General features: G+C 46.3%; 3 long non-coding RNA genes and 1 other non-coding gene across 4 annotated transcripts; 2 read left to right on the top strand and 2 right to left on the bottom strand.

Moving 5' to 3' along the window:
- Window positions 1-14,180: 14,180 nt before the first annotated feature.
- Window positions 14,181-20,232, top strand: LOC145546515 (uncharacterized). The gene is made up of 3 exons (XR_014082979.1): window positions 14,181-14,244; window positions 14,767-14,951; window positions 19,081-20,232. It is a non-coding gene; the product is annotated as an uncharacterized LOC145546515 (long non-coding RNA).
- A 25,486-nt stretch (window positions 20,233-45,718) lies between these two features.
- LOC145504131 (U6atac minor spliceosomal RNA) lies at window positions 45,719-45,844 on the bottom strand. Its single transcript, XR_014052112.1, has one exon. It is a non-coding gene; the product is annotated as a U6atac minor spliceosomal RNA (small nuclear RNA).
- Window positions 45,845-52,272: 6,428 nt separating this feature from the next.
- Window positions 52,273-55,487, bottom strand: LOC145546518 (uncharacterized). The gene is made up of 2 exons (XR_014082982.1): window positions 54,507-55,487; window positions 52,273-52,630 (listed from the first exon to the last, which is right to left on the bottom strand). It is a non-coding gene; the product is annotated as an uncharacterized LOC145546518 (long non-coding RNA).
- A 7,781-nt stretch (window positions 55,488-63,268) lies between these two features.
- Window positions 63,269-71,731, top strand: LOC145546519 (uncharacterized). Its single transcript, XR_014082983.1, has 3 exons — window positions 63,269-63,565; window positions 69,166-69,314; window positions 70,310-71,731. It is a non-coding gene; the product is annotated as an uncharacterized LOC145546519 (long non-coding RNA).
- Window positions 71,732-72,089: the final 358 nt, after the last annotated feature.

Genomic DNA, 72,089 nt, shown 5'->3' with positions numbered 1-72,089 from the left:
TTTCAAGTCTTCACTGAATTTGTTATAGTATTGCTTCTGATTTTTGTTTTGTTTTGTTTTGGGATGTGGGATCTTAGCTCCCCAACCTGGGATGGAACCCATGCACCCTGCTTTGGAAGGCGAAGTCTTAATCACTGGATGACCAGGGAAGTCCCTATTGTTGCAAGTTTAAATCATTTCCTTTTCACCTTTCTGTTATCAACATCATTCCAAAGTAGGCAAACCTCTGAGTATGTGTATATTTAATTCCTCAGGATAAATTTCTAGAAGAGAAACTCTGTTGTCAGAGGGGTGCAAAAATTGGGATGTCTGATACATACTGTTAAAATATGCTTCAGAAAGTGTGTACAAGTTACACCCCCATCAATATGGCATGGAAAATCCATTTTCACATATCTGATGATAATTATTACCATGTTTAAAAATCTTGCCAATTTTATAATGGACACATAGTATATACTTATTTTACTTACACTGTGTGGTGAATGTTGACATATATTCATATGTTTTTTTAAAACCGGAGGATAATTGCTTTACAATGTTGTGTTAGTTTCTGCCGTACAACAATATGAATCAGTCACAATTATATATATATATCCCCTCCCTCTTAAGGCTCCGTCCCCCATCCCATTCTACTCCTCTTGGTCATCACAGAGCACCAGGCCAGGCTTCCTGTGTTATATAGCACTTATTTCAATTTCTTCTTTAATTAACTGAACTTGTATTCTTTGCCCATTTTTATGATATAGAGTTTTTTCCTCTATTAAGTTTTAGGGCTCCTCCTGTATTAAGAACAATCATCCTTTTCAGCACATTATAATTGGTTTTCTACTTTTCTTTCTGTTTTTTTTTTTCATATACACAGACCTGAATATTTCCATATTAGTAGGTATGTATACACACGCATGTGCATGTGTGCTAAGTCCTTTCAGTTGTGTCTGACTCTTTGCAAACCCATGGACTGTAGCCTGCCAGGCTCCTCTGTCCATGGGATTTTCTAGGCAAGAATACTGGATTGGGTTGCCATGCCCTCCTCCAGGGGATCTTCCTGACCCAGGGATTGAACCCACGTCTCTTATGACTCCTGCATTGGTAGGCAGATCCTTTACCACCAGCAACACCTGGGAAGCCTATACACACAGATATATTTGCACAATTGTGTCATTATATCTGTAACATAAATTCCTGTAATAAAGTGCAAATAAAACTACTGGGTTGAAAAATAAGTGCATTTATAAAGTAAAATGCTGATGGCTGTTCCTGGGAACTTCCCTGGAGGTCCAATGGTTAAGATTGTCCACTGTACTTCCAATGCAAGGGATGTGGGTTCAATCCCTGGTTGGGTAACTAAGATCCCACATGCTGTGTGGTATGGCCAAATAATTCAAGAACATTTTTAAAATAAATAAATAAAATGTTGGTGACTGCTCCTAATTATCCAGCTTGTTTGATGGTCACAGCAACCCTGAGATTGTTACTTTATCAAGGCTCTGGTGGCAACTTGCTCAGAGGCAACCAGCTAGGAATTGAAGAGCCCAGAACAGAGGTCAGGTCTCTGCTTCTTACCCCTGTGTGTACTGTCTCTGGTTTTCTCCAAGGACAAGGAGAAGGACTTGATTTTCAAGTTCTCAAACATTTCCTCTACCAGAATTAGGATCATAGAGACCAAATGAAACAGTTTATTTTAAACATCAAAAGAGAACATGACCTCAGCTAGGAAAGGGAAATCTAAATTTACTGCCAAGTGATGGTCTCAGCCCTCGAGCCTCCTCCAGCATCAAATGTGTTGTTTTGCTGAGAATAGACATCTGGTTCTATTTTCACAGGGGATGGCCCTTCATGTCAAATCACAGTAAACACACCCCTACATCCTTAGTAGTATTTGTTAAGGTCTCTGAGTCTTCTAGAACTGGTGAGAAACCCCCTAAGAAAAAAATTGCAGGCATTGAAAATAATAGATTTTCTATTTTATTCTGCACAGAAAAAAGTTTAGATGAAAGCAACTGAATCTAAAAAATGATTTCAGCTTGTAATATGAGAGTATATGTGATGCTATTCATTACTCTTTTTCAACTGAGAAACAATGTGGCGTTTCAAAAGGGGATCACGTAATGAACTTTTCTGTCACAGGAAATAACTTCAACTACTGCCATGGAAGTCACTGACGATTTCAGAAAAGGCTCCCAGAAGAGCTGATGGAGTACCACTGAACTTGACTCTTAAAGAGACCATGTCTTCCAGCTCCTGGACTCTGCTATAGCTACACAATAAAAGCTCCTTGTGCCAAATGAAAAACTCCCTTCTTAAGGAATGATGATGACTAGAGACTCACATGGACAGAGGAGCCTGGCGAGCTATAGCCCAGGGGATCGCAAAGAGTCAGACATGACTGAGCAACTAACACATACAATTCCTCTTTGGGTGCAAAGTAACCCAATAAATTATATAAGAGGAGGAGCAAGGTGACGTGGCCACTATAAAGGATCCTAGACCTAGGATCCAGAGTCCACTCTGGACAACCACGGGAGGTGAAGATGGAGTCAACATGCAACTCCCAGGGAGGAAGCAAGGATGAACTGGAACTCCTCATCTCAGAGATCCTGGAACACACATCTTTTCATGTGCTAACACCTGTGACATTGGCACAGGTGGCTGGTCAATGGCATCTTACATGGACAGCTTGCCCATTTATTTGTCCCAGATCTTTATCCTCAGTGGTGCAGGGAATGATGTATCTTCCATCCCCTGGTACCCTAAGTTCATGGAGGTAGGAATACTGATGTCCAGACCAGCAAGACATGGCTAACCTTACAAAGGAGCAGATGGTCATTTTCCACATCCTTGGTTATCCGTCTATTGTAATTACAGTATCAGGGACCAACACATAAGACTTTAGAGCACAGCTACAGGGATTAGAGCATTTGGGGAGGAGAGGAAGATGAGAAAGGATGATGGGGCTGCTTATTCACTATTCAACTGAAACCACTGCCCGAGCCCAATGAGGGAAACCAGCAAACGACCTCACCTCCCAGAAGCAAAGTGTGTGTTAGTCTCTCAGTTGTGTCTGACTCTTTGCAACCCAATAGGCTATAGCCTGCCAGGCTCCTCTGTCCATGGGATTCTCCAGGCAAGAGTACTGGAGTGGGTTGCATGCCCTCCTCCAGGGGATCTTCCTGACACAGGGATCGAACCCAAGTCTCCTGTATTGCAGGCGGATTCCTAACCGTCTGAGCCACCAGGGAAGCCCCGAAAGTGTAGCAGTTTATTCTTTAAAAGTGTATTTCATGTAGTAACCTTAGAAACTGAAAGCTAAGTCAATCATAGTTTTATATCGAAAATATTGGGTTGTTTTGAAAATATTGGATTGTATTTGTAGCTATGGATTGTGATTTGTAGCAGTTAATTAATACGCAGATGTAATATCTGAACAACATGCTTCTGTTCTACAACATGATTATAGAATTGATTTTCTACAAAACATTTCATTTTATTTATTTATTTTGGACATGCAGTGCTGCGTATGGAATCTTAGCTTCCAGACAGGGCTTGAACCCATGCCTCCTGCAGTGGGAGTGCAGAGCCTTCACCACTGGACTTCGGGGAAGTCCCATTCTACAAAGTATTTTAAAGTGATGTGAAGTACACAGCTAGGGAGGTGCAAGGAGAGTGGTCTTAGAATTTGAACTGGAATCAATTCCAGCCTTTTTAATTTGGAAAAGGGATAACAGGACACCAAGCTGTGAACTCAGACCCAGTACTGCCTGAGCCTTGCTCCCTCACAGAGCCAGAAGTTGGGCAAGATGTCCATGAGGTCCTTTCTAAGCACACACAGTCATCATGTGGTCAGGCTACCTGGCCAACCACCATCACATGAGGCCCGAGAGAGGAAGTAACAGCGGGAAGTAAACACCATCAGTGTTCGAGTGACCAAGGCATCAGGCCTAGTTGGGCTGGAGGAGGGAGAAGGTTTCACGGAAAAGCCCACATGAGACAGGCTTGGAAGGGGATTCCGTGATGATTCCATGATGAGAAGGGGGCAGATGGGCTGTTCCGTGGAAAAGGGAAAGGACCTTCTGAAGCAGAGTGGCAGGAAGAGCGATGCTTAGGACAGTGGCTCGTGGACCTGCCCATGTGTCAGTATCACCTGGAAGACTTTACACAAGTGATGCCTGGGCAGGGCTGCTCCACCTCGTCCACTTGCCCAGTGCTCAGCACACAGGATCCCTCCAACCCCAGATCAACAGGGGTAGGATGCTCTGAGAGTGGAGCCCAGGAACTGATACTCCAAGACATTTCTCTTGAGGAATTCTGACATGCAGCTGAGCTGAAAGCCTCTGATTTTTGGTGCCCCAGGGTAGAGGAATCTCACTGAAGCTCAGGGTTCACCGTGGGACAGCCAGAAAGAATGAAGACCAGATTTTTCTCTTCCAGTATTTTCTCCAGAGGGTTTGCATCATGACAGTCCTGGAAGGAAACTGAATCCGATTCAGCCAGATCAAAAGGTCATGGGCAGTGGTGGGGGCCTCAGGGAGAGATGCGAGAGCATCCGGATAGGGGGTGCAGACAGAAACCCATTACCCTGACGTCCTGGCGTGACCCTGAGCAGGGCGGGGACAGGAAAATGAGACCTCCCTTTTCCCATCTTTCTGTCTCCTGCTGCTGCTTCTCACTGTCCAGACTCAACCAGAAGTCACAGGGCCGGCCTCTCTCTCAGAGGCAGAGAACCGTCAGGCCGCTGGGGGTGGGCGGGGCGGATGGAATGTAATCCACAGTGTGAAAGGCAAGAGTCCACCATCTGCCTGAGTCTGGAGACCATGATGAGCACTGGAGGCATTTGATCAGGATTGTTGGGATGAGAAGCAAGCCTTTAAAGGCTTAAGCTGCCGTGATATTAAACATTAATGTCAGTGGGGGATAGTGACATGCAGTTTGGTCAAGGTCAGGAGGAAGCAGGCCATTTCCAGCTTGCACACTGCCCCTCAGGGTCACTGGGGCCGGAGACATAGCCAAAAGCAGTGGGTGATGCGAGGCAGGCGCCCTGACCTTGGCCTGCCTGCACGGCTTTCTCTTGCTGCGAGACTCCGTTCTCAAGAACAAAGGCCTGTCTGTTCTTAAACCAAATTTATGGGATGGATTCATCCCATATCAACACTAAGGAGCTGTGGAAATGCTGGTGACACAGAGGCCCATGGAGATGCTGTGTCCTGCATGGGACTCGGAATCACACTTTGGTGGGGAGGATCGAAGTTGGAGAGGGGCGGGGGGCAGGGTTCCAGCTGCAGCCACCCTGGGAAAATCCTGGCTGGGAGCTGGTCCCACATCTGCGTGAGGAAAGGGCCTCTCAACCGCTGTGCTGCCAGCAGTTCTGAACTGGGGCTCTCGGCCGGGCAGATCCAGGTGCCTCCTCAGCTGAGGGTCAGGGGGAAGGTGAGTCCATTGGTAAGTGCAGCTCACATGTGGCTGAAGGAGCAGATCCCCTCCCCACAGTTGTTCCCAGAGCAAGAGGGCGAAGAACATTCAAGGATGATCACTGTGGTTCTACATGTGCTGAAACTCTAGCCCTCATCACTCAAGCGTGCTGAAAATCTAGCTCTCATCATTCTAGTGATGGTGGTTAGGTCGATCAGTTGTGTCCAACTCTGTGACCCCATGGAGCCCGCCAGGCTCCTCTGTCCATGGGATTTCCCAGGCAAGAATAGTAGAGTGGGTTCCCATTTTCTTCTCTAGAGGATCTTCCAGACCCAGGGATGGAATCCATGTCTCCTGCATTGCAGGTGGTCTCCTGCATCTCTGAGCCACCAGGGAAGCCCTTAAATAGACACACCACCATTTATAAAATAAACAATAGGGGCCTACTGTATAGTACAGGGAACTCTACTCAATAATCTGTGATGACTTATATGGGAAAAGAATTTTAAAAAGAGTGAATATATGTACATGTGTAACTGAATCACTTTGCCCTACAGCTGGTGCTAACACAGCATTGTAAATCAACTACCTGCCAATAAAAATTTTTTTTTTAAAAAAAAGAATGTGCTGGCTTGCAAAACATGAGCTGTCTGTCCTCACAGGGACCCCAGCAGGTGCCTGGTGGGGACGTTTAAGACTGACAGTTTGGAAGATGCTCCTGCAAAGAAACCAGAATGAAGGTTTTGTTGAGTGAACTTCTGTCCTGGGCAGAGTTGTTTCCTCTCCAAATTCATATGGTCCTCACCCCCAGGACCTCAGAATGTGACTGTGTTTGGAGAAAAGTTCTTTAAAGAGATGATCAAGCAAAATGAGGTCTTTAGAGTGGATCTAAAGCTCAAAATGACTGGTGTCCTTTTAAGAAGAGGAAATTTGGACACAGACATTTGTGTCCAAATTTGCAGACATTTGCATGCACAGAGGGAAAAAGACACGTGAAGATCTAGAGAGGAGGTGGCCGTCTGGGAGCCAAGGAGAGAGGTCTCAGGAGAACCAACCCTGCTGATACCTTGATCTAGGACTTCCAGCTTACAGGACAGTGAACAAATATGTTTCTATTGTTTAAGCCACTTGGTTTGTGGTACTTGTTTATGGCAGCCCTGGAAAATGAACTCATCCTTAATCTTTGTAAGATTTGGCAATTTGGCTTGAAAATTTTTATTTTATTATTTTAAATGATATTATTTATTTATTTTTGGCTGAGCTGGGCCTTTGTTGCTTTTATCTGGGCTTTCTCTAGTTGAGTGGGGGCTACTCTAATTGCAGTGCGCGGGCTTCTCATTGCAATGGCTTCTCTTGTGGAGCACAAGTTCTAGGGCGCTCAGGCTAGCTGCAGCACACGGGTTCAGTAATTGCAGCTCCCGGGCTCTAGAGCACTGGCTCAATAGTTGTAGCACATGTGCTTAGTTGCTCTGAGGCATGCGGGATCTACCCAGTTCGGATTCAAACCTTCTCTCTTGCATTGGCAGTGGATTCTTAACCACACACTAGACCACCAGGGAAGTCCCTGATTCAAAAAAATTTTGAAAACTCACTGGAGTTGGAATAACACTCAGGATAACAAGCCTTGTGGGGTTGGTAAACCAGCCACAGCCTCCAACTGCAGGCACACGTTACTCAGTTCAAGTAACTGAGATGAGAGAGTATCGCAGAGACGAAATCACACGCAGGACGCAAGACACAGGCATTCATTAATGAATATCTGTCGAGGGCTCTCCATGCACCAAGAACTACCAGTCAAAGTTCCAAGGGCTCTCCATGTGCCAAGAGCCACTTGTCAAAGCCCCAAGTGCTCTCTGTGCACCAAGAGCCACCAGTCAATACTCCAAGGGGTCAGCCAGCGGCAGGGAGGCAAGCAGGGCTCGCCCAGCAGCTAGGCAGGTGGGGAGCATCCAGGGAGGTGGACACTGGGTACCTCGGTATTAGGATGCAGGAACCAATGGCTCTTGTGTGACAAAACTGGCTTTCTCTGCACTCCTTGCTCCTAGTTGAAGAGCAAGTGGTGGAAGTTTCTGAGAAGTAAGGCTTCAGTGCATCTTTAGAAGACCTAACAAACGCCCAAGTGCCACAGAGCTGAGATTGGTTTCCAGGAGGAGGAAATGGATAAAAGCATGGGCTTGCCAATCATGGGCAGGCTGGGGGACAGTGTTTTGTGTGTGGCCGACCTGGGCTGCTCCGTTTACCTCTTGGGCTTATCCCTAAAATTTTGTTTGTATAAAGGATTTCATGACTGAAATCCAGTTTGAAAACCTCTGGGGAAAAGGAAACAATGCCCGAATTTAAAGGGGGGATGTTGAACCACAGCTCTTGTCAAATCCCTGCCTCAGGCCACCCAGGGTCTAGCCCATTCCTCAGGCTATACTTCACAGGATGACAGCAAATGGAGTCTTGGCATTTTTCCATCTAATTTGATAAATGTACACCACTGGCAAGGTGGAGTGGCTTAGTGTCTAAAAAAAGTCCACTTTGCAGTCTAAATTATTCACGTAGCCTGTCTATATTAATCAAATCAGTTGGATATTTGCCAAACCTCCACTTCTTTTCATATCACTTAGGACCAAGATGGGAGGATGAAGTGGACAAGAGGGTGGAGAAGTGAGCACTTCTGACGTCCTCGTAAAGATGCCCTGAGAGAAGCCGGCTCATCTCAGAGCCCACAAGAGGCTGGCAGCAAATACTTGTTATAAAGATGGCTCTGAATAAAATGTGAGCATCAGAACAGACTGGGCACCCTTGGGAAGAGACAGGGGCAAGAACGGTCTCCAAACATCTCTGAGGGACCACGGTCTCTCTCCCAGGGCATTAGAATCACGTGCTCCCAATGAAGATCTCAGAACAGAAGCCAAAACTAACTGGCAAGGCAGGTGACCAATCACTTCAGGGTGATGTCAAGAATTGTAGAGTACTTGGAAGTGTTTGGTTCAAAATGAGATTTCTGGTTTCTAGAGAAGAAAAAGAAATGTTTCTGGTTTGCAAGGCACTGGACATGGGGTGGAGGAAGGGGCAGCCAAGGGGCAGCCGTGGACACTGAGCTCTCTGGACAGTTTCTGGGGTGAGGAGTCCAGAGGGGCTCTTTAGTAAGAAGGACCATTTATCCCAGGCTGTTGTGTCTGTTCACTGTTTTCCTCCAGCAGAAGGCAGCTTGGAAAAAGCATTGATCGAGCCACAGAATTGCTGGGTGCAAGTCCCACTGGGTCTATGATGCTAAAGGCACACTCTGGCAGAACCCACAGAGGAGGGGAAGAGTGAGCCCCAGGGAGGGAGGGGTCTTTTATCTGGGGAGAGTTTAGTTTGCAAGCAAATGAAGCAGGAGGCTTCAGGGTGAGGCTTTCACAAGTGCTGGTCCTCTTGGACTGGATTCCAGGCCATATCTGAGAGTGGACAGATGGGCAAGTCCACGGATGAGGGGCCGTGGGGATAGCAGATTCGCTGGGCTTATTGAGCTTCATTCCATCCCTCTGCCAGAGAGGAGGACTTCAGCTAAATGATCCTGTCATGTCTTCCATCCCTAATGCTCTATGATTTTTTATCTGCTGATTGAAGGCAAAAGGAGAAGGGGGCGGCAGAGGATGAGATGGTTAGACAGCATCACCTATTTAATAGACATGAATCTGAGCAAACTCCAGGAGATAGTGAAGGACAGAGAAGCTTGGAGTGCTGCAGTTCATGGGGTCACAAAGAGTTGGACATGACTTAGCGACTGAACAACAAAAACAACACTCATGGAACTCCAATTCTTTTCTCTGAACTAACTGCCCAGAAAAACAATCAGTTCTTCATATAGTGATCTTTCCCTTACTTTTATTTTGAAGAATACAAAAATTGAGACAAATGACTTGTTTTCATAAACAAACTCTAAAATTTAAAATTTTTTCTAACCAAACCTAATGTGTAGTTTTGAATTGCTTTTTAGTGGATGATATTTTAGCCCAGATAACCTAGCAGGATTACCTTCCATGCTTCAGCAGTTCCACGGAAAACGGAAAAGTCTCAACTCTGTGCTGGGCAGATGATCTGATCTAAAGCTGGGAAGGTCAAAACTCACCTCACTCAGAATCCTCAACTCAAGTCTGTGCATTCTCTCTGAAAGGTAAAAAAAAAAAAAAAAAAAAAAAACCCAACAACCCACACACCAGGTGGGACTGTCAGAAAGATAGACCATTTTACCTTCTTTCTTTCAGAAATCTTTTCAAGGCTCCTCTAACCAAGTTCATTCTAGGAGTCGATATGCTGATCCTCAGACTTACGTTTTCTGTTTTCCAGGAGCCAAAAGGTGAGAGGATAGTTTAACATGGTAAAGAGGCACTCAACTCCTGAGATTAAAATTTCATTATCTAAAGTAGAGGCCAGAAAAGTTAGAAGTATCTCCTCAAACAGCTGTTAAATATGCTAAGCAGATTCTTAAATTGTGAGAAATCCATGGCTCAGAGAATTTGAAGTAAGAATAAAAATTGCCTCCCAAATCTGCAGAATATGGTTGGGAAAAAAATTCCTTGGAATTTAGATCTTCCTGGCTCCGCCTCTTGTCCTGGTCACATGAAGACAGACACCCATCCAGCAGGAGTGATGTCTCATCAGCCTGGAAGGGCAAAAACACTGCAAACCTGCAAACCCACAGCCCGGGACCCGCCCAGCCAGGTGCCATCCGATAATGGTGTGGTCTTGTGAAGGCTGTTCAAGTCCAGCAAAGCAGCCTCTTTTCATTATTTCAAGTGAGCAGCTAAGACCAAGGATGTGTCGAGTCGTGAAAAGATGTCATGATTAAATGGTATTTTAAAGGATGGTTGATTGTAATAATGTGCAATAATTACTAGTAAGACCCTGATACTGGGAGAGATTGAGGGAAGGAGGAGAAGGGAGCGACAGAGGATGAGATGGTTGGGTGGCATCGTGGACTCAATGGACTTGAGTTTGAGCAAACTCTGGGAGATGGTTAAGGACAGGGAAGCCTGGTGTGCTGCAGTCCATGGGGTTGCAAAGTCTGCCTTGCTGATGAAGGACTTACTCTAGACTCCTCCTCTAGTCTCCTCTGGAAACACCCCAAGAATTACCTCTGGGATTCCATTTGTCAAAATCAAGGGCTCCAGGAAAACATTCCAGTATGAAAGGCCATGTTTTAGTTAGATACTTTCTCTTCAATAGAGATAAAGCAGGATGCACAAAAATGAACAGTGTGGACTTCCCTGGTGGTCCAGTGGCTAAGCTCTGTGCTTCCAATGCAAGGGACCTGGGTTCAATCCCTGGTCAGGGAACTAGATCCCACATGCTGCAACTAAGAGCCAGTGCAGCCAAATAAAATAAATGCATAACATAAATACTTTTTAAAAGAATGAAATGGCATAAGCCCTGTTGACTACAAATTCATCAAGATTGCAGGGTGGTTAGTAGAGAACCTTTACAAAGGAAAGTAAGTGCTCAAGAGTTTGAATTTTCTGTTCTAGGTGAAATCTTCACAGCCAGACCATGGATCTGTGAGGCCAGGCTGGCCCCTGGAGTGCTGAGCATCCTCCTATCCATGCCGCCATGAACTCCTACTCACCACCCAGAGGGTATGCAGGGCCCAGGAAGCACTTCTGCTGTCAACACCCAGAAACTCCAGTTGGTTTCCCCAATGTCTGATTCAAGAAACTGAAGGATTCTGTGTTCAGAGCCCCCGGGACCAGGACTATTAGAGCGATCACAGCCCCGTGGAACCGCCATGTACAGACTGTGCACCCTGTCCTCACTCAAATTTCCTTTGTATGAAACCGAAGTGTATTTCTATCAAAACACAGACATTTTTCCATCGGCTGGGAAACTGGCCCTCTGTATTTTGGTTTATGACAAACAAAGAGGAAACTGTGCTGAAACATTGCTGAATATCCTTCAGTTACTGAGATGGGTGGAAGATCTCCCTGACAATAGCATGTAAGTACAACCCCTAAAAGACAGAGTTCTTCATAAACAGAAAGCAAAGGGGACATTGGTACCTGTGTCCGCAATGCACTGAATCACTATCGAGGGGCTTGGCTGCACTGCAGAGCGTCTCACGCTGATGGCTGGGGTCAGCACACCAGATGCTGCCCTATAAAAGGAAAGCAGGTTGTCAGAGGGTGTCATGTCCCCAAGATGATACCTTCCAGGAACCCCCTCAGGCAGCACTTGGGGTTGACTGTCTCCTTACAGCCTCTGAGGGGCTTCCCTGATAGCTGAGTTGGTAAAGAATCTGCATGCAATGCAGGAGACCCTGGTTTGATTCCTGGGTGGGGAAGATCCACTGGAGAAGGGATAGACTACCCACTCCAGTATTCTTGGGCTTCCCTTCTGGCTCAGCTGGTAAAGAATCTGTCTGCAATGCAGGAGACCTGGGTTCAGTCTCCGGGTTGGGAAGATCCCTTGGAGAAGGGAAAGGCTACCCACTCCAGTATTCTGGCCTGGAGAATTCCATGGACTGTATAGTTCATGGGGTCACAAAGAGTCAGACACGACTGAACGACTTTCACTTCATTTCATTTCACTTCACTTCACTTTACTTACAGCCTCTGAAAGGAAAGGTGGGCAGGCTAGAAACTGTTTTCTATTGTTTAGTTGCTCAGTCATGTCTGAGTCTTTGCCACCCCATGGACTGTAACCCACCAGGCTCCTCTGTCCAAGGGATGTTCCAGGCAAGAATCCTGGAGTGGGTTGCTATTTCCTCCTTCAGGGGATCTTCCTGACCCCGGGATTGAACCCATGTCTCTGGCATTGGCAGATGGATTCTTCACCACTAGCGCCACCTGGGAAGCCCAAGAGGCTGCGTGAGGCTCCATCAAACAGGCCCTGGAGGGTGTGGCCTCGGGAGACGTGAAACCAGGAAGATGTGAAATGTGGCCACGAGGCAGTGAAGGACGTGAAAAGATGGACTCACACCCTCGGGACCACCTGGCTCCTAAGGGGATCCAATGTCAAGTGTGAAAATGAATTTCATTGTCTTCTCTGCAACATAAAACTTACCTCCTCTCTGGTTACTCAGAGATGTTACTTCTATCCTCCCAGTCACCTGTGTTAGAAACCTGGAAATAGGTTCAGATGGAGGCACCCAGCACCATCCCTCCCCACCCCTGACACACATACACATACACTGGTCCTTCAGGGTCACCTGAGTCCCTCTCTCCTCATGTCCACCACCGTGGCTCAGGAGAAGGTATTTCTAGCTTGGAAAGAGCTGGCAGGATGGAGTCCTGGGCTCCTGAAATGTTCTCCTGACACTTCCCCACATAAATTTTTCATCCTGGTCATCAACAGCTACAAATTGTTCATCCAGTCAATTAGCAAACAATGTTGTGATAGTTTCAGATGCACAGCAAAGGTACTCAGCCATACATACACATGTATCCATTCTCCCCCAAATCCCCCCTCCCATCCAGGCTGACACATAACATTGAGCAGAGTTCCCTGTGCTATACAGTAGGACTTTATTTGTTATCCATGTTAAATACAGCAGTGTGTACATGTCCATCCCAAACTCTCTAACTCTCTCCTCTCCTCATTCTTCCCCACTGGCAACTGCAAATTTGTTCTCTAAGTCTGTGAGTCTGTTTCTGTTTGGTCCAGTGGTTAAGACCCGACAATGCAGGAAGCACAGGTTTGATCCCTGGTCAGGGGTCTAAGATCCCACATGCTGTGTGGCACAGCCGAATAAATAATAAATACTTTTCTAAAACAGGAATATAGGGCTCCACACTTTTGCAGGCAGACTCAATGTTGTAAATTTGAGCTTCTGAAATCCCACAAACATCCTGCACAAATTGCTTTTCTGACATCACCACCATTAACCCCTGTCTCACCTTCCCTGAGTTGGGGTAACCTCAGTACACTTTCCAAGCCTTAGCACTTTCTCTGGTGGGTTCCCCTGGTGGGCTTTGCAGCACATTCATCCTCAAACAACCTGGTGAGAAGTCCCAGACCCACCGGGGGCTTCAGCAGTGTCACCCTGAGAAGGGTGCCGTGAGGACTGCCCTCATAGCCATCTGTACATAAGTTAACTGCCTTCCCTGGGACCACATCTACCTGACCCAGGACTCCAGACCTCTGATCCCAGGACCTCTGAAGGGGAAGGGAAGGAAGTCCTTGCAACCAGGCTGATCTGGGCCTCCTCTCTGCCTCCCTCCATCCTTGCTCCTGGATCCCTCCCTCCCATCTTCCCCCTGTCTCTTACTTGACCCTGAGGTTATGCATTGCCCCTGCCCCAGCCCAGCCTCTCTTCCTCAGAATCCCTGGAGACCTGGCGTCCAAACCAACTCTTTGACTTGTAGAGATAGCCTTGTAGAGGGATTATTTTCATTTGGTGTAGCTTCTCTTTTCAACCAGAGATAAACCCCCCAGTGTCAGGATTGGGACCCTGTTCCTCTCCTCAGATTACCACTATGAGAGTATCAGGAACTTCAGAGAATCTCTTCATCCTCCACATCCCCCCACAAGCGTGCGAGGTGGAGACACAGACGGCTTCCGTTTCCAGCGAAAATAAAATCACAGAGCCACATCCTCATAAGGAGACCCTGCCTCAGCCACGGGGAAGGGCCAGCCTTGGAACTGAACCGCTTGGGCCTCCCTGCTCTGGTTTGCAAAGGGAGGAGATTGTTTCCAACTGAGCCCTGCCAAGGTCTCTCAAACACTAAAGTCTGCCAATAAGCACTTGTAGCTCCCTTCTCATGAGATAAGAGTTCGATCACCTCGACTTTACAGCCTCACTCTGCCTCTGACTGGTGGGGACAGTGGGAGCTCAGCACTCCCCTTTCCTGGAAGGCCTGCTGAAATGGAGTTAAAACTTTCCTCCTTTTATGTCATTCTTTATTTTTTAAATTAAGTTTATTAATTCTTGCACTTAATTATCTAATTATTTCATATGCTAAATTTATTTTTTGCTGTTTTATTGATGTTATTTAAAATTAATTTTCATTAGAGTGTAGTTGCTATAATCTTCCTATTTTTATTATTTATTTTTTATTAAGTTTACTAATTCTTACATTTTATTTTTTTATTTTTTTAATTTTTTTTTAATAAATTTGTTTATTTTAGTTTGGGGTAATGCTTACATTTTAATATCTAAGTATTTTCATATGTTAAACTTTGTTGTTTGTTTTTTTAATTAATTTTTAATGGAGTGTAGTTGCTAAAATCTTCCTCCTTTTACTTTACTATTATTTTTGTTTACTAATTCTTAAGTTTTAATATCCAATTATTTTCACAGGTTAAATTTTGTTGCTTTTGTTACTTTTTAAAATTAATTTTTATTGGAGTGTAGTTGCTGAAATCTCCCTCCTTTTATTTTATTTTTTTAAGTTTATTAATTCTTACATCTTAATATCTAATTTAACATCCAATGTGGAGAAAGAAATGGCAACCCACTCCAGTATTCTTGCCTGGAAAATTCCATGGACAGAGGAGCCTGGTAGGCTGGAATGCATGGAGTCAAGAAAGAGTCAGACATGACTGAGCAACTAAACAACAATATCTATTTTCATACGGTAAATTTTGTTGTTTGTGTTTTTTTTTATTAATTTAAATTCGGTGGAGTGTTGTTGCTGAAATCTTCCCCCTTGTAAATTCCATCTTTGGTTTTTAGCTCTGTCTTCTAAAGCTATACATTCAACTGTGTTCACCTTTTCCCTTACTACTCTTTAGATCTGGAAAACAGATCTCACAGGCCACTCAGCCTCCTATCAGCCTTGAGTAGCCCTGACCTGCAGGTCCCCCAGGCACAGGCCTCCATGCTGGTGTGCAGCGGGTGGGTGCGGGCTGCTCGGGCAGCGCTGGGTGCGGTGCCCCAGAGGGCCTGAGCTCCAGCCAGTGCACAGAACAGTGGGGCAATTATCACCCTTGTAATGGACTCTGTACTCTTATTAATACAGCTTAAAACTGCACTAGTTTTTCGGGCAGCCATGACCCATTTTTAGCTCCAAATAAACATGTGGTTTTCTAAAACTGCCATGCCCTTTTCAGGGAGAAAGCCTGAAGCCAAGTTGTCTCCCCAGTTAACAAGCATTGTTTTAATCTAATTTAACTTTGTCCTGAATCACATTTATTAACTTCTACTCATTATTTGTTTTAAAAGGGTGGTTATTGTGTGATAGGAAATTTTGTTAAGGTTATACTTTTGAACCTTATGTTACTTGGATAATATTTTAACTTAATTTAAAAAAAGAACCATTTTCAGTATTTCCATTTCTAAAATTACTGTGTGTTTTAGTGGCTAAGCGGGAGTTATGATCCTTGGAACTCTGAATTAGAGATGAATCTATATTCTATTCACCTATTTCTCATTCTGCAGTGTGTAGATTATTCCAAATATATCAGACTATGGTGTTTGGGGAAACTGAGATAATCTGAGCAAAGGAACTTTGAGTGACAAAATGACGTTGGTTGGAAGGATCACTCAGGTGCATTCTGATTTCATCATTGAAAACCAAGTTAATTATGAGATTCACAGATGAAGTTTCCCAGTTACTGGGTTGGGTTTGCAGACGGACTTTTTAGTAAACAGCTCACTTGAGGGCTTGTCAGGATTTAAATAGAAACACATCTTCCCAGGGCTTTATATTAACCCTAGGCTGGGTTTAACTTTGAAAAGTGTGCGGAAACCTTCTTACTTCAATTTGCTAATAAGTTGCTGGGAACCACATATGCAGTGGTGTTGTTTGTGAAGAAAAGCCTGGAGTCCTGGGTGAGGCCGAGGGTGGGGAGCAGTCCATGATGGGGCACGTGGCAGGATTTAGGATCTCAGTGCCAATCAAATATGAGGCAGAATCTAACTACTAGCCATCCAATAATAGGCTTTACATGTGTCGTTCCACAGACCCTGTGACATGTAGTTCTGTTTACAGAAAGCAGAATTCATCTGGAAGTGTTTGTAAAATCCTGTGGTCACCGGATTAGAGACACAACAATGGGCCTTTTCTCTGACACCTGTCATTTCAAACTATCTGCATTTGGAATTATTAGTAGGAAACATCTCCCGGCTACTTTTGGAATATGAGTGTGTATGTGTGTTTGTGTGTCTCTGTGACATTTTGCTTCTTATTAGCACCTTTTTAAAAGTAAACTCTTTTTCTTATAAATGTAGCATATATGATATACATATCTTCACTGCATAAAATTAGGAAAGTAAATAAAAATAAAAAAATAAAAAAAAACAATCTCAACATCCTTGTCAATATTCTAGGGTATTTCCTTAGTCCTTTTTTTTGACTCATAAATATAAATACATAGAGTAATTTTTAAACAAAAAGGTGACATCATTTTGCCCATATGATTTTGTAAACTTATTTTTCTCTCAAAATTATAAAGCCCATATATCATTTACCACAGTTCAAATACCTGGTCTTTAATGGCTATATAATATCCTTATGTATATGCACATAAAGGTAAAGGTCAGTTTTCATTCCAATCCCAAAGAAGGGCAATGTCAAAGAATATTCAAACTACTGCGCAATTGCAGTCATCTCACACGTTAGCAAAGTAATGCTCAAAATTCTCCAAGCCAGGCTTCAACAGTACATGAACTGTGAACTTCCAGATGTTCAAGCCGGATTTTGAAAAGGCAGAGGAACAAGAGATCAAATTGCCAACATCAGCTGGATCATCGAAAAAGCAAGAGAGTTCCAGAAAAACATCTACTGCTTTAATGACTATGCCAAAGCCTTTGACTGTGTGGATGACAACAAACTATGGAAAATTCTTAAAGAGATGGTAATACCAGACCACCATACCTGCCTCCTGAGAAATCTGTATGCAGGTCAGGAAGCAACAGTTAGAACTGGACATTGAACAATAGACTGGTTCCAAATTGGGAAAAGAGTATGTTAAGGCTGTATATTGTCACCCTGCTTCAGTTCAGTTCAATTCAGTTCAGTCACTTAGTTTTGTCCAACTCTGCGACCCCATGGACTGCAGGACGTCCAGGCCTCCCTGTCCATCACCAACTCCCGGAGCTTGCTCAAACTCATGTCCATCAGGTTGGTGATGCCATCCAACCATCTCATCCTCTGTTGCCCCCTTCTCCTCCTGCCTTCAATCTTTCCCAGCATCAGGGTCTTTTCAAATGAATCAGCTCTTTGCTTCAGGTGGCCAAAGTATTGGAGTTTCAACTTCAACATCAGTCCTTCCAATGAATATTCAGGACTGATTTCCTTTAGGATTGACTGGTTGGATCTCCTTGCAGTCCAAGGGGCTCTCAAGAGTCTTCTCCAACACCACAGTTCAAAAGCATCAATACTTCGGTGCTCAGCTTTCTTTATGGTCCAACTCTCACATCCATATATGACTACTGGAAAAACCATAGCTTTGACTAGATGGATCTTTGTTGGTAAAGTAATGACTCTGCTTTTTAATATGCTATCTAAGTTGGTCATAACTTTTCTTCCAAGGAGAAAGTGTTTTTTAATTTCATGGCTGCAGTCATCATCTGCAGTGATTTTGGAGCCCCCTAAAATAAAAGTCTGCCATTGGTTCCACCGTTTCCCCATCTATTTGCCATGAAGTGATGAGACCAGATGCCATGGTCTTAGTTTTTCTCAATGTTGAGCTTTAAGCCAACTTTTTCGCTCTCCTCTTTCACTTTCATCAAGAGGCTCTTTAGTTCTTCTTTGCTTTCTGCCATAAGGGTGGTGTCATCTGCATATCTGAGGTTATTGATATTTCTCCTGGCAATCTTGATTCCAGCTTGTGCTTCATCCAGCCCAGTATTTCTCATGATGTACTCTGCATAGAAGTTAAATAAGCAGGGTGACAATATACAGCCTTGACGTACTCCTTGCCCTCTCAACAACCAGTCTGTTGTTCCATGTCCAGTTCTAATTGTTTCTTCCTGACCTGCATACAGGTTTCTCAAGAGACAGGTCAGCTGGTCTGGTATTCCCATTCCTTGAAGAATTTTCCACAGTTTATTGTGATCCACACAGTCAAAGGCTTTGGCATAGTCAATAAAGAAGAAATAGATGCTCTTCTGGAACTCTCTTGGTTTTTCAATGATCCAACAGATGTTGGCAATTTGATCTCTGGTTCCTCTGTCTTTTCTAAAACCAGCTTGAACATCTGGAAGTTCACAGTTCACGTATTGCTGAGGCCTGGCTTGGAGAATTTTGAGCATTACTTTACTAGCGTGTGAGATGAGTGCAATTGTGTGGTAGTTTGAGCATTCTTTGGCATTGCCTTTCTTTGGGATTGAAACGAAAACTGACCTTTTCCAGTCCTGTGGCCACTGCTGAGTTTTCCAGATTTACTGGTATATTGAGTGCAGCATTTTCACAGCATCATCTTTTAGGATTTGAAATAGCTCAACTGGAATTCCGTCACCTCCACTAGCTTTGTTCAGAGTGATGCTTCCTAAAGCCCACTTGACTTCACATTCCAGGATATCTGGCTCTAGGTGAGTGATCACACCATCGTGATTATCTGGGTCATGAAGATCTTTTTCATACAGTTCTTCTGTGTATTCTTGCCACCTCTTCTTAATATCTTCTGCTTTTGTTAGGTCCCTACCATTTCTGTCCTTTATTGAGCCCATCTTTGCATGAAATATTCCCTTGGTATCTCTAATTTTCTTGAAGAGATCTCTAGTCTTTCTCTAGTCACGCTGCTTATTTAACTTCTATGCAGAGTACATCATGCAAAATGCCAGGCTGGATGAAGCACAAGCTGGAATCAAGTTTGCTGGGAGAAATATCAATTACCCTGGTGGCTCAGATGGCAAAGTGTCTGCTTGCAGTGGGGGAGAACTGGGTTCATTCCCTGGGTTGGGAAGATCCCCTGAAGAAGGAAATGGCAACCCACTCCAGTACTCTTGCCTGGAAAATCCTATGGACAGAGGAGCCTGGTAGGCTACATTCCATGCGGTTGCAGAGAGTTGGACATGACTGAGTGACTTCACTTTCACTTGCACGCAGATGACGCCACCCTTATGGCAGAAAGCAAAGAGGAACTAAAGAGCCTCTTGATGAAAGTGAAGGAGGTGAGTGAAAAGTTGTCTTAAAACTCAACATTCAAAAAACTAAGATCGTGGCATCTGGTTCCTCACTTCATGGGAAATAGGTGAAGAAATAGTGGAAACAGTGACAGACTTTATTTTCTTGGGCTCCAAAATCACTGCAATTGGTGACTGCAGCCATGAAATTAAAAGACACTTGCTCCTCAGAAGAAAAGCTATGACCGATTTAGACAGCATATTAAAAAGCAGAGACGTTACTTTGCCAACAAAGGTCTGTCTAGTCAAAGCTATGGTTTTTCCAGTAGTCATGTATAGATGTGAGAGTTGGACTATAAACAAAGCTGAGCGCCAAAGAATTGATGCTTTTGAACGATGATGTTGGAGGAGACTCTTCAGAGTCCCTTGGACTGCAAGGAGATCCAACCAGTCCATTCAAAAGGAAATCAGTCCTGAATATTCATTGGAACGACTGATGTTGAAACTGAAACTCCAGTACTTTGGCCACCTGATGCGAAGAACAGACTCATTGGAAAAGACCCTGATGTTGGGAAAGATTGAAGGCAGAAGGAGAAGGGGATGATAGAGGGTGAGATGGTTGGATGGCATCACCAACCTGATGGACATGAGTTTGAGCAAGCTCCGGGAGTTGGTGATAGACAGGGAAGACTGGTGTGCTGCAGTCTATGGGGTCGAAAAGAGTCAGACATGACTGAGTAACTGGACTGAACTGAACTGAAGGCTCTTGTTACATGTAAGCCAAGTGCCTTTCAGGAATCTTTTCCAGTACAGACTCATTTCAAGAGTGAATAAAAGTGGCCCTCACTTTACTCTTTGTAGCACTGAGTCTTAGTTTTCATCTGCCAACTTTATATGAAATGGTAAATTGTGGTTTTAATTTGTATCTCTGTGATAACTACTTATGATGAACGTTTCAATGTGCTTTGTATTCATGCTGGGGTTCCCCAGGCTCCTCAGTAGGTGAAGAATCCACTTGCCAGTGCAGGAGCCACAGGAGACTTGGGTTCCATCCCTGGATGGGGAAGATCCCCTGTAGAGGGAAATGGCAACCCACTCCAGTATTGTTGCCTGAAAAATTCCATAGACAGAGGAGTTTGGTAGGTTACAGTCCTTGGGGTCACAAAGAGTTGGACAGGACTTAGTATGCACTTCTTTTATGAACTGGCTTTTCTTGTCATTTGCATATGTTACAAATTTTATTAACCTTTACACCCTTTTAAAAGATCTTAACAGTTGCCCTTTTAATGAAAGACTGAACAGTGCCTGCTTGTAATATATCGTTCTCATAAATATAAGCTAATTGTGGATTATGGAGGGTTCAGCCTGGTGTTTCTTGCCAAAGCTTTCAACTTTTTTTTTCATTCAAACAACCACATTCTTTCCTGTTGTGCTCATATTTTGTTGGTTTAGATAATGTTCAAGCAAGGTATACCATGATGATAACAAGTTCTTAACAGATAAGAACAATTTCGTACTGTACAGCACAGGGAACTCTGCTCAATGTTATGTGGCAGCCTGGATGGGAGGGGAGTTTGGGGGAGAATGGATACGTGTACATGTACGGCTGAGTCCCTTCGCTGTTCACCTGAACTACTATAACATTGTAAATAGGCTGTACTCCAGTTTAAAATAAAAAAGTTTAAAAAAAGAGCAGTTTTAAGAAAGGACATAAACTGAGATTGGGAAATAAGACACTTTGTGGGACCCCTTTGTGGGAGACCTTGAGCACAAGCCAGTGTACCTGGGTTCAGCCTGTGTGTCTTGGGTGGGTTGGAGGGTGAGCACTGGTGCAGCCAGCCAGCCTGGAGACTGGAGCAGGGCTGGGGGTCTCCTGCATCTCATGTTTGAAGGATAATTTGACCCCAGGTTTCTCTTTGTTTCTTCTTTGCTCCGTTTAACTCTCTGGTTCACCCCTTGCGCTGGGAAGGGACTTCACTGACACACACTTGATTTTCCTATCAGCTCCTTGATGCTGTCCTCCAGCCCAGCAGCTCAGTGTTGACAGGCACTGATGAAGTCTCATAAGGACACGCAGAAACCCCAATGTCTGGGATGAATAAGTAAGCAAATGAATAAATGGATGAGCTGCCAAATGTTAATCATAAAAATCATAACAATGACTATCAGAGACTGATGTTCAGGCTGTAAGCAGGGCAACATTATCCTTCTAGAAGATGAACTTTTTTTCTCAGTCCTTGACAGTCTACAGACTGACAGCTGAGGACGTTTGCTCCAGAAAGTGGCCGTAACACGTTAATCCTCACCATGGCATTTGGGGGCTGAAAGAGGCAAATGGGTGTCTGTATTTTGGCTGTAAGGTTAGTAAGCTTGTGTCCTTTGGAAATGAAGACATGCTGACCCAGATGTCAGTCCAGGAATGGGATTAAAAGAAGAAAAAATGTGGAAAGATAAGCTGGCTGAAGAGAATGGAGAAAAATAATAATAATATGGAGGCACTGAAGAAAATCCTGTTTGTGTTGTAAACTGGAGGCACATTTTGAAAACAGAACGCAAGACAAGCCCTCCCTGGGTGACCAGGTGGGACGGGCAGCTCGTAGTAGAGGGTGTGGGTTTCTGCACACAGCGTTACAACACCTCTATATCACCCCCCAAAATGGTTTTCTCTGTGAAAATCCCCCTTCCAGCAGATATTAGGAGTGTGGTGTCTGCACTCTGAAGAGAAGCACTTATGTGGAATTTGATGCAGGTAGTCTCACCTCTCAAAACATTAGTTACTCAGTCGTGTCTGACTCTTTGTGACTCCATGGACTGTTGTCTGCCAGGCTTCTCCATCCATGGGATTTTTCAGGAAAGAATACTGGAATGGGTTGCCATTTCCTCCTCCAGGGGATCTTCCCAGCCCAAGGATCAAACCCACATCTCCTGCATTGGCAGGTGGATTATTTACCACTGAGCCAACTGGGAAGCCTCTGTATTTGTTAGACTTCAATAAAATGCTGAAAAATGAACAGAGTGTCACATCTTACCTTCAGAGCATTCATGAACCCTTGTGACAACAGGCCCACAAGTGGTTGCTCTTCACCTGCCCCAAGTTCAAGCCCCGGCTCCTGGCTTGCCCAGCAGCCACAGCACTGGATGACTCCAGAGTGAGCCCCACGGAGAGCAGGAACAAGGTCACAGAGACAGGGGACAAACCCAGACCCAGACAAGTGAAAGGAAAATACTGTCGATTTTCCAAGAATATGAATCTCAGGCCTCACTAACTTGGGTTTGAAAACAAAGCACCAAGCACTCAATTATTTATGGCACGTTTCTTTCTAGATCACCAGGAGTATTTTGCAGTTAATAAGTGAAGGTAGTTGAACCCTGTTACTCTGTTGATTTGTGTGGCCCACATGATGTGTGAAAGAATTCTGTAGGAAGGTTCTGGGGCTGAACAAGCAGATGCAGGAGGCCGCTGCACCCTTCTGTGCCCTGGCCTCTGTGCATAGAACTCCCTAAATCTGACTCAAATGATGCTCTGGGGTTGGGGTTCCAGGTCTTGTCTCACCCTACACAGCACGTGACCATCAGTCATACCTTTCTGTTCTCAAATCCTCTCATGTGTGAAGGCTTTTTGGAGAAAAAGATACTAAAGAAAAATGGAAAACCAGGTCAAAAGCATTTTGAATGAATGTGTCCCTCAATTGATCATCAAAACTATGAATTGTCTTAAGGCTGTTTTCAGAAGATGACCCCTTCTTTCCCCGGAGTGTGTGCAGGGGGTTTAATGTATGGAATATTATTCAGCCACTGAAAGGAATGAAATAGGGTCATTTGTAGAGATGTGGATGGACCCAGAGTCCATTATACAGAATGAAATAAGACAGAAAGAAAAAGACAAATATCCTATATTAATGTATGTATGTGGAATCTAGAAAAATGGTACAGATGAACCTATTTGCATGGCAGGAATAGAGACACAGACATGTGGACACTGGGGGGGAGGAGAGGGTGGGGCAAATTGGGAGAGTAGCTTTGACATATTACACCCTACCATGTGTAAAATAGATGGCTGGTGGGAAGCTGCCATATAGCACAGGGAGCTCAGCTCCATGCTCTGTGATGACCTAGAGGGGTGGGGTGGGGAAGTGAGGGAAGGACCTCCAAGATGGAGGAGATATATGTATACTGATAGTTGATTCACATTGTCATACAGCAGAAACTAATGACATTGTAAAGCAACTATGCGTGTGTGTGTGTGTGTATGTGTGTGTGTGTGTGTGCGTGCACGCGCACGCTCAGTCATGTCTGACTCTTTGCAACCCCATGGCCTGTAGCCCGCCAGGCTCCTCTGTCCATGGGATTCTTCAGACAATAATACTGGAGTGGGTTGCCATTTCCTTCTCCAGGGGATCTTCCTGACCCAGGGATTGAACCTGTGTCTCTTGTGTCTGCTGCATTGGCAGGCGGATTCTTTACCACTGAGCCACCAGGGAAGCCTAAAGCAACTATATTTCAATGTGGAATTAGCATCCTTCCTGCCCCCCTTGATAGCTTGTCCTTCTGCTCAATGAATGGTTTCTCCAAGGCCAGTAACTACTAATAGGAGACTAGCCCTGATTCTAATACTGATGATGATTTCTGTCTCTGAGAGGATCTGACTTTGTAGCTGAGAGGCTTCCAAGGTGCCACTGCAGCCTTCCAGCTCTACTATAACAGATATTTAGAGTGCCCAGAAAGCTTGCAATTTAACCCCAAACTGTGATCAAGACACACAGCAATCAAAGGCCCAATAGCAAACACATAATACATTCAAAATATTTCAAGAAAAATTGCATTTTCTGGTGGTAGACAGAGGATATTTAATTTAGAGAGGCATAAATGTGAGAAGAAATAAGTGCACATCACTCACAATCCAACACTTAGAGGTAATGACTGTAAACATTTTGGGAGTGTGTGTATACACACATAGAATTCTGTTGAATGCAATTCTGTCTTTTGCCTTTTTCAACTGATGTTCTATTGTATCTTTTCATACCATCACGTATTCTTTTAAAAATTATGCATTATTTAAAATTCACGAAAGATGAGAAGAATATCCTTGCAGATACCTCCCAGGCAAAGAAATGAAATATTCTATAATGTAAATTTGTTAATGACTTGGAAAAATAATAATATGTTATTTGAAAATAGCAAATGCCACAGTAGGTTATATCATGTGATTCCAATCTTGGAAAAATATTTTTTATGTGTACAGATGAAATATAGAAAGATACTACCAGGTGATGGAATAAGTGAACTTAGGGGGTGTGCTTTACTAAATTTGTCAAACTGTCAATAATAAGCATTACTTTTCTAACAAAAAGAAATATTCTAACCCAGCTGAATCTCCCTATGCACCCCCTCCTTCTGGTTCTTACTCATTTCCCAACCACAAAGAGTCAACCTTCTTGCAGATTTTGGTGATTACATTTCTTCATATCTGCCCTTCATATATTGATATCCTTGTGCAAGATACAATATCATTTTTCATGTTTTTAAATTGAAACAAATGATGTCTTATTTTTACACAGTTTTCTCTGTTTTGCTTTTGGTCCACCTTTTTTTCTGGGAGATAGTATTTTGTCTAGAGTTTCCCACATGTGGACTTGAGTCACCCTAGGCCCTCTGCTATGCAATGGGTCACCCTAGACTCACTGCACGAAGGGGCTGCCAACCTACCTTCCTGCCTTCGTCCCCCTTCATCTCCAGTTTCACTTTCCAAGGTTTTAGTTAGCCATGGTCAGCCACCATCTGAAATGTTTAAGTAGAAAATTTCAGAATTAAGCAACTTGTAATGTTTCAATTGTGCACCATCCTGAGTAATGTGATGAAATCTCACATCTGTCATCCCACTCTGTCCCAATGGGGGACATCCTTTGTGAATCATCCCTTTGTCTGGTTGCCCCCTCATTGGTCACCTAGTAGCCATCTCGGCTATCAGATTGGCTGTCACAATACCACAAGGCTTGTGTTTAAGTGACTCCTATTTTACTTAATAATGACCCCAAAGTGCAAGAGAAGTGAGATGGCAGCTCAGATACACCAGAGAGAAGCAGTAAAGAGCTTCCTTTAGGTATGAAGCTCAAAATTCTCAAGAAGAGACAAATATATATATTGTACCCTAAGGTTGCTGAGATCTACAGTAAGAACAAATTTATTTGTGAAGTAGTGAAGAAGAATAAGACATTTGTGCTGGTTTTTCTGTTGCACCTCAAACTGAAAAAGTTAGAGCCACAAGGCATGGTAAGAGTTCAGTTAAGATGGAAAAGACATTAAATTTGTACCGTACAGTATTTCGAGAGGGCATAGTCACATAACCTTTATTATAGTATATTGCTATAATTGTTCTATTTTATCAGTTACTGCTGTTCATCTCTTACTATGCCTAGTGTGTAAATTAAATTTTATAACAAATATGTATAGGAAGAAACATAGTGTATTTGTTGTGGTTGTAGTTGTTTAGTGGCTAAGCCATGTCTGACTCTTTTGTGACCTGGTGGACTGCAGCCCACCAGGCTCCTCTGTCCATTGGATTTCTCAGGCAACAATACTGGATTGGGTTACCATTCCCTTCTCCAAGGGATCTTCCCAAATGAGGGATCAAACCGGCGTCTCCTGAACTGGCAGGCAGGCTCTTTAGCACTGTACCATCAGCTAAGCCCATAGTGTGTGCAGGGTTTGGTACAACCATGCCCCCACTGGAGACGTTGGACCATATCCCCCTCGGAAAAGTGGGGACAACTGTCTGGCCAAATTCATCCCCAAAGTGGTTTTCACAGCCTTATTCCCACGAGCTGTGCACAGAGTTTGCATCGCTTCCCACGGTAACTGTCAGAGGTTTAGATTTTTACCTGTCTGATGAATGCAACAATCACTGTAATCTGATTACCTTGCCCATTGTTCCAAAACACAAATCTTAATAGATGCATTATGACATTTCATCCTTAGAAGAGACCACAATTTATTGAGTTTTCCCTTCTTATCAGGCACACAGTGTGTTCCTAATTTTTCACTATGTAAACAACGTTTCATTGAGCATCCTTGTACATAACTATTTAACTGGGCTTTCCAAGTAAAGAACCTGCCTGCCAATGCAGGAGCTTCAAGAGACATGGGTTCCATCCCTGGGTGGGGAAGATCCTCTGGAGAAGGAAGTGGCAACCCACTCTGGTGTTCCTGCCTGGAGAATCCCACGGACAGAGGATCCTGGCGGGGCTACAGTCCTTGGGGTCCCAAAGAATCAAACATGACTGAGCATGCACACACACAGCTCTTTAACGAAAATGGCTGTTGACATTCTTTAGGATAAATTTATGAAGACGTGCATAATTCAAAGTGTTTAGATACATTGCCAAATTTCCCACATGAGAACATACCTACAGGTAATTTCATTTTTTTGCTTGTTTGTTTTTGATGCAGACCATTCTTAAAGTCTTTATTGAACTTGCTTCAATGTTGCTTCTGAGTTTTGGTTTTTTTGGCAACAAGTGAGTGGAATCTTAACTCCCCGACCAGGGATCAAACCCACACCCCCTGCAGGGGAAGGTGAAGTCTTAACCACTTGACCACCAGCGAAGTTCCCCCAACTAGCAACTTCTGAGTGTGCCTCTTGGTTTACACCTCTATAAACTACTTAAATATTACTTAATAAATGGTATTTAATGATTTAACGGATGAACAGTTGTAACTTGTTTAAATTTTCATGTTACTTCCTTATGGATGAATTTTGTCTTCTCATCATGTGTATATTGATTATTTCTCATTCTGTGAATTATTAACACGTTCTCATTCCCTATTTTCATGGCTTCCCTGGTGTCTCAGCAGGTAAAGCATCTGCTTACAGTACAGGTGACTCTATTTTCATATTAACGTCTATGGAATAAGATTGCTTGAAATTTGAAAATATTGTCATTTAAAACAAATTTTCTACCCATACAGTTGCATAAAAAATTCCCACAGAAACACAAGATTTTTGTAAAACAGTGTCTGTCTAGAGTGGGGCATTTGATCGAGTCAGGTGGTACTATCAGGAGATAACTAGATAATTATGTGCACTCAGACTTTTTCTCTCTTTGGTTTAGATTTCATTTTGAGCCAAGTCACTTGATACAGTTGCTTAATAATTATAAGCCTGGCATTCATAGGTTTCGTATTGAAGGTAAATAAAATATGTTAAAAGAATATTTCTATAAATCCAGGGTACACGTTTACTTGGGAGAAATCTCACAGGACCAGTCAGCTCCTTCCAACGCATGTGCCCACAGATAGCCTCATGGCAAGCTTCATAATTCAATGTGGCTGAGAACATAATTCAGGTCTGAGGCAATTTTCTAGGAGGACACAGTGAGCTGTAAGAAAGAAGCTCACTCCAGCTAAGAGAGAAATCATAAAGAAGCTGGTGATGAGCCTCATTTGCAAGGGAAATGCAGTATTTGTATGAGCTCAGCTGATTGCTTTCCTTAAATGGGAGGACTGCTGTCTCTTTAACCTGCCAGGGAGGCTCTTGATGTTTCTTTCCCTATTGCCTGTCTCCCCATCTTTTCTCCCCTCCTTACCCTGGAATGAGAGGCTTAAGATGTTAAGTACGGCGCACAATCAAATGGCAATCAATTCATAAACATGCAAGAGTTGTGAGAAAATGGCTAGTTTGAAGTGAAATGAAATCACAATAAATCTGAGAGAGGTGCAGCGTGGAAATTAAGTCCAAAGGCCAATCGTCGCAACATGCATACAGCCTAATCTTGTTATTCATTGTCCTTTCTATCTATAACGTCACCTCGAACACTGAATTGGTGAGAACTGAACTGCCGCTCCCAGGAATAAGACCAGATTCAGTTCCTGGGAGCTTCTGGTCACCTGAGCAATACACAGCCTTGTTTCATGTGTGTTTCTGTTTAAAGACACCTTATTCAACTTATAGTGTTGATCCACTGACATTGAACTCACAGCCAAGAGGAAGTTTATCCAACTCACACATTTTCTCCAACAGGCACGTTGCAACCTTCTTGTTCTGGGAACATGGACAGCACCTCAACACAACTCACAAGGGCCATTTTAAATATGAAGTCAGGGACTTCTCTGGTGGTCCAGTAGTTAAGAATCCACCTGCCAATTCATGGGACACAGGTTCGGTCCCTGCTCTGGGAAGTTCCCACATGGCATGGGACAGTTGAGCCCATGCATCCCCAGTACTGAAGCTCATGCACCCTAGAGTCTGTGCTCCACAACAATAGAAGCCACTGCAATGAGAAGCCCACACACTGCAACTAGACAGTAGCCCCCACTCGCCACAACTAGAGAAAGGCCACACAGTAATGAAGACCCAGTGCAGCCAAAAAATTAATTAATTAATAAAATAAACATGAAATCACCAACAAAAAGCACAAAAGTTTAATGGTACTAAGTAGGCTGGAAAGAAGACACTTGTTTCCCGTCTGGGAGCTGAACCAAGAAGTCAGGGCATGATTTTGGTCCACCCCAGCTGGTGTCCTTGATGTCGGGCAGCACAAACTTGCCCCGCACATGTCTATGAAGGACATGAAAGCACCAGGGTGCTGATAGGGTGGTTGCAAACACGTTCTAGTGAGGAGGAGAACTCACAACTTCAGATCCATGAACAGTGCAGAATAACTGGGTTTCAAATGCTCCTTTTTCTAGGCATCGAGGTCGGCGTATGCTGCTTCATCCTCCATTCCTTCTTTATTTCTGACATGTTAGTCACTCACTTGTGTCCCTCTTTTTGACCCCATGGACTGTCGCTCACAAGGCTTCTCGGCCATAGGGTTCTCCAGGCAAGAATACTGGAGTGGGTGGCCATTTCCTCCTCCAGGAGATCTTCCTGACAGGGATCAAATCCATGTCTCCTGCATTGGCGGGCAGGGTCTTTACCATCTGAGCCACAACATCCTTTCATTTTTTTCCTGAGTAACTCCCCTTCCTGCACAGTGAGCATTCTTTCTTTCTTTTTTTTTTTTTTTTAAGATTCTTTGGTATGAACCATTTTTAAAGTCTTAATTGAATTTATTACTGTATTGTTTCTGTTTTATGTCTTGTATTTTTTGGCCTCAAGGTATGTGGGACATTAGCTTCCTGACCAGGGATCCAACACACACCCCCTGCATTGGAAGGTGAAGTCTAAACTATTGGACTTCCAGGGAAGTCCTCACAATGAACACTCTTGATGGTGCTTAATCATCAGTCCTGTTCTCTAATGGCCAAGAGATGGACATGCCACCTGAGCCAGACCAACAGGACTCTCCTCTCTGGGGATGTGACTCTTGAGTTGAGTGACTCATGGAAAAGGTTGAAGCTGGTTTACAGGCACAGTGGCTCCTGCAGGAGAGGGTCCACTTGTTCCTATGCTGTAGACCCCACATTGCCCTGAGTTATCTCCTTTCAGCTTCTCCCTCGACCATCACCTACCTCTTAGCTTCCCATTGGATTTCTTTCCTGCTTGGAAAAGAAAGACCTTGAGGCTGGGAAAGATTGAGAGTAGGAGAAGAGGGGTGACAGAGGATGAGATTGTTGGATGTCATCACCGACTCAATGGACATGAGTTTGAGTAAACTCTGGGAGATGGTGAAGCATAGGAAAGCCTGGTGTGCTGCAGTCCTTGGGGTTGAAAAGGATCGGATATGACCGAGCGTGCACACACACACACACACAAATGAATGACAAAACTCTCAACATATTTGAAGTTTCTTTAAATAATTGGCCTTATTATTGTTGAAATGGAAAGTTGGGTTCATGTTATAACATACAAGTGTACTCCCAAATATTTTCATTTGAAAGGTGATAACAAATTCAAACTAACTACTTTGAAGGCAGCTGTTTCTAGAATCCTGCCAAGTTCATCCCCTTGTTGGTTTAATAAACATCTAACAAGCACCTGCTGTGTTGTAAGGAACTCAGAGAGTCACTCCGCGGTTCAGGTACATTGGCTGAGCCTTCAGGGGACGCGTGCTACCCCTCTGGGATCTCTTATTCTGGTGGAAGAGGTTTACATAGAAACAAACGACAGTCAGATTCCCTCCATTCTTATTTATATTGTAGACTTTAGTTACTCAGAGTTTGACTTCTTCCCCACTGTTCACACCTGAGTTTCCATTATTTTTCGTTAAAAGTGAAAGAGGCCTTTCTTCTTTACAGTCAAATAACAAACCCCTTGTCCTAAACCCTGGGTCTTTTTTGTTGCTGCATGTGGAGCTGGTAATGTAAGCCGGAGGGTTCCTAATGCTTTATTTGAATAACATTCAAATAGCAAAAGGTGCTTACTGATACCACACGCAGTGTGTACGCGAGTCCTCCAGTTCAGTTTGCATTTTGTACAGGAGAGGATTTTCAGGTTCCAATGCCTGGATTCGAGTGTGTCTGCTAACCTCTGTGAGCCTCCTCCTGGCCTGTCCAGAGCCAGACGGGGGCGTCGTCTGGACTCATGAGTTACGGAGTCCTGGGAGAAGAGCAGCAGGGCAGGTGCGTGCCCATGGATGGGCTGGAACAGGACCGGGAAAAAGCCTCTTGTGTGCTGCGGTCTCTGGAGCTTCAGTTCTGGGAATCACGACACAGGGGCCCAGGGCTGGGGAGGGGAACAAATGAGTGCATGAAGCAGGCATCTGGCCACTGCAAGGTCCTCAGGAGATGACTCTCCTGGATCCTGCTCGTCCTGATCTCCATACTTCTTCCACATGAGTCCCCAGTGATGAAGTGCTCACCTCCTTCTCCAGGTGGGGCTATTGCCTTCAAATTCAGACAGGGTGGTTGGCTTTAACATTTATTCTCTCAGACATTAAGTTCTCAGACGTTTATTCTCTGGTGCCCTCTGCCACCCAAAAGGCAATGCAGTGTTTGTGTGCTCAGTCACTTAGTTGTGTCCAACCGTTTTGTGACCCCATGAATTGTAGCCCGCCAGGCTCCTCGGGATTTGATGAGGGTTTGACATCTTAGGACCTCGAAGACCTGGGGAGGGACTGACCCTCCCAGGCTTCGTTATTTCCTAGAGGAGCAAACATTTGATGTGCAACCGACCAGCCCAAAGCCCACGCGTTCAACCATCTTCTCTATGTAACTCGTGCCCCTGGCCATTTATGCCCCTTGCCTTGAAGGTCCCCTGGGTCCCAGAGACCAGAGACCAGCCCTGCAGCCAGGAGCCTGCTAATATTATTCAGACTCTCTAATCCTGAGTTTACTCAGCCTCCCTATCCTGCCTCCCCACCTCTTACCAGGAAAACCACAACAAAGGCCCTCCCCCCGCTTCTCCACCTCCACACTCCCCTGGTGTTTCCCCTGTGCAGCCCTCACCCCTTGGGAACTGTGAGTAAGAACAGTCTTCTTCCGGTTGTGACTTGTCAGCTCATCACAACTGTTTAGAACTAAATCCCGGGTGCATTTAAAATGACTTCCTGCTTCCCCAGCTTCTTCTGTCTCTTTCTTGTGCTGATTCCCCTTAATGCTACTTCTGGCAGCACTTTCATTTTAGGGCAGTGTCAGGACCTTCCTGCCTTAATTGCTGTTGCTTAGTCACTAAGCCGTATCTGACTCTTTGTGACCCCATGGACTGCAGCGCACCAGGATTCCTGTCCTTCACCTTCACTGCTGCTAAGTCGCTTCAGTCGTGTTCGACTCTGTGGGACCCCATAGACGGCAGTCCACCAGGCTCCCCCGTCCCTGGGATTCTCCAAGCAAGAACACTGGAGTGGGTTGCCATTTCCTTCTCCAGTGCATGAAAGGGAAAAGTGAAAGTGAAGTCCCTCAGTCGTGTCCGACTCTTAGCGACCCCACGGACTACAGCCTACCAGGCTCCTCCGTCCATGGGATTTTCCAGGCAAGAGTACTGGAGTGGGGTGCCACTGCCTTCTCCGATGCCTTCACCATCACTAGAGTTTGCTCAAACTCATGTCCATTGAGTCAGTGATGTTATCCAACCATCTCATCCCCTGTCGCCCCCTTCTCCTCCTGTCTTCTATCTTTCCCAGCATCAGGGTCTTTTCCAGTGAGTCAGTTATTCACATCAGACGGCCCAGTATTGGAGCTTCAGCTTCAGCATCAGTCCTTCCAATGAATATTCAGGGTTGATTTCCTTAAGTATTGACTGATTTGATCTCCTTGCAGTCCAAGGTACTCTCAAGAGTCTTCTCCAACACCACAATTCAAGCTAGTATCACCTTGAACCTTGACCCCTGGCACACCTCCCTTGTGGTCCCTGTGATCCTGAGTTAGTTGTTCTGGGGGGAAGCCAGGGAGGGTGTGGATTCCCCAACTCAAGCATCAGAATCACCTGAAAGGCTGTTACAGCACATAGGCTCCCACACAGCTGGAGGAGGGACCCCGGCTCTGTGTCTGCTGCAGTCACTCACTAGTGAAGACCCCAGGCCTGGGAGTTTGCTTCCCCTCCTGCCTCGGAGATCAGGAGACCACCTGCCAGGCCCACCTCCCTGGAAGTCAGGGACCCAAGTGAAACCCATGCTACACGCTGCCCCGTGTGGGGACCGGGAGACGGGGCAGAACAGCATTGACAGAAGCTGAGCTGTCACTGTATTCAGACCCTGGTTGACGATGCCTGCTGTCCCATACAAGGTCATCAGTCACTTGCTTCATCAAACCTTTATGGTTTCCTTAGAACATGCTGTGAAAAGCCCTGTGTTACACAGATCTGAGATGCTGTTCACTGAATATCTCGTGCGTCTTCCCTCTCTCTGTCTCCCTACACATCCTCTCTGCCCATCACTGCCTGGGACACTCAGGAGGGACTGAGCCTGCCTCCCCCACACCTGCTGTGGAATGAATGACAGACACGCTGCTCTCAGCCGCCAGTTTCCCTGATTGTTCCAGATCATTGGTAAATTGGCCCACCCAAATCTCTTCCACGTCCTTATCTCCATTTGAACCTCTTTAAAATGCCTTCATTCTGCGAGGTGATATTTTCTCACCAGCTCCCTCCCCATGGCAGCTCCCCACGGAGCTCCAGGTGCTTGGGATGGGAAATCCCACCAGTGGTGTCCATCTGGAGTGAAGCCAGGTTTTTGCATTTTGCTGGTTTTGAAGGATGCTCACGACCTTCAAAAACCCCAGGAGCATCTAAAGGCTCTCCATCCATGAACTGTTGTAGGATATACTTTTCTTTTTAACTCAGGTCCCTCATATCTCTGGTTTCAAATGATGCTGTGATTGGAGAGCTGCTGGGATTAGACTCATGTGCAGGACCGGCAGTGGCTTAATGGTAAAGAATCTGCCTGCAGCGCAGGAGCCACAGGAGACATGGGTTCGATCCCTGGGTTGGGAAGATCCCCTGGAGGAGGAAATGGCAACTCACTCCAGTATTCTTGCCTGGAGAATTCCATGGCCAGAGGAGCCTGGCAGGCTACAGTCCATAGTCAGACACAAGTGAAGTGACTTAGCAGGCACACATGCATACACAGGACTGGTGGGGTAAAAAACAACAACCACACTCCCCAGAAAGGAAATACACTGCCTAAAGAAGATGAAGTCTCTAGCCCTTAGTCTATGCCGCGGTTCCCAAACTCCGGTCCTTGGAGTCCTGGAGTCCCACAGAACTGTCTGATGGGTGTGGTGGGCCATGAGAAAGAGTTCAGTGGTGCTGTTAATGTGGCTCCTGCTTCTGTATCACCTGCTTGAGGTCTCCTCTGACCACAGGGGGAGTAGGGAGACGTGAAAAGGGATTTTCTTTAAAACCTTCATCTTGCTGTTTCATTGTTGCTTAACTGAAATACATGCAGATGGTTTAACATAAATTCTTTGGCCACCTAATGTGAAGAGCTGACTCATTGGAAAAGACCCTGATGCTGGGAAAGATTGAGGACAGGAGAAGGGGGCACAGAGAGGAGATAAAACATGTGGGTTCAACCTGCCATCTCAGCCCACATAGCTCTTTCCAGCTTCAAATTTAGTTCCAGTGGGTTTTATGTTGTTGGCCAGAAAACAGGGCATAGAGGGGACAGGACAGAAGAGGGACAGGACACATGCCTCAGCCAACCCCCAGGGAGCTCCAGGGGAGGGAGGCCCTTTGGAGATGTTCTAGACTGAAGCGAGGGGTCAAGCCATCCAACACCCCACACTGACCACATCAGGTGTGGACTCCTTCTAAGAAGGTGCAGGGCCATGGCCCAGGGTGAGTCCCAGGGTGGGAGCCATCAGCAGCCCCAGTGGATCAGCCCCTCCACCACACTTGTTACTCCTTGGCTCTGAGGGCAGAGGGGCCTGGTAGGACCACTGTGACCATGTCTTAGCATGGGGTGCACACACAATGGGGCTACCAGGGTGCAGGAGGGAAGGCCAGTGTGGATTCTGGGCCTGGTTTTGCATGGTAATCTCCTTGTACTAACAGCCCCAGGCATAGAAAGGCCTGGTTCCCTCCTCCTAGAGGCAAAAGAAGCCATCTCAACATGGATGCTGGGACTGACTGAGCTAAACGCCAAGACATGCAAACTTGGCCATCCAAGGTGGTCTGAGCCTTGCTCTGGGTTGAATCACGTCTTCCCAAAATTCACATGTTACAACCCTAACTCCCACTGGGGTGATATTTGGAGATGGAGTCTTTGGGAGGTAACTGGGGTTGGATGAGGTTGTGAGGTGGGACCCCCACGACAGGATTAGGACCCAATAAGAAGAGACATCAGAGAGCTTGGTATCCATCTCTCTCTGCCATGTGAGGATGCAGCCAACAGTCCTGTGCGAACCAGGAATACAGCGCTCACCAGAACCAAAACCCATCAGTGCCTTGATCTGGGACTCAGCCGCCAGAGTTGTGAGAAATCACTGTCTGTAGCTTAAGCCACCTGGTCTGCAGTATTTTGTTACATCAACCTGAGCTCAGACAAGCCTTAAAGAAAACACAGTCCGAATGGTACATTGGTATCTGCAGGGCTTGGAACAGTTAAAGCGGGGAGGTCCCAAAGATTTACACGATTGTCAGCTGATTCCCTGGAAGCTAGGAGCCTGATGTATCTCTGGGAAATCACAGCCCAGAGACTACAGAGGATGAAGCAGAGAGGCTGACCTGCCAGGAGTGTTTCTCTGTGACCAGCGAAGATGCCGTGCGGGTGCTGGACTGTTCCGCGGGTATAGTATGAAGACAAAAATGATCCAGACGCTGATCATGAAATGAAAGGATTGCTCTCTGCACCAGACAGCTAACAAGCCCAGACTCACACAAGGCAGTTTCCAGCCTGGATGGTGGGAAGCCTGATCCTCAGCAGTTTTCTTTAAAGTGCTGGTGTGGTTTTGTTACTGTAACCTGTGGAAGGGCCAGACTGTAAGAGTGGAAGACACATGAGCTGCTGTTTTCTTCATTTTCTGAAAGAGTACGTTGTGGGTCCCAGGTAGACACAGCATAAGGACAAATTGCACGGTACACCCAGCAGGAGCTGAGGCTGCTTGGTAGGGTGCAGGACCGAAGTCTAGGGGGTCAAGAAGGCAAAGGGACGTCTTCTTAATAATACACTAATTATGGACATTTAAAACACAATCCTGGGCTTCCCTGGTGACTCAGTGGTAAAGTATCTGCCTGCCAATGCAGGAGACATGGGTTCAATCTGTAGTCCATGAAGATTCCACACGCCTCAGATCAACTAAGCCTGTGTGCCACAACTACTGAGCCTGTGTTCTAGAATCCAGGAATCACAACTACTGACTGCTGTGCCACAACCACTGAAGCCCAAGTGCCTAGAGCCTGTGCACTGCAACAAGAGAAGCCATCGCAATGAGAAGCCTGAGCACTGCAATGAAGAGTAACCCATGTTCACAGCAACTAGAGAAAAACAAACAGAACAGCAACATAGAACCCCAGCACAGCCAAAAGTGAATAAATACGTAAGTAAAATTATTTTAAAAAATACACAGAGGGTAATATAGGGACCCTGTGTGTGTACCACCAAACTCTAAAAAGTCACTGTCAGCGGTGGCGTCATTGTCCCCTCTGCCCGGGCTCCCCCAGGAGGCTGCCCCATCTTGACCTTAGTCCTGGTCATATGCGGGCATAACTTTGTTGTTGTACTTGTTTGTTCTCCCATGCACAAACATTTAATAGGGAGGTGATGGGGACAACACACGGCCTTGTTGAGACATTAGCCGAGGGCAAGGCTGGGCCAGAGGTAGGAGCAGCCGTCGGAGGGCATCTGCCCCTCAGGCAGCTCCGGGGTTCCTTCTGGACCCTTTTGTCCCTCCCACCGCTCCCACCCCCAGCTTTAGCCCCCGGCCTGAGTCTCTCTTCCAGGGCAGGACCTGGGCTGGTACCATGCCAGGGACTCCTTCACGATGGCTGTTTAGCGGATATGGGGCTCCAATAAGGCACCCCACATGGGCTTTGGGATTTGTTGAGTAGACGAACTGACACTCACGGACTGGAGACCCGGCCCAAACACAGGCTGTCTGCCCACCCTTCCTGGCATCTACGGCCCAGCCGTCCCCATCTGGGGATAACATATTGGCCAGTAAGGATCCCATCCAAGGAGCCTCAAGTGGATTCTCTGGGTTGTGAAATGTCTCTTCCAGATGTTACAACTGACTTCATCACTCTTTCCCTTCTGTTGTTATTGTTTAGTTGCTCAGTCACGTCCAATTCTTTTCAACCCATGGACTGTAGCCTGCCAGGCTCGTATGTCCATGGGATTCTTCAGGCAAGAATACTACAGTAGGTTGCCATTTCCTTCTCCAGGCGATCTTTGTGACCCAGGGATCAAACCTGTATCTCCTACATGGTTACCCTGATGCTTTTATTTTTATTTTTTTGATGTGGACCATTTTTTAAATCTTTATTGAATTTGTTATAATACAAGTTCTATTTTATGTTTTATTTTATGTTTTGGTTTTTTGGCCATGAAGCGTGTGGGAGCTTAGCTCTCTGATGGAAGACGGAACCCACACCCCTGCAATGGAAACAGAGAGTCTTAACCACTGGACTGCCAGGGAAGTCCCCACTGATAGCTCAAAAAGACCAGGAGTTGAGATAAGGATGTGGGTTCAGTTCGTGGGTGAAGAAGGGGCGTCATCAAGGTAGGGGACAGAGGGCCCAGTCTAATGCCCATCTGCTCTTCCTGCCCCCACACGTGACCTTTCTGCACCATTTGCAGTGTCAGGTTGGGTCTCTGGTGGGAGGGACCTCATGGGTGGCCGCTGCCCCTGGACAGGAAGTGCCACTGCAGGTGTGCAGGAGGCCCTTGGAAAATACCTGTAGAATTAATGACAGTAGGTACCAGAGAGAACAGTGGCTTCTCAGGCCTGGAATAGGGGCTTTCAAGGGGCTTTTAAGAGTCTGTATTTTTCTCACCTGCAGCACACCAGGACGATTAACACTGGCAGTGGTGTAAGAAGTGTCGCTGAGAAGCCAGGAACCACCGGCTCAGCAGTGTGAACAGTCAATAAACACTAGCATTGGGGGCAGTGGTGTCAGACCCCAGAGCAAAGATAACAAATGTAGACACTCTGAACGGAAAGTATAGCCAGGCTTTCTGCCCATGTCCTAGGACAAGGCTGCCATGGCCTGAAAGTCGACCTAGAATTCTTGCCCTGGGATGGCCTTGCTCACCCTTGGGACAGTTATATCCAGGTTATATATTTGCAAATAATATGGGAAAATGTAAACTATGATTTGTGACATCTCAGTGTTTGGATTATATTACTTATGTCTGCAGGTTAGCACCTGGATTTGTTTCTAACCAGGCAGGAACTTGAGTCCTCAGGAATTATTGGCTAAAGCTCTGTGGAAGATGAGCATCTGGTGGGAAGAAGATGAAGCCACCAGGGGAAGGGGGGGGCCATGTCCACCTCCACCCATGGGAGAGCTTGGGGAGGCTTACCCAAGGCACCTCCATCTCTGTGAGCTCATCCCTGTCATCTCCCATAGGTGCTCCACCTGAGGTTCCAGAATTAAGAACCTGTGATAGTTTAAAAATAACTTTGTCCAAAGGATGGCCTACATAACAAAGAATTGTGTGGTTCCTGCTCAGCTTTTGAATGCCCCATGTATGGAAAGAGAAACCAAAATTAGAGATTGTCATACTGAGCGAAATAATTCAGACAAAGAAAGACAAATATCATAGGATATCACTTATATGTGGAATCTAAAAGAAAGGTACAAATGAACTTATCTACAAAATAGAAAGAGAAGCAGATATAAAAACACAAACTTATGGTTACCGGATAAATTGGGAGATTGGGATTGACTTATGCACACTGTTATAAATAGATGACAAATAAGGACTTATTGCACAGCATGGGGAACTCTACTCAATACTCTGTAATAGGCTATATGGGAAAAGAATCTAAAAAAGAGAGGATATATGTATATGTATATGTATAACTGATATAGTTTGCTATTGTTCAGTCACTCAATCGTGTCTGACTCTTTGCAACCCCATGGACGACAGCACGCCAGGCTTCCCTGTCCTTCACTTTCTCCTGGAGTTTGCGCAAACTCATGTCCACTGAGTCAGTGATGCCATCCTATCATCTCACCCTCTGCTGCCCCCTTGTCTTCTTGCCCTCAAACTTCCCACTTTGCTGTGCACCTAAAACTAACACAATATAGTTGTAGATCAACTATACTCCAATAGGGGATGCAAATCCATAAAGACAAGGAAACAGGGCATCATATTCCAAAACCAGTTGGTCAAAGCTTGCTTCAGAATTGTGTTCCCAAGGGACCTCAGCTCTGGGACTTAAAATACAAAATTACCTGTCCAAATTCCACCATGTATTTAAGGGAGGGGTCAAGGCCTTTTAAATAGCTTCTTCTCCAGTGTTTGTTGGTCAGTAAGTGGCCAAGGCAGGACACCTCTGCCACAGGTTCACAGAGATGTGAAGGCCCGATGAGCAGAAAATCCCATCCATACTACCGACAGGTTGACTTAAAGATCAAAGATGAACCACCAAAATATAGTTTCCCCAAAAGCCATACGTTTATTTAAAACTCTTGAATCCCTGCACATTTCAAGCCATGCAGTCTTACATTATTGCTAAAACATATACAGGTTTTAGAAGTCAAACATGAAAGGCATTCTATTTTCTTTTAAAAGAACTGCTTTCACAATCTGCATTTCAAAAACATCACCTGGTTAAGAATCCAGGTATGTCCTTCATTGGTAGAGTTTAGAAATATTTTTAAAGCTCTAACTATTTCCAAGCAATAAAGGAATACTTTGAAAACATTTCAAGTTGTTTTAAATCTTGGATCATTCACAAAGTTTCAACCTGTGCAATTGTTTTCATTCTCTCTCTGATGCATCATGCACTTGGCTACAGTTCCATGAGTTTCCTGTAATTTTTTGACACATTGTCTTCTCTGTGTTTCTCTGTGGCTTTCATCAACTGGTAATTAGGCTGTCCTGTGTGTGGTTGCATCTGTGGTTGCCATCTCTGAAGGCACATTTTCCCATCTTTACATTATCACCCTTTACCTCAATGCCCCGTATTTCTCTGACCCTCTTCTTGGAGACCTTGAGAGATGGAACAAGCAAAGTCTGATAGGTTGATGGAGACACAAAGCTTTTCTGGATCTCCTAGGGTTGATCCCTGAGGCTCTGCCTTCCATGTGCCCTGCAAGCATGGACAAGAGAACAGAACTCATAGGCTGGGGAGGAAAGGAGCATGAACATGGGACCCACAGCACGCGGGCACCCTGTGTTTCACTGACCTCTTTCCTCAGGTAGTTTGTGTCTCTGATTTAACATGTGGGCAGGTTCCTCTGCACCTGGCGCCCTTTCCTGAAGCATGGGCAGCGCCTGCCCAATGGGCAGGAGGAGGAACTGAATCCTGATTGATGACCCCATTCTGTGCCCAGCGCTCCCTACAAAGCCTGGGAACAGAGGAAGTCAGTGAAACCTTCTTTGCTGGGAAAATGCCATGGTCCACAGCCATCTGTCTACTGAGGTCACAGAGAGGACCCTCGTCTGCCCACTCAACAGAGGCTCTGCCTGCAGACCCCCATCTCACAGGACCATGACCAAGCTGGAGCATCTATTAGGATGGCTTCAGAGGGTCTCAAAGACCCCACTTCCTTCCCAAGTCCCTGCTCCTGACCCTCAGCTGCTCCTCAAAGATGAAGCATGGGAACTTCTGGTCTCTGGGCCTTCACATCAGAGGACATTGTCCTGAGGTCACCTCTGGGTCCCCGTGTCTCTGTGCCACACATTCCTGGTGCTCCAGGGGCCCCACTGCTCATAGGGCCAGAGCAGAGGTCAGGCCAAGGTCATTCACTTTCAGACTGAAGCCCTTATCATCCCATATGAATTTGGTTTTTTTTTGTCATTTTGTCTCACATGACACTGTCCTGCACGCTGACACCCCTTCCCCCGGCTCCCCTGCCTCCCCTGCTCTGTTCTATGAGTTATAGTTAAAAAAAACCAGGCCACAGGAAACCAGTGCCTGCTCAGGAGACCCTGGTTTCAGACTCACTGTGTCTGGGAAGTCACAAAGCTCCCCTGACACACCTTCTGTTTTCCTGGTTGCATGCAAGCTCATCACGAGTGGGTTTAGCTACACTCTGCTTCCAGGTGGCGCTAGTGGTAAAAAATCCTCTTGCCAATGCAGGAGACATAAGAGACACAGGTTCGATCCCTGGGTCAGGAAGATCCCCTGGAGGAGGGCATGGCAATCCACTCCAGTATTCTTGCCTGGAGAATTCCATGGATGGAGGAGCCTGGTGGACTACAGTCCATGGGGTCACAAAGAGTCAGACGTGACTGAAATGACTGAGCACACAAGCTCCCAGTTCACAATGTTCAAAAAAGGTGCGACTCTGAATGTTCCAGAATCGCATCCCAGAAGGTTTTGTGCATCAGATATCTCGGCCCATTTAGAATTTAAAAGGCCAAATGGAAAGACCTTGAGACGGGGTGAGAGGCAGGCAGAGCGACAGGCCCACAAGAGCGGGGGCAGGTCATGCAGAGGGTTTAGAATTCTCCAGAAAGCCCTCTTCTGTCAGAACGTTAACATAAATAGGAAGCGTGCATGAAGCCAGAAATAAATCGAGAGCATGGAGGGTGCGCTTTCCCAGGGGCTCAGGCCAAGGTCAAGTGGCCAGTCAGCCAAAGAGCATCCACTCGCACAGGAACCTGGCTGCTTCCCAGGCCAGGCCCCTCCCAATCTCAGCCCTTGCCTGCCTCCCACATCCTCTCCAGCCCTCCTCAGGCTCCACAGCCTCAGGCCCTTGGGGAAGCTGTTGGTTGCTGAGAGCTGGCTGTGGGGATGGGGGGCAGGGGAATTGGTGGTGACATGGGAGCAGCCTGGCCCTATCCTGGGGCAGCCAGGTGCCTGGGGAGACTGCACCCAGGACACAGAGAGCTGCTCAGCCGTCCTACCTCGGAGGGCTCCGGGACATCTTGAGAAAACCATGGTGTTTGAGTCACCCCCTGGCCCGTTCATCCCTGGCTGCCCGTCCCGAGGCGCCTTCGAGCATCCGGATGTGGGGCTGGGAGAGGCAGTCACGTGTCCTTTCTAAATAAGACAGAAGCCACTGCTGTGGGTGAGGAGGACCCTTAAGGGTACCAAGACTGCTTCCAACTGCTGCAAAAATAACACATCCTTGAGCTAGGAGAATTGTGCTCGGATGTTTGCTGTATCCATGAGAAAGGGCACACACTAGAGAGTGACTCAGGAAGACGGTGCCCTCTGGGGTCCACTCTGCCAGTGGTCAGTCAACACCTTGACGAGAGGATAGGGCTACACATAAACTCCCGGCCACTCTTCCTCCCTTAGTTGAGTTAGCTGGGCTGTCCTTATGACGGCCATAGCCACACAGAGACGTGGGATCTGTCCATTTGGTAGAAAGATGAAGAGAGAAAGCCAGCCCTTGGGGAACCCAGGAAGGAAGGTCTGGGTGTCAAGAAGGAAAGAAGCCTAGGCTGGGGGAGAAGGTGGTGAGATGGAAGATAGACGCCCCAGGTCCCAGCCGCCTGGACCAGATCTCGCCATGACCCTGCTACCTGTGACCTAGGACAAAGTGAAGGACTTGAGGGACTCAATGTCAATAAGATTTATTTGTTAATATTTCAATATTGTTGTTATGTGCATGCTCAGTTACTCAGTCGTGTCCGATGCTTTGCAATCCTGTGGGCGGTAGCCCACCAGGCTCCTCTGTCCCTGGGATTTCCCAGGCAAGAATACTAGAGCAAGTTGCCATTCCCTTCTCCAGGGGATCTTCCTGACCCAGGGATTGGACCCACATCTCCTGCGTTGGCAGGCAGATTCTTTACCACTGAGCCACCTGGGAAGCCTGATGTTGTTATTGGGATCCAGAAAATTCATGGTGTGTTAAGCATCCCCTTCTGCCAATGGTTTCAATAAAAATTCTTTTTTTTTTAATTTTTGTTTGTTCATGGTACATTTTTTTAAATTGGAGTATAGTTGCTTTACGATGTTGTATTATTTTTTGCTGTACAGCAAAGTGAGTCAATTATATGTATACAAATATCTCCTCTTTTTGGATTTCCTTCCCATTTGGGTCACCACAGAGCATGGAGTGGAGTTTCCTGTGCCATACATCCATCTGCTTCTTACCCACCTTCTGAGAGGTTCTTCTGAGAAAGTACCACCCCTTGGGTGGATCTGGGAGGGCATGGGTCACCTGGCCCCTGAGAGGAAGAGACTTGTGCTCAGAAGTAAAGTGATCTGCATGAGTCACAGGACTGCCGGTGGCAATGAGGCAAAGTAACAGCATGATTAGAACAGCTCCCAGCCATTCCTACCACACCAACCCAGAGAAGAACTTGCAATCCTAAGAGCTCCAGAAAGGCCATAATAAGGATGGCACTGAACCAAAATAAAAATAAATAAAATAGAGCAGGGTGGGGACATTAAGAAGGAAACTGGAGGGCAGGTGAGAAAAATGTGGGTCCTGCAGCCTTGTTGAACCTGGACACCACTCTCTGTGTAAAGAGAGAGAAAGCAACTGTCCTTTCAATGCAAAAGAGCTCTGAGTGAAATCACAGCACACAGTTGACCCTCAAACAACTCAGTGTCAAGGGTGCCAACTCCTATGCAGTCAAAAATCCAAGGATAACTTTACAGTGTACCCTCTTTATCTGAGGGGCTGTATTCTTGCATTCATCTTCCCCAGGGAGCATATAGACTGTAGGACAGATTTACTGAGAAAAATCCAGGTGTAAATGGACCCACACAGTTGAAACGCCTCTTATTCAAAGGTCAACTGTGTTTGAAAGCTCTTCATAGTCTGGCAAGTGTGATTGAAGGTATTTGAAATCCAGGCTGGTACGTGAACTTGCATGTCTGAAAGTGGCAGTGGAAACACACGATTTCCCAGTTGGTTTGCAAATGCTGCCAGAGGACAAGTTGCACAAAAATTAGACAGACAAGGCTTCAGGTCTCCCCGTAGTATTTTCCAGTCCAGGGGAGGAGGGGTGGAGACTCACCCAGCACATGTCTAAATATTTAATTTCTAAACCAGGACAACAGTTCACAGGTTCTAGCCTTCTCTCTCTCTGTCAACCTGGGAGGCCACATTCCAACCTAAGAGCTCAGCTTCCTCAGCCGTCGTGCCAGCACCTGAAGATGGGGGCAGCCCCTGCAGCTGCTCCCTGTCTCTCCACTGCCAGCCCCGCCTCTGCAGCACCAGAGCCGTCTGTCCACACACACACAAAGAACCCAACCCACGCCCAGGCCATACCCACACATAACCCAGCCCACCCCCTGGCCACACCATGTGGAGCTTCTGCTGCCCGAGCCAGGCAGAGGTACGGCTGGGGGACTCCTGTGAAGCCCACAGGTGATGAGGTACGCCACCAGGCGCCAGTTTGGGGCTATTCCTGCCTGTCCCACCTCCCAATGTGGTAACCAAGGTCATTGACCTGAAAAAGATGTCTGGAATAAATTATTCAGAAGAAAGGCAGGTTTTAAAGTACTGTATAGAGAACCATACAATTTTTGATATAGATAAAACATAGTGAGATATCTGGAAATATATACCCAAAATCTGTGGCCTTTATTATCATTGAAATATAGCTATTTCTACTCTATCTCTCCTCAAAGAGTTATTTTTTATTGCTACTGTAGTGTGACACTAAGATAGATATGATAGATAGATGATAGGTATGATGGATAGATGATAGATATGATAGATAAGTAGATAGGTAATAGATTATTGATAGATACTTAGATAGATGATAAATGACAAATAGATAAATGGTAGATATATAGATAGATACATTCAGATAAATAATAGAGGGTATATAATGCCTCTATTTCAATATTTCATGGTTTAACACTGGAAGCAAAGTCTGGTGAAAGACACATTTTCAGGCATACTTAAATAACCTCAATGAGACGTATCAGGACACAATAGTGCTTGCAGTGAATTAATGGTACCTGCAACCAGCTTCTCGATTGTGGTCAATATTAATTTTTTTAAGTCCTTCATATTTTTGAGGAGGGGAAACCTTGTCTTGAAGAGAACTCGCATAGAATCATAGGTTTCTAATTTAGGGGATATAAAAGACTCCTTTCACAGAAGATGTAATACACCGATCTTTATTTTCATCAGGAGAAAACCATGCTGATAGACTTAATTACAGCAAACAGTTTGGCAATTAACTTCTATCTCTCAGAATGAGATCTGAGTAATTCTGATGGCAAAAGGGCTGCTCCTGAGGCAGCTGTTTCTTCTTCAAATTTGAGTGATTTAATTCTTCAAATTGGTGAGAGTTCCCGGCTTCCAGGAGAGAGAACCCTTGGAACCATTTTAAAAAGGCCTTTGGATGCATTCAGAGTGAATTACTTGGTTTAATCGTATATGAAGATCTGAGTTTCCATAATCTTTTCCCAAAAGCTGTCCTTTGATGAGCATCCTCAGATGTACATGTGTTACTTATCCCAATATCTGAGCTCATACTGTACATGTTATCAGTGGTGTGGTGTTTAATAACCAATGCTCCTGGGGAAAAATCCTGTACATAGTGATTTCTATTGTGTAAGTATTCCCATGACAGCCAATGTAATTTCAAGCTACCCAATTGAGACCGCTTATCGCAGAGCTGGGAAGAGCAGTCCAGTAGCAAGCAATACATAATATACACAATAATTCTACTCTACAGATATGACACAAGTGAGTAAGCTTGAGAACACAGATAAAAGTAAAATATGATAAACAAGGAGGAAGTGGTGACTTTTGAGTGTTTATTACCTCTGATTTAATGTGTTTCATTAATTAAAATTTATAGTTTAATTTTTTTAATTTTAATACTATCTTTTAATTGCCAAATAGAAATACATGATTAATTGCATTGTGATCAGATTTAAATATATTGCTGCATGCAGCCACAGATCATTCAAAACTGCAGAAGAAAAAAACAGTGATTAGATGCCACGAAGTAGGTGGCAATGCCTTAACTGTAGCCGAGTTTTTAGGCCCAAGAGCCTCTTCCATCCTTGTCAAGGAGAGTGCTAACCTTCTCTTCTTTCATATAACACTACAGTTTAGCTTTTAATAAACTTTCTTTTTTAGAGATCTTTTAGATTCAGAATATAACTGAGAGGAAGACACTGAGATTTTCCCATATGTCCTCTGCCTCCACCCTACTCATATGCTCCTCCATTACCAGCAGCCTACCCTGGATGGTACCTTCATTAAAACTGTTGGACGTACATGGGCACATCATCACCCAGAGCCCATTGTTATATTTGTGTTCAGTCTTGGTGTCATATAATCTATGTGCTGTGTTCAGTCACTGAGTCACGTCAAACTCTTTGTAGCCCTATGGGCTGTAGTCCACGAGGCCCCTCAGTCCATGGAATTCTCCAGGCAAGAACACTGGAGTGGGTTGCCACACACTCCTCCAGCGGATCTTCCCAACCCAGGATCAAATCTTCATCTTCTGCATTGCAGGCAGATTCTTTACTTCTGAGCCATCGGGGAAGCCCTATGTAATCTACGTGCTGTGCTAACTCTTTTCGACCCTATGGACTGTAGCCCACTGGGCTATAGGTTTGAACATATGTATAATGACATGTACCCACCACTATAGTATCATTCAGAGCAATCTCACTGTCCTAAAAATCCTCTGCTTGGCCTGTTTACCCTAATCCCTGGCGACTGCTGACCTTCTTATGGTCTCCATCGTTTTGCCTTTTCCAGAACCTCATAGAGTTGAAATCCCACAGTATGTATACTTTTCATATTAGCTTCTTTCATTTAGTTACATGCATTTAGGTTTCCTCCATGTCTTTCCATGGCTTGATGCTCTTTTTCTTTCTCATGCTGAATCATATTCCATTGTCTGGATGCACCACAGTCTATTTATTCGCCACCTACCAAAAGACATCTTGGTGGCTTCCAAGTTTTGGTGATTATAATGAAAGCTGCTACAAACATCTGTGTGAGGGTTTTCAACTCATTTGGAGAGATACCAAGGGGTGCGATTGCTGGATACATAGTTTAGTTTTTAATAAAGTCAATGCTGAACAGTTGTCCTGGAAAATTCCTGGAGGTTGAGCAGCTTTCCTTAGCTGGCATAAGCCAGATTTAACACATCTCTGTCCAGTCATTCCGTCCCCACCCTTCCTCTAAATTGTACTTCAAACTTGAGCTCTTGGGTGTCTCTAAATGAAGTCCCTTTGTGATTCAGTCTTCAAAATGTTGCTTTTGTTTCTGTGTGTGTGTATATACTAGTGGATTTATTAAATTAAAAAATAGACTGGTTTGGCGCTCTATGACAACCTGGAGGGATGGGATGGGGTGAGAGGTGGGACGGAGGTTCAGTAAGAAGGGGATATGTGTATAACTATGGCTGATTCATACTGATATATGGCAGAAACCAGTACAATATTGTAAAGCAATTATCCTTCAATTCAAAATAAATAAATTTTTAAAAGAACAACAAAAAAATAGACTGGTTAGTTCTAACCTTTCTAGCTAAGAAGTGAATCAGGGCTGCTTGCTTTCTTTTTTGCCCCTCCCAGAGCACCGCAGGCAGAATGTGCTAACCTTCTCCGATTTCAGCATCCCAGGGCCTGCAGAAGTGCCCCAGGGAACCAGGGAACAAACCCCTCCCCCAACCTGGCCATTCTCCCCAGAGCTTCAACCTTCAACCTGAGCTTCTCCACTTTTCTATTTGATGGAACACCTTTCTGAGTTAGATTGTTTGAAGGAGCATTTCGCTGACTGAAAACTCTTTCAAGTTGCCGCCTTGGCATTGACAGTGTCACTGAAGGAATCGGATGGCATGCACAACACTAGTCTTTGGCTCATCAACCACACTGTTCGAGCCGCGCTTGCCTCTGGCTCAGCAAGAATTGCACTGATGATCAGAATGCATTTAGACAGGAGATGCCTCTGGCATTGTGGCCCAAGATGTCCATCTCCATGGCAATGGTGAGAAACAGAGAACCAATTATTAAACAGTCACAGTTACACATGGAATTATTTGACATTCATCCTGGGGGCAAGTGGTTAACAGTGTAATTATTTGAGATTCATCTTTGGGGCGAATGGTTAACACTGTGAAGTTGTGAAGAGGAATAAGTATGCTCAGTTTTTATTTTCCTCTTTGACTCAATAATTTCTGCCTGGAGGGAAGAGTCATTAAGGCTCAGCTTTGGTTATCAAGGCTTCAAACAGTCAGTCTGGGCAGGAATATTTGCTAGGCACATTAGGCGACACCCCACAATTCATGTTGTTCAGCACAGACTTTGTTAAAACTATTGTGTTAAGAGGTTTATCACATCCAACCCAGGCATTATAATCAGTTGGTAAGGACTGTTGCTGAAGCTGAAGCTCCGATATTTTGGTCACCTGATAGCAATAGCTGACTCAATGGAAGACTCATGCTGGGAAAGAATGATGGCTGGAGGAGAAGAGAGCAGCAGAGGATGAGATGGTTGGATGGCATCACCGACTCAATGGACGTGAGTTTGAGCAAACTCAGGGAGATAGGCAAGGACAGGGAAGCCTGGTGTACTGCAGTCCATGGGGTTGCAAAGAGTCAGACATGACTGAGTGACTGAACAACAGCAATGATGAGTGCAGTGTATCGTTAAGTATACCCTGGGAGGCTGGGAATGGTAGAAATGGGTTCCTAAGGTATCCTTGGTACTCTGTCTGCTGGTTATGATCACAATGCCTGCCAACCTCTCTGTTCTCAGGGCAGAGGCATTGGAGATGTAGGGAAACATTTTACAGCTCTGCCTTTGGGTGAAGAAACCACTGATTCAGATCTATTTTAGAGGTAAGTTAGAGGAAAATTTTCGCATGTATTTTTTTCTTTTGCAAACAACCTTGTAGAGAGGTTAACAAATCTCCTTGCTTAATTTTGTTCTCTTCATTTGTTCTCAGGGAGGGATTACAGCTGGGTCTGTCCCTGGGCATGGCTTGATAACCACTGCGTTCTTAGATTTCATACCAGACTGATTCAAGGACACATAAGGACTAGATAAATGGTCTCCCATGAAAGGAGAGAGCTCAGATGCGACCTTAGAGATGGCAAGCTTGGAGCTGAAGGAACTATCCTGTCCCAGAGGCTCCTTTCGGTTCATATGGGGACGGATTGTGTTGTGATCTGGAAGTGATCCCTGATCTGAAAACGCTATTGTTTTCCCCAAATCTTAGAATCAAACATTTCAAAGCATGAGACAAGTTTTGAGAGCATCTGAGTGAGCCCTTTCTTCCTATAAATGAGGAAACTGATACCTAGAGAGATTTGCCAGTGGGGAGGAGGCCACACAGCCCAGACAGGCCCAGCCTGGCTAGTGACCCAGGACTGGAGCTGGGCTCTGACTGAGAAGCCAGACTTAAGGGCCTGGGGGCAGAGGAACCTGGCCTCTCACTTGCAGCCTGAGGTACTGACAGGTTGCATTCTCCTATTCTCCTTTAAGAAAAAATTAAATAAGAATGTAAGGAAGTCAACTGCAGAATTTTAATCAGTAAAAGGATGGTTTGGAGGAGTGTCTATGAGTGATAATTAGATGTGAGCACCTCCCACACCAAGACAGCCTCCCCACTTCCCAGCAGCCACCACTGGAAACGCAGGGTCAGCGAACTGGCTGGTGACTTCCTCAACACAGGCCAGGCCTGAGGACATTGCAGCGCCACAGGCCACACACTTAACAACAGAATTTCATGAAAGTGGTCATTCCTGCCAGGGCTGCTCATTGCTCAAGGGAAATGAAAGCATTAGTCGCTCAGTTGTGTCCAACTCTTTGTGACTCCGTGGACTGTAGCCCACCAGGCTCCTCTGTCCATAGGATTCTTCAGGCCAGAATACTGGAGTGGGTTGCCATTTCTTTCTCCAGGGGATCTTCATGACCCAGGAATCGAACCGGGGTCTCCTGCATTGCAGGCAGATTCTTCACCATCTGAGTCACAGGGACGTCCTATTGCTCAGGGAAGGGGTTTCCACCCTCAGGAAGAGGGGATTTTTGGCTCATGGATGTGAGGGCTCCTGTGAGGTTACATGTTTGTAGCACAGTCACACTGTCTGGGGAGGAGAGGTCAAAAATCATGCCCCAACCTGGTTGTGAATCTGGACATGGCCACTAGTGAGCTGTGGGATTTGTCCTGGAGTCAGCTTCCTTGCTGTAAAAAGGGGATTGCAATCCCCTCACTACACACCACACACATACACCCCCGCATGTACTTATCTCCCCCACACATCATACACACACACCACACACATATAGACACCATACACATACACATATACACACCACACACCATACATACATACACACCACACGCATACACACACCATGCACACACACCACACACATACACACACCACACACATACATCCCCATAGATACATATCCCCCGACACACACACATACATGCCTTCACACACACACCATATACACACATCACACACATACACACAGTACACACCTCACACATGGGGCCATGAGATTATATGCAGAATATGTGGCCTGCAGAAGGAACTTGATAAGTGTTCTTTTATTCTTTTTTAATTGGAGGATAATTGCTTTATAATGTTGTGTTCGTTTCTGCTGTATGTATCAGCTCTATGAGCACATATATTCCCTCCCTCTTGAGCCTCCATTCCACCCATCCCCATATCACCCCTCTAGGTCATTGCAGAGCACTGAGCTGAGCTCCTTGTTCTGTACAGCAGCTTCCCACTAGCTGTCTCTTTTACACGTGGTCGTGTATAACATCTTACGTTCTCAATTCGTCCCATCCTCTCCTTCCGTCACTGTGTCCACAAGTCTGTTCTCTACTTCTGGGTCTCTACTCCTGCCCTGCAAATAAATTCATCAGTACCATTTTACTAGATTTCACATATACACATTAATATACAATATTTGTTTTTCTCTTTCTGACTTACTTCATTCTGTGTGACAGGCTCTATGTTCATCCACCTCACTACAACTGACTCACATTTGGAACGTGATAAATATTTGATCTCTCCTCTTTCAAACAATTTTTTAAAGCTTACATCTTTTCATTAATCAAAAGAGAATATTAGCACCTCACTTTTCATGATTGAATTTCCCAGGTGGCGCTAGTGGTAAAGAATACACCTGCCAGTGCAGGAGACACGGATTCAATCCCTGGGTCAGGAGGATCCCCTGAAGAGGGAAATAGCAGCCCACTCTAATATTCCTGCCTGAGAAATCCCATGCACAGAGGAGCCTGGCTGCCTATAGTCCATGGGGTCACAAAGAGTCAGACACAACTGAGCACTCAAGACAGACTTTCATGATCTATTCTACCCTAAGCTTTAACCCAGAGATGTCTTTTTTTGCTTAAACAGCACTTTGGCAAAAGGAGACCTACAGCAGAATAACTGACAAATATTGACTTTTCTGGTGTGTCAGATGCCTTTACCACAAAATGCAAGTAAATGTAATAAGCCATGAAAATACAACTGGGAATAGAGTGAGAATCGCGTCAGATACAGAGGTGTGTGTGTGTATGTTTAGGACCCGTGACAGCGTTCATCTGTGTGTCTCCTCCTAAAGCCCCTTGAAACATTCGCTTGTCACCTGTCCTTCTCTGTGACACGGCCATCAACAGAGCATCTCCCGGAGGGGCAGGCTGAAGTTGGCATGGCTTCTGCCCCCGGAGTTTCTCTGCTCAAATAAATCAACCCACGTGAAGAACGGATGTGAGTGTGTCCATCAGATAACTTTCTCAACGAAGTGTGTGTGCACCCCTCGGGGAATCCAGCACCTGTGCTCTACTGCGTCTTTGGTCTGTGTTTCCGATACTCTTGGTTGTTTATCCAACAGTTCCTCCTCAGCCCCTTCTTCTTGCTGGTGGTGATTGCTTCTCATCATGGAGCCTGCAAACACCAGACATTCATGCCCCACCCTCTCTGAGGCCAGGTCATGGGCCTGAGAGCCAATTGAGGCCAATGGACAAGAGGGTACGTGTGCTGAGGCCTTGCTGAGAAAACCAGGCAGGTGAGAAGAACCTCCTTCCCTATCTTTGGTGTAAAGGTGGCCCCTGGGCCAGTGGCTGTTATGTGGTGCCCTCCAAATGTGGGGGTTTGGGGGGCAGCAAGGATGAAAGTCAACCTTATGAGGTATCAGAGAAGACCCTGAGCCTTCAGAATTTTGTGTGAGATAATAACGGAGAGCAAGGAGATCAGACCAGTCAGTCCTAAAGGAAATCAGTCCTGAATATTCATTGGAAGGACTGGTGCTGAAACTGATGTTCCAGTCCTTTGGCCACCTGATGCAAACAGCCAACTCAGTGGAAAAGACCCTGATGCTGGGAAAGATTGAGGGCAAGAGGAGAAGCGGGTGACAGAGGATGAGATGGTTGGATGGCATCACCAACTCAATAGACATGAGTTTGAGCAAGCTCCAGGAGTTGGTAACGGACAGGGAAGCCTGGTGTGCTGCAGTCCATGGGGTCACAGAGTTGGGCACCACTTAGTGACTGAACAACAACAACAAATAATGAACTTTATTGTTTAAGCCCCTAGAAATGGAATATCTTGTTAATGGCTGAAAGCATCCAGAATGGTGGGCTTGTTGTCCAAACCCACCCTAGGTTCTGTATACCTTGGCTTCTGTTTCACACGTTTATCCAGTATCTTCAGGTGAGAGTCTGTGAAGTTGGTTGTAGAGGCTAGTAGGTTGTAGATAGTCTTGACGTTCATGTCTGGAGTGGAAAAGGGCTTGGCCTAGGCAGTTGGTGACAGAGCTCCCCTGGCAGTCCAGTGGTTAAGATTTTGCCTTCCAATGTATGGGGTGCAGGTTCCATCCCTGATCAGGGAGCTAGGATCCCACATGCCTCTTAGCCAAAACATAAAAAATATTGTAACAAATTCAATAAAGATTTTAAAAATGGGCCACATCAAAAAAAATCTTAACTATTCCTTTCCTCCCCAACCCCCAACCCTGGCAACCATAAGTTTGTTTTCTGAATCTCTTTCTGTTTTGTAAGTTCATTTGTATCATTTCTTTTTAGGCTCCACATACAAGAGATGTTGAGTTTGGGATAGTCATGTGCACGATGCTATATTTAAAATGGATAACCAACAAGGTCCTACTGTACAGCACAGGGAACTCTGCTCAATGTTATGTGGCAGCTTTGATGGGAGGGGGTTGGGGGAGAATGGACACATGTATATGTATTGCTGTTCACCTAAACTATCATAACATTGTTAATCGGCTATGTTCCTAGTTGCTCAATTGTGTCTGACTCTTTGCGACCTCATGGAATGTAGCCCACCAGGCTCTTTTGCCCATGAGGATTCTCCAGGCAAGAATAGTGGAGTCGGTTGCCATGCCCTCCTCCAGGGGATCTTCTCAACCCAGGGATTGAACCCAGGTGTCCTGCATTGCAGGCAAATTCTTTACCATTTGAACCACCAGGGAAACCCAATCAGCTATACCCCCCAATACAAAATGAAAAGGTCAAACGAAAAATAAATCTTAAAAAAACATTAGCGACTGTGAAATAGCACAGTGGTAAATATTCCTTTCTCAATCATAGTCTCCACTCTTGTTTCCCAGTCTGCATATGTTGAATAACTTCAGTGTTTCTCTGAAATTCAGCACCACATGCAGACCCTCCCTAGCAGCTGCGTGTTTCATTTGTCACGTATACGTTGAATGCCCGTGGATGCCAGCCCACGTTCTAGATCCTGGGACACATGGATGAGTAGGTCAGAGCCATTGCCCTTGGGGACTCATAAGTTGGTGAGGAGACCCAGAGACAAATAGATGACACAGCTAAAACCAGACTCTTATCAGCTCGGGTCTTGGCAGGAAACAGATGGCCCAATCATAAAGTCTAAGTGAAGTGAGTTTAATTAAACAGCTATTCAGGTGGTGTGGAGGGGTTTCCCATGGTGACTGGCTTCTGGGGAGCTGATGGGTCAGCAGAGGGAGTGTGGAGTGAGGCCCCAAGAGAACGTGGGACCAGAGACCCTCGGCTACTGCCCACCGTCCTCCCCTGCTGACCCCAGAGCTAACCAGAGGTCAAGAGGCCAGGGGACAAGCAAAGGAGCCTAGAAAGCTTAGATCCTGGGATTCAAAGCACAATGGAGGCAGAAAATGGGACCATGCGGTGGGGCGCCTGCAAATAACCAGCAGAGAAGGGAACAGGCTTCGTGCCTGGGCCTTTGACCATGATAACCACCTCTCTCTCTTCCTCTACCCTGAGCCCTCTTTTGTACATTCATCTCTTGGAGAACTATATCCCAGGCCTTGCTGGAAAAGGCCATCCAAAGAGGTGCAGAAAAACCACTTGGGTCTTAGGGATTGTAGAAATGCATGTGCATCACCAGCTCAAACTTAATTAAAAATTCACAGGGTTGAGAGCCCGCAGCCAGCCTGAGGGGAAACAGAGAGGATTAAAGAGGTTTCATCGTGGAAATTGAGCACGGCTTCTAGGACGGCTGGGGCACGGGGAGATGAGACAGTACTTAACCTGCTTTAGCTTCAGCCCAGGGATCCTGGGCAGGACGCGCTGGAGAATGGAGACCCTCATCTCACTAACTGAGAGCAACGTCCTGAGGAATGAGAACATTTAACTTCTAATGAATTCGAATCTCTTTCATCAAATCTGTAATGAATCCTCGTGCTGCCCAGACTAACATTGGAATTTTTACTCATTAAATTCTGATTATGATCCATATGTCCTACCCTCAAAACACACTCTTACCTTTTTTTTTTTTTTTGCACCAATAGAGCAGTCCTGTGATTGGAGAGCAGTTGTTTCCCAAGGGAACATTAAGTTCCCCAAAATGAGGTCTGTAGGTCCCTGGAAGGAGGGAGGAGCCCTTGAAGGTTCACTCCACCCCAGCCTGCAGTCAGGATGCCCACACCTGACTCACCTGCATCACCTGCCCCATCTGAGTCCTCACCCTGGCCCCTGAGTGCCCTTGGAGAGCAATGTCCCTATCATTCCTAACTTAGCTATCTGGGGCTTTTCCATCCCAATAATGTACATTGTTATTCAGTCACTGAGTCGTGCCCAACTCTGCGACCCGCATGGACTGCAACATGCCAGGCTTCCCTGTTCTTCACCATCTCCCGGAGTTTGCTCAAACTCACGTCCATAGAGTTAGTGATATCATCCAACCATCTCATCCTCCCTCTGTCGTCCTCTTCTCTTGCCCTCAATGTTGCCCAGCATCAAGGTCTTTTCCAACGAGTAGGCTCTTCACATCAGGTGGCCAAAGAATTGGAGCTTCAGCTTCAGTATCATTCCTTCCAGTGAATATTCAGGCTTGATTTCCTTTAGGATTGACTAGTTTCATCTCCTTGTAATCCAAGGGACTCTCAAGAGTCTTTTCCAGCACAAATTACCTATGTGCAATTTTAAAGTCCCGCGGGGGTTCTACAAGATTTTATGAAGAGCAACAGAGACTCCGAGCACACTCTGCTCCTGCGAGGCAGCCCACCTGCACCAGTTGAGCATATCCTTGGTTTTTTCCTTCTCTGTCTCCAGACAACACGCTTTTGCTGCTCTTCCCAGAGTCTCCCATTTAGGCGTTGCCTCTGGGCTCCCCAGCCTGAGATGCCAAGTCTGTCCTCAAACAGCGCTCCCCCTCACTTGTTGTGCCCCCATCTCACTCATACATGTTTCCTGGCCTCCCATCCTCTCGACATCAATAAAGTTTCCACATAACTTGGTTACAGCAGTTCAGTGTTTACAGAATGATGCTTGTAAATGCTGTTCACAGCTGAGTCACAGTGTAAGCTATTTGTTTTTTGTTTCTTACACAACATTTTCTTTGGAGCTTACCGTTGTACCAGGGGTGTGTGTGTATATATATTTAACTATTTATTACTACCATACTTTCAAACTCTGAAGTTTGTTAGTGTAAATCTCCCGTTTCTATAGCCAAACATGTCAGGGTGTCTGTCCATTCTTTCCGAGGAAATGCCCTGTCCTGCCCTTGTTTTCTGAATCCCAATTCTTCTTCTACGGTTCCCTCCCCCATTTTAGAGGCTATACCCTGCAACGGCTTCCTGCCAAATTTCCGCAAATCTCACACATCATAACAAGTCTTTATTCCATCCACATACTTGGTTGATTTTCTGGCTGGAGATAGAATTCCAGGATCAGAATCTTTTCTCTTTGGAATTTTGAAAGCTCTGCTTCACTGTCTCCCATCTTCCAGGACTGGTACAAGGATGGGCAGTTAGTGCCACTCCGTCCTGGTGTCTTAACCTGTGAATGGCTGGTTCACCCCTGGGAGTGTTTGGGGTCTTCTCCTTCATGGGGTTCTAAAATTCTGCAGTGATGTCCTTGGACTGGCTCATTTTCAGACTTCAGGCAGGGTCCAAGGTGGACCCTTTTAATCTAGAAAATATTATCCTTCTAGGAAAGCCCCCTCTCAGGTTCTAGGAAACTTTTCTTTGTTATTTCTTATATAATTTCCTCCTCACCGTATCCTGTTTTCATTCCTGTGATTTTCTGGTTGTTGTTGTTAAGTCTCTCAGTCATATCCAACTCTTGATGACCCCATGGACTGTAGCCCACCAGGCTCCTCTGTCCATGGGATTTCCTAGCCAAGAATACTGTAGTGGGTTGCCATTTCCTTCTCCCGGGAATTTTCCCAACCCAGGGATTGAACCTGTGTCTTATGTCTCCTGCATTGGCAGGCAGGATTATCTTACCATTAGAGTCACCTGGTAATTGGCCAGTAATGACATAAATCTTTTAGAAAAAATGACACTCTCGAGACCCCATTACCAAGCACGTTTTCCCTGATGTCACCCTGGATCCAGTTTGAAAAGCCCCTCCCTCTGGTAGGGGGTGATGGTTGTTGTTCAGTCATTCAGTCCCCCGGTCAAGTCCAACTCTTTGTGACCCCATGGACTGCAGCTCTCCAGGCTTTCCGGGGGGTGGTACTTTTCCCCAAAGCCTCCCACCTTCCACTTAAACTAAACAGCAGGGGAGCTATTCCCCAGGGACGATACAGACTCAAGTTTCCCCTGTACTTTGAGATCCAAGAGTAAAGGAACCCTGAACCTCCAAGGTCATTATTACTGGTTTCTATTAGAAACACACCATGCCTTTTAAGTAAGTTTCTAAAAAATATGGGGTGGCGGGGGTTGGAGGCACTTGGCTGGCAGGTCTCTGTTTGCTGAAGGAGCTGGTAACTTACTTTGGCTCGGCTTTTGGAAGCAGTGTGTGTGCCAGGTAAGAACAAGGTACCATTATGAAGAGAAGAGTGACCTCACTGCTCAGAGACTAGAGGAGACCACACCTGGAGGACCGTTCTGTTTCTGGAAGCTTAGTTACAGATCGATGAGGTGAAGAGTGGAGGGCTGCCAGGAGAAGAGAAAACAAGGAAGAGATGCAGAAAATTAAAGCTGCTGGAGTATGAAAAAAACATCTCAGGAAAGCACCCATTCCCATGTTGATAATTCAACATTACTTAGCAAGAGTTTACCTGGAGAAGGAAATGGCAACCCACTCCAGCATTCTTGCCTGGGAAATCCCATGGACAGAGGAACCTGGTGGGTACGGTTCAGGGGGGTCTCAAAGAGTCAGACATGACTGAGAGGCTGAGCACAAGCTAGAGTTCAACAGGTGTAAGACGACATTTTAGAGAATCCGGGATGAATAAAAGCCGGAACACTTCCAAAATTTAAAATAAGGGGCCGGAGCAGCGGTCATTTGCAATCACCCCAAACTTTCCTAGTTATTCTGTACACGGAGGAGCAGCGTGTTGCTTCATGAGAATACTGATTCATCTCCTGAGCTCCTGTTATACAAACATGGCGTCATCAAGCCAGATAAACACACGGTAAACAAGCCAGCACTCACTCCTGTCTTCCACCTACAGAAGACTTCAACTGAATAACAAAGCGAAGCCTAATACAAATAATATTGTGAAGTCAGTCCCTGTCCCCTAGAAGGGGTGCTGTGAAACGCCAAAGTCTAAACACAGCAGAAGAAAGAAGGCTGCAAAGAAAAGTCAGTTCTCTGAGCAAAAGGCCATCTTTCTGGCATTCAGAAACAGTCATATACATGCAGTCATGGGATATTTTATTTGAAGATTTTTTTGTGTGTGCACCGTTTTTTGTTTTTTTTTTTGAGTCTTTACTGAATTTCTTACAATATTGCTTTTGTTTTTATTTTTATTTTATTTTTGTCTTTATTACTATGTTCTGTTTTCTTTGGGTTAATATTTATTATTATTATTATTTATTTTCTTTTTGGTTGTGCTGGGTCTTTGTTGATGCATGGGCTTTTCTCTAGTTGCGGTGAATGGGGAATACTCTCTCTTGTGATGCGTGGGCTTCTCATTTCAGTGGCTTCTCTTGTTGCAGAGCGCGGACTCTAAGGTACACAGACTTCAGTAGTTGCGTCCTGGGATTATGGGATCCTGTTTTCAATCCATTAGCACCTTGGCTTCCTATGAGCAACCACAGACCACTGAAGATGCCCAGTGGGCCCTACTAATGGAGAATTAATGGGACATTTTGTTAGTGAACCACCAATGGATGTAGTGATGCTGCTTACTGTGAACAAGCCTTCTTCCAGGTCAGTTCTCTTGTCTATATTTGAGGCACGCTCTACCCACACATCCATCCTTAAAACTGTCTATCTTTCTGGGCTGCAATGATTCCTACTTTGAAAGGAACAATCTGAGCCCATCCAGGTGAATGGATTAACTGAAACCTTAAAGGAACCCACATCTTTGGCTTCATGTACAATCACCATCCCTTGGACAGCAAGGGGATCAAACCAGTCAATCCTAAAGGAAATCAACTCTGAATATTCATTGTAAGGACTGACGCTAAAGCTGAAGCTCCAACATTTTGACCACCTGATGTGAACAGCCAGCTTATTGGAAAAGACCCTGATGCTGGGAAAGATCGAGGCCTGGAGAAGAAGGGGGTGGCAGAGGATGAGATTTTGTATCTCATCACCCACTCATTGGACATGAATTTGAGCAAACTCCAAGAGATAGTGAAGGACAGGGAAACCTGGCATGCTGCAGCCCATGGGGTTGCAGAGTCAGACATGACTTAGCAACTGAACAACAACACAGTCACCATGCAGGATTACAAGCGAGACGAAATGCACCAGTCATCTCAGAGTGGGGACATGGCCCAGATAGCAGTGTGGCCTCCATCTGTCAGCATCACACAATAGATCCAGAGATGTGGTTGGTGGTTGCTGCTGGCAGGAGGCACAGGAAGTTCAAACCAGGAAAGATAAGGCAGGTGGAGCCTTGGAGGAGGGAGGTGGATCTTACTTGTGCCTGTAGTTGGGGAGCAGTATCTGTCGCAAGGCCAGGCTGCAAACCAGCCAGTCAGAGAGAAAGAGGCCAAGGCCATAAAGAGAAGGGTGTCAGTCAGCAACCGTTGAAACCCAGGGAAAAGGAGTTTAAAATCTGGCAGGAACACCAGAGGTCCGGAGGGGTCAGGGCTGTTGGCCATGGAGGAAACACAAGTAGCTTTGGCTCCTGGTCTGTCCTTCCAGCCAGGGAACCGATCACGAGCGAGTTCTGCCCCATGCACTGTGTGACCCCAGAGGGCCTCCCCACCTGGCAAGAGGTGCAAGAGGCAGAGCCCAGGTGTGGGATGCAGGCCTGAAGGGGGCCTGAGCCAGGAGCCCCAGGTGTGTTCTCTGGAGTGTCCTTCGGACATGTGAACCAAGGAGATGCACAGGTGAATGCACACAGGGGAACACACGCTTCCATAGATCAGGGAGGCCTGGGGAGCTCGTGCTTCTGCATCTGAAACAAAGTACTAAACAAAGTATTAAAGCAAATAGAAGCCGCAGCTCTGTGTGCTGGGGAGCATCTCAAAGGAATGAATCGCAGATACCTCGATAGTTACAGTTACAAACGGACTTGGTCTCAGTTCTTTATGACCTCTAGTGGCAGGAGAGCGGGCTTGCTGTCTCTCCAGGTGCTCTGGCTCCACGTCTGCCTCATTATTTCCCCGAATCCCTTGTGTCCACCCAGCTGTCCAGCCCCACCGCCACTGTCCCCGCCTCGGCCTCCCGTGGCTGAGTGTGACATCAGTCCAGAGCCCCTGGGGATGGACTGTGTTATGAGTCACAGGCTCTCTGTTTCCTTTCTGAAATCAAAACATTGCCAGTTCCCAAGTATAATAGCCCCCTGGCGTTAGCTGAGGGAAGGGCCTGCTATATGGCCACTGTTGGTCTCCCACCTGAGGCTCCTTGAGAAAAAGTTCGAGTTTGCTCCTGGAAGAGAATTTTTCTCTCTCTCCCACTCTAGCTTCTCTTTATCTCTCTGGCTACCCCCTCTTTTCCCTTTATTACCCCTTCTCTTCCCCTCCTGATGCTGTTCTCCCCCTCACAGCCTTCTGACGCCTACTACTGGGTGTGTAGGGAATGGCATAAGACTTGCCTGTCCCGTGCAGCCCTCTTGTGACCATGAGGAGAGCCAGACTTTGGTTGAAGTGCACACCGAGGCTGGCAGAGCAGAGAAGTAGGAAGAAGTCAGGTCTGTGGGGGCACCTTTGAGCTGCGGGTCTTGCCAAGCCTGGACCTGCCCTCCATCTGAACTTGCCTCGTGTGTGATGATAAACTTCCTTATTGTTCAGACCAGTCTGAACCAGTCTCTTTAGTTTTCCTTCTAAAGCACAGATCTTATCATTGTATACCCAGTGTGGAGTGTTCTCCATCACCTTCAGGATACAGTTCTGCCTCCTCAGCTCAGCTTGGGGCAGAGACCCTACCAACCCCCCAAACTCACTGTCTTCCCAAAACTTACTTCTCCAGCAACACAGAGCCACTCAAAGCTCCTCAAGATTCCAGCAAGTTCACTCGTCCATGTCTTTGGGGAGGACACTTTCTGCTTCAGTGTGCTCTCCTTATTGTCAATCCAATACATACGCTGCCTTCCAGATTCAACGCTTCTCTGAGCACCTCTTCCTGATCCACTGGGTGCAGGATAGTGGAAGGATTGAAAGAACAGACTGGGTTGGGTGAGTGGAGAGGACACTGCCAAGAACAGGGAGGGTATGATGAAACAGAGGAAAGACAGAAACTTAATCTGATCAGAGCATTGGAGGCCCTGGATCAACCCTTACATGAAGGCGACATTCCTTCAGACTTTAATAAATTCTTGTAAGTTTTTACATTTCCTATATTGTTTGGGTTATGTTTTGCCACTAAAAGCATTCCATATACTTTTCCCAAATTCAAGTTTTTGTCATGCTTTGTCTGACTGCTTTCAAGGTCAAGGGCCAAAAATGGTTTGGTTTTCTGTTCCCTGTATTAGAAGATACCCACTACTAATCTGTTCAAGTTAAATCAGCTTCTCACTTTTGCAAGTTTTGAGATATATATATTTATATATACATACATCAAAAATTCTGCGAATTAACATGGATTGTTCAAGGAAATGCTGAATTCTAGACGTTCACAAGTTTGGCTCTTTCTCTTAAGGACAAAATTGAGTGCCTACTCAGTGTGTCATATTTAAATTGCATTGAGGGCACAGAATAAAAATACTGAAATTATACTCGCTTTATAAAAGTACCAATTTTTGATGTAAAATGTATAATTTCTCAATGATCTAATTTTTTTCCAGCAGGATCAAGGGTTACACATCTGTTAAAGTCATGTGCTTCTTTCTTTCAGCAGGTTTCATTCCAACCACTGCCCCTCCTCCATGAGCAAGGTCTTTCCAGACTAATTTGCAACCTGGGCTTCTGTCCCTTCATCTTGGAGTTTCACTCAAAGCAGCAAAGTCCTAGCCCAGGGAAATAGTGTGAGAGGTAGGAGGCAGGTTGAGATTTGGGAGGGGAGGGGGAGGCTTTGCATGGCCCCAATCTCCCTCCCTCTCCCTCCTCCTTCCCTGATCCTGCTGAGTAAGTCACCAGCAGACATGCCAACCTCATATCCTGCTTGGAAACTACATGAAGAAAAAGACATGAGCTGTTCTAAGAGGCTATGATTTTGGCAGTGTCACTAAACAGTTTCTTAGTTGGCTACTCCACAGCATCAGCTTCCCAGGTGCTGATGGTGGGACCAAGGAAGGTAGCTGGCCCATCAGGCCCCCAGCACAGAGCTGCAGTGACGATGGGGTCCCTCTGACACAATCACTCTCTGGTCACAAGTGAGACCCAGCACAGAGCTGTAATGACAATGTCCATCTGACACAATCACTCTCTGGTCACAAGTGAGGGAAGCAAAACCCAAGAAAAGAAAAAAGAGGAATTTGGGGCTTGTGTGTCTAAAAGCAAGATGGCTACAGGCATGGCTGGATCCAGGCAATCAACAGATGCTCCAAGCCAACACTGGCAGCTGAGGAACTTGTCAGAAAACAACACTTCTCCTTCTCTGTAGTTTTGGCAAACACTCTGGTGCCTTTGTTTAGCTCTCAGGGAGATGACTTGGCCCTGTCCACCTGTGAATGGCTGTGACATTCTTGAAGTTACTAGCACATCCCCCTCCCTGAAGCACTAGGGCTTTCCTTGTGGCTCAGATGGTAAAGAACCCATCTGCCAATGCAGGAGACACAAGAGACATGAGTTTGATCCCTGGGTTGGGAAGATCCCCTGGAGGAGGGCACAGCAACCCTCTCCAGTATTCTTGCCTGGAGAATTCTAGGGACAGAGGAGCCTCGCGGGCTACAGTGCACAGTGTCACAAAAAGAGTCGGACATGACTGAAGTGATGTAGCACTTAGCACTGGTGTCCCTCATCAGCCTGGCATGTGTTCCTGACCCCTTCCTGGCCTGTGATCATGGTGAGCAAAGGATGGCTGGGGGCTCAGTTGGCCAGGCCTGGGTCACATGGCTTGTCCCTGGTCTTCATAGGGTATGTTCTTTTGCTGTAGCAAAGGACCAAAAAACTGATGACTGCAAAGAACATAAACATATTGTCTCACAGTCTGGAGGCTGGAAGTTGAGTCGAGGTGCTGACAGGGCTCTTTTGATGTTGTGGGTACTGTAGCCACTACCTACGTGTGTTAGTCTCTCAGTCCCGTCTGACTCTTGGTGATCCCATGAACTGTAGCCTGCCAGGCTCCTCAGTCCATGGAATTCTCCTGGCAACCATACTGGAGTGGATTGCCGTTCCCTTCTCCAGGAGATCTTCCCAGCCCTGGTATCGAACCCAGGTCTCCCACATTGTAGGCAGATTCTTTACCATCTGAGCCACCAGGGAAGCCCCCAGCTATGTGCGACTGAGGAACTGAAATTTTTAAATTCAACTTCATTTAATTTAACCATAGCTGGAGCTGCAGTAGCTAAGGTTAAATTAATTAAATTGAATTTTAAAAATTCAGTTCCTCAGTCACGTGAGCAGCTACATGCGTCCAGGCATCCAGCAGGCTGGTGGGCTTGCAGCCATGGTCCTGGATTGCCCAGTGCCCTCATCGCATCATCCCAGAAGTTTCTGCAGCCCAGCCGTGGCGTGGCTGACTGTCCTCCGCTAGCATGCACCGTTCCCCAGCAATGCTGTGCTGGAGCCAGAAAAAGAAGGCTTTAAAATAACTGAGGGGGAGGACACTTCAGCAAGCGCATCTTTCCAGTGGAAAAGTAGGTCAGTCACAGCAAACAGTGTCTCCAGGGGGCGGGAGTCAATTCCAGGAGTCGGGGGTGGCATGAGGTGCTCAGGGCTCAGGGCTCCCTTTAGAAGGGTTATTCTGCCTTTGGTTTTAGCTCTGTCGATTCCCTGGACACTTTGCTCATCTCCAAACTGCAGCAACACCTTCAGACCCTGGTTTTTGATTCGCCGCTCTGCGCTGTCTGACTTCTCCACATCCACAGGCCCTGGGTAAGTGCTCCCGTCTCTGTGGTTTGGGGACATGGCCCACCAGGGTGTCATTTATTCGAAGGCTGGAGAATTAATATTCATGAGCACAGCTCATCCAAAAAACACAAAGCCACACTCTCCAGGGCCAGGCTGTAATCACATTCCACGCTCCCTGGGAGGGGGTGGTGGGTTTTAAAATATTCCAGGGCCACCCCACCCCCATCCCCCGACTCCAAGATATTGTTGCTCAAGTCCCTGGGGCCAGGATGGGCAGGTTCTTGTTGACATTGAACTCTCTGCTCCCACTTCATGCAGAGAAACAACAGACACCAGGGGAGACGGGAAAGACACACAAGGGAGGCTGACTTGTATCTGATTATTTAAACGTTTCCAGTAAAAATCCAGAGTTTGTATGAATACCATGTTGAATGTTTAAATTAATCCTGCCTATGTATTTTAACTGCCCTTCTTGGCTTGGTTTGTAGTTCTTCATGCATTCATTCTTTTTTTTTTAATATTTATTTACTTTTAATTGAAGGATAATTGCTTTATAATATTGCATTGGTTTTTGCCATACATCAACATGAATCAGCCACAGTGGCAACCCACTCCAGTACCTTTGCCTGGAAAATCCCATGGATGGAGGAGCCTGGTAGGCTGCAGTCCATGGGGTCGCTAAGAGTCGGATATGACTGAGCAATTTCACTTTCACGCCTTGGAGAGGGAACTGGCAACCCACTCCAGTGTTCTTGCCTGGAGAATCCCAGGGACGGGGGAGCCTGGTGGGCTGCCGTCTATGAGGTCGCACAGAGTCGGACATGACTGACGTGACGCAGCAGCAACACATATGTCCCCTCCCTCTGGAACCTTCCTCCCACCTCCCACCCCTTCTCACCCCACTAGGTTGTTACAGAGCCCCAGTTTGAGTTCCCTGAGTCATACAACAAATTCCCACTGGCTATCTATTTATATACGGTAATGAATATGTTTCCATGCTGCTCTCTCCATGCATCCCACCCTCTTCTTCCTCGCCACTCCCATGTCCATAAATCTGTTAATTCATTTCATAAATGTTTATTGATTGCCTAACCCTGGGCCAGGTACCAGGGACACTATAGTAAACAGGACAAGTGTGCCTCCAGCAACTAATAAGAACCTACTGTGTTGCATATGGAACTCAACTCAATGCTCTGTGATGGCCTATGTTGGAAAAGGATCTAGAAAGAATGGATGTATGTATAACTGATTCACTTTGCTGTACAGCAGAAAGTCACACAACACTGTAAATCAACTATGTTGCTTGTTCAGTTGCTCAGTTATGTCCGACTCTTTGTGACCCCACAGACTGCTACACGACAGACTGCACCATCTCCTAGAGTTTGCTCAAACTTATGTCCATTGAGTCAGTGATGCCGTGCAACCATCTCACCCTCTGTCATCCCCTTTTCCTCCTCCCCTCAATCTTTCCCAGCATTACAGTCTTTTTCAATGAGTTGGCTCTCTGCATCAGGTGTGAAGAAATTGCTTGAGTGAATTCCAGTTCCACTGATACCACCCAGAGCAGCCTCAGATGCTATGTCTGTCACCAGAAGGGTTGTTGACTGTCAGGCAGCCAGAATAAAGAGTGGACACAACCAATGGGGCAAAGACCCTGATGCTGGGAAAGATTGAGGGCAGGAGGAGAAGGGGGCAATAGAGGATGAGATGGTTGAATGGCTTCATCGACTCAATGGACATGAGTTTGAGCAAACTCCAGGAGATAGTGAAGGACAGGGAAGCCTGGCATGCTGCAGTCCATGGGGTCACAAAGAGTAGGACTCACTGATCGACTGAACAACAACACTGATGGGGAATAGGATCACAAATCAGACTGGGCTGGTTGGACTGAGCAGGGGACCCAGCATGGAGCCACAAGGCCTGGGCGGTCACAGGGTGCCAGGTGGCATCTTAGGGACCCAAGTCGTTATCCCGCAGAAGGAGACAATTTTGACAAATGTGTGAATTCTCCTCACTTGATCAATGAGCCCCTCAATATCCAGAAAAGTCATTACTAAGCCTGAAGTCTCTGAGCTGCTGAGCAGAGGAGCCCAGATTGCCCTGAATCTTTGTGCTTTCTCTTAACTCCACACTGCTGAGCAAATGGCCCCAGGAAACAGCCCCACTCTGCTGACTTGTCTAGAATCAAATAAGCCCTTGCACTTCTGTTGCTATGGCACACCCAGCAGTCACGTGCTATGGCACACCCGGGATCAGAGCCCCGTGCTAGTCTTTCCTGCTGGGCCATTTTCTCACGTTGGCTTAATTTCATCTCCAATTGCTCAGAACAAGGGCAGAGCTATCTGGTGGGGAGAGTAAGATGAATCCTCCATCGCAGATAGCCTTCTTGATGCTACCAAGAGCTGCTCCATAGGAACAGGCAATGAAGGCATCTGCTTATGGTCCTGAGGAGCAGGATTTATTTATTTTTTTAAACTTTTTACTTTGTACTGGGGTACAGCCGATTAACAATGTTAATAGTTCCAGGTTTCAGGTGATAGTTTCAGGTGAACAGCAAAGGGACTCAGCCATACATAGACTTGTATTCATTCTCCCCCAAACCCCCCCTCCCATCCAGGCTGGCACATAACATTGAGCAGTTTCCTGTGCTGTACAGTAAGTGCTTGTTGGTTATCCATTTTCAATATAGCAGTGTGTACATGTCCATCCCAAACTCCATAACTGGCCCTTCTCCCCGCCCCCCCCCATGGGAACCTAAGTTCAGTCTCTAAGTTCTCTCCCCCACACTCCCCTCCTGTCCAGGCTGCCACATTACACTGAGCAGAGCACAGTTTCTGATACCGATTTTCATCTGAATGACTCAGCCCTTGTGGCCAGGCTCTCCAAGTTGATCTGCCATTTTGCCACAGTCAGGCGTGGCCTGGGATGACTGTGCACACTGTCTGGGTTCAAAGTTCACAAGAGGAGAAGTGGAATGAGGCGAGAGGCGGTGGAGGGAGCCTGGGGCACCTCAGGCAGCCCACTCAGTGTGGGCATGTGGCTGCATTTGAGGATTTGTCATGTGCTCTACAGCCTCCTGGCCCAGAGAGGTGGGAGTAGTGTCCTTGGGGGAGCGGACTCCGGGGCTTGCATAGTGAGATGATCACACAGCTGGCGATGGCACTGAGGGGTCCTGAGGCAGGCATCTCGATGCCATGTTACCACCCTCCCCTGACAGGAGAGCCTAGGATGGGTGAGCTGAGGCTTCTCAGACAATAGGACTGGGTGCTTTGGGAATGGTAGGGAGAACAGGGCCCCCCTGAGGCCCTTTGCTGCAGTCTCCTGGCGTCTCCTGGTGCTCCTGCAGGCCTTTAGGGGAGATCAGGCTATGAGTCGGGGCAAAATCTTCTGCTCTTTGCAGACCTGAGCCCTGTAAGCCCATATCCTATTTGATGACAGAGAAGATTCAGTTCCTTATTCTCTGCTCCTGTGACCCCTCCTTTTCGTGACTCCTATGTCAAGAGTGTGAGTTTCAGGAGTTGCTGGCTGGTGACCGGTAGGCCAGTGATTGACCTCTGTTTTCATATCTGGAAAACGGGCTGTGAAGGAAATGAAACAAGCTCATTGGCATAAATGAGGCAGAGTGGCGTAGCTGTCAGGCATGCCATCCTAGAACTTGACCTGTAGCTTTTCACCCTGGGAGGCCGGAGATGCTGCTGAACAACCATCTCACAATGCTGACACAGCCCAATCTCAACCGAAAAGGGCTCGCGGGATGTCCAGCCGGGCAGAGAAGAGAAAATCCACAAATCAGAGTGAAAGTGACCAAGAATTCTAATGGAAAAGGGAAAACTGCTGAACTCACTAGAGGGGAAAAAGCAGGCTGCTTACTAGGATTCAAGCCCACACTCCTTCCTGAAAGCTTGAGGGAGGCTTAGAAACTAGAAATTGAAAAATCTGACCATTATATTACAGTGTGATGGAGGGAAGGTGACCAGACTTCTCCCCTGGTCCTTGCCAAGCTGGGGACCAAGGCAAACACGGAATTGGATAAAGCCAGGAAAGAAAAGATGGCATTGGTGCGGGATTTGGGGGAAGGTGGAGATGAAATTGACAGGCAGCAGTGTTTTCATAACTCCAAGCAAAGCAGTACTGATGTCCACGGGTCAGGTCTGGACTGCAGAGGCCAGGGTCCTATTTCCTTGGAAACCAGGAAGGTAAGAAGCATGTGGAATTCGTGTCCAGATCACCCCCATCTGACACTCAGTCCCCGCAGCCTCTCTGTGTCAGCGACTCAGATCCAGGAGCCAGACATCTCCTCGTACAGCCAGCATCTCAGAGAGCTCGGGGTGGAGAGAGGAAGGCATCCCATGCAGAAGTCTCTCTGATGCCTCACAGTGTCTGCACATCCTTGGGAGAATGCTGTCCGCTTCTCAGCTGCTTTGCGTCTGTCTGCATTATTCATATTTCCCAGACTGATGAACTGCCAGGCAGATTTCACATCCTACATTGGGGCTGCTTCTTACTTCTCAGCTTTCATATCTGCTCGCCACCCCTCTCCATCCTGCCCTCTGTCCCAGGACTGACTGCAGGAACCACATCAAGAGTTCCCATGGCTTCTGCTTGGGGTGGTGTGGCAGGGCTGGGAGGGAGAGGAGGAGGGAACCAAGAGAATGAAGGCGGGGACAAAGGCCCTCTCACTTCCTCACCCCCTGCCCTACGGGGCTGCTTGGACAAGGCTCTGTCTTCTCTGCGAACAGCTACTCTGTGCAGTCCCTGCTTCTGGGCTCAGGCAACCACGCTCTCCCCTCCCAGGGGCGAGGTTGGAGGGACAGTGTGGTTGCCATGAAGCAGGAGCTCTGTTCACCCACTCCTTTGTCAGTAGCCTTTGTGTGAAGAAACCTCCTCGAATGATTCTCGTGTGAGAGTGCCATCTGTTTCCTATTTCCTGACACAGGAGGTATAGCCAGGAACGGTAAACATTATTTAATAGATCATGCTTATTAACAGGTCATTCAAACTTCATCCATCCTTGGGAAAGTCACACCATCTCTCTGACCCTGGTTTCCCTATCACGGAACAGAGAGGGCTTGAAGTGGTGCTCGGAGGTTTGTGTATTAGTCTCTCAGTCATGTCCGACACCTCATGATCGCATGGACTGTGGCTTGCCAGACTCCTCTGTTCATGGGATTCTCCAGGCAAGAATCCGGGAGTGGGTTGCCATTTCCTTCTCCAAGGGATCTTCTCGACCCAGGGATCAAACCCAGGTCTCCTACATTGCAGGCAGATTCTTTTACCATCTGAGATAAGGTAAAATACCTAAACTGACAGTGTTAATGTTGCAGGCCTCCTTGAGAAGGACAGAGCAGTCAGACATTTGGCTTGGTTAACGCCCCCCACTCCAGGCTGCCCCGCCACCTCCCGCTGCCTCCTTCTGGACCCATGTTCCCAGAACCCTGCCTCCCGCCCAGCCTCCATACTCCTCTTTGAAGAAGACATTCTTGACGTGACACTCCAGTCCTCCCCCGGAGCTGCAGCCTGCATGTGGAGCCACTTTGATGTGAAAGCCTTGTCAGAGGCAATGTTTTACTTCTGTAGCACATTTTTGGAAAACAGCTTTGATTTGACTGTTCTCAATTCCCCAGGGACATGGACGAGTACGATGGCCAAGTTGGGGCTTTGGAAACTCCCATGATGCCCAGCCAGCTGTGTACTCATCGCAAGCTTTAACTCAGCTCCAGAGCTTCAAAGGCCCAGACACAGCACAGGCTCAATAACTGATTTGCAATGATATGTGAGTTTCTGGAGTACAGCAGTGACTCAGCTATATTCTTTCTTCATATTCTTCGTTTAATTTTTACAATGTTGTGTTGGCTTCCACCATACAACAATATGAATCATCATCTGATTGCTTTTTATAGTTTCCCGTTGGCTGTTTAGATTCTTCATCTTGTCATCTAATTTCATGACATCTTAATCGTAATTTGCTCAAATCTATTAATATCGTTAGCCAAGATGATGAACAGGATGTTACCAAGTATCTGCTCTGTGCCCAGCCATGCTCCATGTGGTCCTTACTCAGTGTGGTCCTCCTTTCCATGCTGACCACAGAGGTAGAGAAAGGGGTGACAGGCCCACACAGTGATCTAAATAGAGGATGTTCAGTTGAAAGAATTATTACACTGTGAGTTTAAAAAGTAAATGTAAGATGTAAAGAGATTTCTTCGTGGCTCCCAGGGTGGAGGGATGATGTCCAAGGAGGGACAAACTTGGGAAGGGCCACCCCAAGGCTGGTGCAGACCTCCCAGGGAAGTGCAGCTGCAGCCCCTGGATGGAGGAGCTGCTGGTAGGAATGGCGGGGTGGGAACTGGTCCGCAGGCCCTGGGGGAGCAGGAATCCCTGGGGCGCAGGTGAGCCTCCACCAGTGTTCAGGTGCGCAGACTGCAGGGGAGGGGCCCGCAGCTGGGAGATTTGGGGCTTGTGTGGAGGGGTTGCAGGGAGGTGGCTGGAAGGCCCCTTCCTCATGTCCTGCACCTGAGACTGCCCGCCTCCAGCATGTGAGGACATGCTCTGGAGTTCAGCCCCAGCTGTGCAGACGCTAATGGGAGCTGCGACCTGAGAGGCACATCAGGATGACCAGCACGTGGGATGTCTGGAGGCTGCAGGGGAGGACGGGAGTGAAGCCCTCGGAGGCCTAGTTCCCGCCAGCTGCCCTAAGAGCAGGCCTTTCTCTTTAACCTGAGTTCGCATTTGGCAAACCTAAACCTCTTAATTTATGGCAAATGCCAGTCAGCCTGTTTCTAGAGGCCTGGAGAACACCTCCCAGAGACCAACATGTGGACAGAAAACCAAGGAGGAAGCCCAAGATCAGCTCCTGTCCACGTAGCTGCTCACGGTCCGAACACTCTCCTCGTTGCTTCCACCCACCCTGACACGGCTCACGTCTGAAATGCCAGCTGCCAGTGTTGTGTGAGAAGAGAAGGCAAGAAGAACCAACCATTCCCCTTGTCATCACCGCCGCCCTCCCCAGCTGTATCATGTTCCTAAGGATGCTGTGACAAAGCCCATCCACCAGGTGACAAGCAGCACAAGTGTATTGTCCCAGGTTCTGGAGGCCAGATGTCAGACGTCACGGGGTCACAGACTTGGTCCCTCCTGCGGGATCTTACTGAGACTCTGTCCCAGGCCTCCTGCCCCCACTGGTGTCTCCTAGTGTGCTGGAAACTTTGACTTGCCTTGTAATGTGTGCTTGGTTGCTCAGTCGTGTGCAACTCTTTGCGACCCCATGGACTGAAGCCCACCAGGCTCCTCTGTCTGTGGGAATTCTCCAGGCAAGAATACTAGAGTGAAGTTGTCATGCCCTCCTCCAGGGGATCTTCCCAACTCAGGGATCGAACCCAGGTCTCCCGCATTGCAGGTAGATTCTTTACCATCTGGACCACCAGGGAAGCCCCTGTCTTGTAATGCGTTCTCCCTAATCTCTGCCTTAATGCTTACATGGTCTTTCTCCCTCTGTGCTTGTTTATGTCCAAAGTTCTCCTTTTTATAAAGAAACCAGTCATACTGAATTAAGTGCCCACCTTCCTCCAATATGACTTCATCTTAACTGATTCTATCAGCAGCCACCCAGAGTCACATTCTGGGAACTGGTGGTTAGGTCTTCAAGCTGTGAATTTGGAGGGGCTCAGTTGAACCCGTAGCATCAACCTCTTGCCCTCCTCAGGCTACTCCCTCATGGGCAGCAATGAGGATGAAGCCGGTGTGGGGTTTGGGGTGATCTCAGTGGAGGAGAGCCGGGGCCAGGGCTGGACAGGGCTACAGGACTGGGTCTAAGAGCTCTTCTTTATTTAATTGCTTATTTTTGTGTGGAGGATAGCTGCTGTACAATATTGCATTTGTTTCTCCCATATATCAACATGAATCAATCATAGGTATATGTATGTTCCTCCCTCGTGAATATAAACACATGAAAAATGCTCAACATCACTCATTGTTAGAGAAATGCAAATCAAAACTTCAATGAGGTATCAACTCACACATGTCAGAATGGCCATCATCAAAAAATCTATAAGCAATAAATGCTGGAGAGGGTGTGGAGTAAAGGGAACCCCTTGCACTGTTAGTGGGAATGCAAATTGATACAGTGCCTATGGAGAACAGTACGGAGCTTCCTGAAAAAAAAACTATGAATAAAATTACCATATGACTCAACAATCCCACTAAGAGCTCTTCTGTCTCCCTTCATCCCTTCCCTCCATCGTCATCCTTTTGGGGTCTCATTTTCTCCTGTCCCAAGTGTCCCCTGCTGAGCTGACCTGCTGACTTTTCTTCCCATCTTTCAGGTTTCCCTCACCATCTGGAGATCACCTGTTTCCTACCAGATCCATCCCTGTCTCATGGCTTCAGGTTTCTGGTTTCCCAGCCCCAGCAGCCTGGCCAGCTCCCAACTGTGCTGCCTTCCAGAAAAGTGGAGGCCAGGGGTTCCCTGAGGGCAGGGCTGAATCTCACTAAGTCTAGGGTTGTCATTGTTGTTTAGTCACTAAGTCATATCCAACTCTTTGGTGGCCTC

This window comes from Giraffa tippelskirchi, chromosome 4 (genome assembly GCF_054371585.1).
Source record: "Giraffa tippelskirchi isolate mGirTip1 chromosome 4, T2T-mGirTip1v1.2.pri, whole genome shotgun sequence".
NCBI classification, from domain to species: Eukaryota; Metazoa; Chordata; class Mammalia; order Artiodactyla; family Giraffidae; genus Giraffa; species Giraffa tippelskirchi.
This window is presented reverse-complemented; position numbering and strand designations above follow the sequence as displayed.